The sequence below is a fragment of the Suricata suricatta genome, chromosome 7 (assembly GCF_006229205.1).
Source record: "Suricata suricatta isolate VVHF042 chromosome 7, meerkat_22Aug2017_6uvM2_HiC, whole genome shotgun sequence".
Lineage (NCBI taxonomy): Eukaryota > Metazoa > Chordata > Mammalia > Carnivora > Herpestidae > Suricata > Suricata suricatta.
Window position 1 is genome coordinate 20,114,131 of NC_043706.1, and position 69,912 is coordinate 20,184,042.

General features: G+C 41.3%; 1 protein-coding gene and 2 long non-coding RNA genes across 4 annotated transcripts; 1 reads left to right on the forward strand and 2 right to left on the reverse strand.

The window, feature by feature from the left end:
• Positions 1–2,339: 2,339 nt before the first annotated feature.
• LOC115295503 lies at positions 2,340–41,886 on the reverse strand. The gene is made up of 3 exons (XR_003910431.1): positions 41,844–41,886; positions 41,583–41,759; positions 2,340–2,909 (listed from the first exon to the last, which is right to left on the reverse strand). It is a non-coding gene; the product is annotated as an uncharacterized LOC115295503 (long non-coding RNA).
• On the reverse strand, positions 12,631–32,686 carry LOC115295504. Its single transcript, XR_003910433.1, has 2 exons — positions 32,647–32,686; positions 12,631–12,978 (listed from the first exon to the last, which is right to left on the reverse strand). It is a non-coding gene; the product is annotated as an uncharacterized LOC115295504 (long non-coding RNA).
• EEF1E1 (eukaryotic translation elongation factor 1 epsilon 1) lies at positions 39,497–59,132 on the forward strand. 2 transcript variants are annotated; one of them, XM_029943403.1, is made up of 5 exons: positions 39,497–39,630; positions 45,185–45,385; positions 48,820–48,915; positions 53,060–53,191; positions 58,847–58,934. In XM_029943403.1, the coding sequence occupies exons 1-4, from the start codon at positions 39,544–39,546 to the stop codon at positions 53,162–53,164; spliced, it is 489 nt and encodes a 162-aa protein (XP_029799263.1). In that variant the 5' UTR covers positions 39,497–39,543; the 3' UTR covers positions 53,165–53,191; positions 58,847–58,934. The 2 variants fall into 2 exon arrangements, with proteins under 2 accessions (XP_029799263.1, XP_029799262.1); XM_029943402.1 differs by lacking the exon at positions 53,060–53,191 and having other exon boundaries at positions 39,503–39,630; positions 58,847–59,132.
• The last annotated feature ends 10,780 nt before the right edge of the window (positions 59,133–69,912 follow it).

Sequence of the window (69,912 nt, forward strand, 5' to 3'; positions counted from 1 at the left end):
ACAATAGCATTGTGTCCATTACTTGTAGGGGGCAGAAGGAAATTGAATCCTCCACCTGTAGAAATGGAAATTTTCGGAGCACTTGTCTTCTCACAGAGGTGGGAATAGAGAAATGATCCGCTCACCTGAAGACACAGCTTTGGCCTCCCACGGCACCATGCGAAGTACCAGTAGGCTTATCTTGACTGCAGTCCTACCCTCTCTTTCCCTAGGACTTTGGAGGGCCAGGCCAGGCTTTATATGGATGGACAGCTTGACTCCATCACCAACACCATTCAGTAGCAAGCACACCTTCTACAAAAGGAATGCCTGCCGTTTCCCAACCTTGGTGCAGTTTGGTCCAGAACTGCCGCATCTCCTATCTCGACTGTTACAGACTTCTTTCTACCCACTTGTCCCCTGTGGCACGCCTCTGGTGCCTTCCTTCTGTCCCAAGATTGATGTTCAAAAGTGCTACACACACACCCTCCAGCCTTTTGACTTCTGATCTCTTCTCTCCCTCTTCCATGAACTGATGAGACTGACTCAACTTTCCCACCTGAGTACTATGCTTGCAAGTAACTCCTTTTAGAAATGAGTCACCCTTCCGATGCATGTGAGTGGTCACACAGTGGAAGGCGGTGGACCATTGGAATATAGAAAGCAAGCTTTCCATCCATAAATCCACCCAAGTTTTCCCCACTCATTTAAGCAGGTCATACCAACCTGGAAAATGTATACCATCAGCAAATTCCTCTCCACAGCCCCAGCCTCCCTCCTCTGGGCTCCTATTCACCCTCCAAAGCCTCGCCTCTCCCCACCCCTCTTGCAGATATAAGATTCTCTTGCCTTTCTGCTGATCCTTCAACTTTCTATCAGCTTCCACTTTCAAGAAAGGACATACATACTATCAGTTCCTCACACCCCGGTGTGAAAACGAGTTGTGTTGCCTCTAATGACCCAACAATTATTCGGTGCCCAGTAAGTGCACTGTTCTGTCCAGTAAGAGAAGCGGCAAAGTGGAGAACAGACCATCTAGAAACCTGAGCCCAGGCCCAGTCACACTAACCCTGCAACTTTGCCTTCAAGGACTTCAGGTCCATCCCCTCTTAAATGACAGCACTGGACTAGGTAACATCGGAGAGGCCTGTCACTCTGTGCACCTGTGGCCTTGAATTTGCACAGTATTTTATACTCTTCAAGATATTTTCACTTGTTTATTCAATCTATATTATCTCATCCTTAGCTTCATGGAGGAGGGCACTTGCTGGGATGAGTACTAGGTGTTATATGAAATCAACTTGACAATAAACTATAAAAGAAAAAAAAAAGAGTAGGAAAGGAAAAAAAAGCCCTGTGGGGTATGTTGGGAAGATACTATGAGTATCTACCACACTAGAGATGGGCTCATCTGAAGGCTCAGTCGCGTTAAATAGCTTCCACCAGGTTATATCTCTCTAAAGGGACTGACTATGTGGTTAGAAGTCATAAAAAAAGACAACTAAAATAAAATAAAATAAAAAGTAGCGTTTGCTTTGTAAGGCAGTAAATACTATGGGAATCCAGAAGAACCACCCCACCCTTCCAAACCCTAAATATCAGCAGGGACAGCCTTAGTTGGAAAAAAATATCTGCAGCGGAGGGGCAGCCTGGGCGAGATCAGAACGGAAGGACAGGTTTTAGTAAATGATGGTGATCCAGAAAGGCTTCTGTGGCTAGGAAAACAGCATGAGCAAAGGTCTAACGAGTAATTATCATTTTCCTAGATCTATGCCTGGCAGAGGATCTTCCTTTCGGTTCTGCTGGGAAACATGTTGATTTCAGAAAGCTAAGAAGTAACCATTAAATGTTATTTCTGGACCATAAGTAAGAGAAGTGTCCCCTGAGTTCTAGAGTCAGGGAGTACTTAAGATAAATAGAAATCAGGAGGAGAGAACATTTTCACCCACCCAGATCAAGTCAAATACCTTGCCATGTACTGAGGGCTACTTTTGATCACCAAATAGATGACTGGCCCCAACTAACCATTACTGCTGTCCAGGACCAGCCAAAGGAAATAATCCCATCTTCATAAAAATTACTAAGATAATTTTAATAAGAGTGTTAGGACAGCTGAAATACCCTACCAAGAGACACACGTTTCCCTTTTCTAAAGTAATTCCTAAAATAAAGCCCCACCTCTTCCCTAAATGCCTCTCTGACAAATTAGAGAAGGGGGTAAAACCAGTCTCCTTCCTCTGCTCTGGACAAAGTACACAGCAGTTATAGTTTTTCTTCCTCCTCATACTTAAAAAAAAAGGTGTTATATGAAAGGCCACGTTTCAATTATTTCTGCAATCCAAGCTCTTGTTTACTCTTTATTCAAAATTGAATATTTTATTGTCAGCAAATGTATGGATGTGAGTCGCCTTCAACGGCATGACAGAAAGGCAGGACTGTGTACATTTGATTCCATTGTTATGGCATTCCTAACGCCGCCTCGCATGCACACAAGTACCGAGTGGTACTGAAAACAAGGACAATGCTGGGGACGATGACGTTGGCTAGGAGGATGGTGATGATGATGCTGATGATGATGTGATGACAACGACAAGGCTCACAATGATTTATGATAAATTCTTCCTCTTCAATAACTTCCGCACCAAATATAAGCCATGTCTCTATGGCTTTCAAACTTCTTTCCTCCTCAGTGACATCAAGTTTCACTCAAAGGCTTTCCTCCTGTTCTCTAGGACAAAATGGGAACAAAGCCATCTTCAGGACGATTCGGTGGGGGGAAAGAAAACAGGAAGTTGTCCGTAACTCAGAAGAACACTTGCGCTTCATCACAAGGGAACTCTACCATAAAACGTGTCAAGTGGGATAAAGGAGAAATCGCAGGAGAAAAATAAATCAGAACAAGCCTCAGATGACCTTCTCTGGATGGAGCACTATTAAAAGAGAACAGGAAAATAAACACACGAAAGTTAAGTTTTGCCAATAAATGTTTGAAACTTGAGCCCGTTGAAGGAGATGCTGGAGGCAAAGTTGCCGTCGGATGACAGTGCTTGGTCAGAGGAGGCAGGATGAGGCCACCTCTCCCCATCCAGCGAGCCAGAGCCGATTCGCTGTGACGGGGAGCTTGGAATAATTGCTCTAATCACGTCAGTGAGCTCTCTACCTTGTCCTCGCCAAGGACTGATGGCTCAGCCAGCTTCAGAGGCCAGACGCCCCTAAACCTGACATCTCTAACAGAGATGCATTTATTTGAATGAAATCATTACTTGATGCTCATCTGAAGAGGGGATGTGAAGGCGGTCGTCAGAGACCTCAAAGTTGGGCGTAGATACTAAGGGCCTCATTAAGTGACTCAGGAGTTTGTATTTGCAGGTTGACTTGATGCGATGACTGGTCAGTGAGACTGATAATAGCAAGAGGGGCCAAAAAATGTCACCCAGAATTGGGTTGTGGCTCCAGCTCTTCCAGAGAGTAAGGATAATTAGGGCGGTGTGTCATCAAAACTTTTCATGTCAACTAAAGAATGCACGCTCTCTAAATAAGAAACTGTCAGGTCTGCTTAAAGCTATGAGTGACAGGGCCGTCTTCCTAGCCGCTACCTTCTCACTGGAAATGCCAACTTATTTTAGAAGGCTAAGTGGTGAGATGCGTCACTTGTTTCTTGGTCTTCTGTGCTTTTGTTTGTTTTGCTGCTAAATAAAACGTAAATGATAAAACTTCTGAACCTTGAGGAAATCAAGTGTCTTTGGCTTTCCTTAATACTCAAGCATTTTTGCCTTGCTCCTAGGATGATGTTTATAGGAGCCCAGATAACTTATTCTGAATATGAGCCACGAATTAGCCAAACTGTCCATCCAATCAATGGCAAGGAATTTTCATGGGGGAAGAGGCATTGCCTAAAAATCTCTGTGATGTGCTGGAGACCACTGGAGCTCACCAAGCTGCATCTAAGTAAACCCTGTAGGATAGCATCACCCATCCATTCACCCAGGTGCAGACTGTTTTTTATTATAGAACTTAGCAGATCTTATCAGAGATCATTATTTTTGTGTCTATTTCCCCACATGAACTTGAGCTCCTAGAGGGCTGGAACCAGTCTGCTCATTGTTTAGTCCCTAGTGCCTATCCCAGCACCTAGCAATTAGTAGGTGCCGAATAAATGTGGCACAACCAATTTTTCTTTAAAACCTGAATCAATTACTTTGGTTAACACAATACCAAATGATCCTTCTAGCTAATGTTGTGTTTCTGATTTTTATGTTATGTTAATACCATTCCTTTATCCTTTTTCTCTCCTCTTTTTTATTCTCTTTCTCTTCCATTTTTTAGGGATTCATTCCTTCTATCTTGTTCACTATAAGACTAATGTAGGATTTTCCTTAAGGAAGGAGTTTGTCAGGGGCATCTGGGTGGCTCAGTTGGTTAAATGTACGACTTCGACTCAGGTCATGATCTCACGGTCCGTGGGTTTGAGCCTCATGTCAGGCTCTGTGCTGACAGCTCAGAGCCTGGAGCCTGCCTCAGATTCTGCATCTCCCTCTCTCTCTCTCTCTCTCTGCCCCTCCGCCACTCACACTCTGTCTCTCTCACGTGTGCGTGTGCTCTCTCTCTCTCAAATATAAATAAACATAAAAAATATTTAAAATTTAAAAAAGGAAAGAGTTTGTCAGAGAAGAAAGTGAAAGGGAATGTGTAATCACTGAATGACTGTTATGTTTGATGGGACACTGATTTTTTTCATACATTCTCTCATTTAATTTTCACAAAAAGAGAGGTATCTGGGGCACCTGGGTGGCTCAGTCGGTTAAGCATCCAGCTTCAGCTCAGGTCATGATCTTGCAGTTGGAGCCCTGCATCAGGCTCTGTGCTGACGGCTCAGAGCTCGGAGCCTGCTTCAGATCCTGTGTCTCCCTCTGTCTCTGCCCCTCTCATGCTCATCATGCTCTGTCTCTCTCTTTCAATAATAAAATTTTTTAAACAGTTTAAAAAAAAAGAGAGGTGGCTAATATTATTTCAACTGAGAAACTGGGTCTCAAAGGAGAGAGAGAATTTGTCATGTCTACTCTAACTCCAAATGCTATAAACTTTTCCCCATACCAAACTTCAAGGAAATAAAATAGGAAACTTGCTAACTGAAGTAAAGTAGAACATGTTTTTAAAAAAATGGGGTGCCTGGGTGGCAGAGTCGGTTGAGCGTCCAACTCTTGGTTTCAGCTGAGGTCATGATCTCCCAGTTTATGAGTTCAAGCCCCACATTGGGCTCTGCTGACAGTGCAGAACCTGCTTAGGATTCTCTCTTCCTCCCTCTCTCTCTACCCTTCCCAATCTCTCTCTCTCTCTCTCTCTCTCTCTCTCTCTCTCTCTCTCTCTCTCTCAAAATAAATAAATAAACCTTTTGGGAAAAAAAGGCTCAAAGTCTCAGTGGATTCTGTTACTATCGAGCCAAATTTTCTATACCTCTCTTCTAAGAAAACTAAATTTTGGACCAACCAAAGCTTTTTGCATCTGCCTTAAGCCTTACTGACTATATAAATGTGGAAGTTCACAGGGTCTGCTACATAGAAGAACATTTTAGAAAATATACACATACTCACACAGCGCCTCTGCCCTTCTTTCCAGAAAACCTATAAATATTCTATGTCCTTTTGTAGCGGGGAGAGGGGAAAATTAACAAAGAAGTGCAATCCCTGTGCAAATTAGTTCACATAGCACTTTCACTTGTAGAAATGACTTATGGTAGAGCATAACCCTAAAATTTTGTTAAAACTGCTTTTACAAGTATAACAGGCAGCAAAAGAAATGGATTCTACTTCAGTAATGAGGAAAAATTATGTCATTTCCAAAAGGAAACATAATGTTACATTCGGAGCATTAGCCAAGGATGGAAGGCCTCCAATGCCCCACGAGTTTACACGGGGGTTACGCGCTCACGGAGACCAGCGTCACACGGCTGCTTCCCAGCTGAATGCGGCCAGGCCTCGGGGCCACTGGGGCGTCGATTTAACCGTCAGACAGTTATCCCAAGAACAGGACATTAAAAACATAACCCTGAGTGAAATACCTCCATTTTCTCTTCAGCACAGAAAGATTCCCTGAAGGCCCCCTACAGCCTGGAGACACTTTGACTTCTATGTGAACAAGGACCTTTACATACATATGAATACATATATATGTGAGCATATACGTATATACATATAGATGCGATTTTATTACTTGAGTAATCTCTATACCCAACATGGGCCTCGAATTTACAATCCCAAGATGAAGAGTCCCATGCTCTACCAAGCTAGCCAGATAGGCACCCCTAAACAGGAAACGTTTTATGGGGATTTTACTCCAGTCAGTGCCCAGCTCTCCGACTTTGACCCTGTATCACAAGGAGGAGGCACAAACTTGTAAGCCACTCTGACTGGGATTCTGAGGAATTGATTGACACTACTATGTCTTTCTTTTTAAAAAAAATTTTTTTAACGTTTATTTCTGAGAGAAAGAGAGAGAGAGCCATAACAGGGCGAGGGGCAGAGAGAGAGGGAGACACAGAATTTGAAACAGACACAGAATTTGAGCTGTCAGCACAGAGCCTGACACGGGGCTAGAACTCACAAGCCATGAGATCACAACTGAGCCACCCAGGTGCCCAACTATTCTGCCTTTTGAAGGTAGAAGTTGGCTTAATTCATCTGACAAATCCCACTGACATTTAAAAAAGACATTTATGTATCTTCCGTACATATATTGAGTGGCTAAAACTGAGTGGATCAGGCAAGAATCTGGAAAGTTAGGATTTAAAAAACATTTTTTAATGTTTTTATTTATTTTTAAGAGAGAGAGAAGCAGAGAGAGAGGGAGACCGAGAATCTGAAGCAGGCTCCAGGCTCTGAGCTGTCATCACAGAGCCTGACGTAGGACTTGAACTCAGGAACCGTGAGATCATGACCTGAGCCGTAGTCCACCAATTAACCAACTGAACCACCCAGGCGCCAGGGAGACCATGACCTGAGCCAAAGTCAGACACTTAACCAAATGAGCCACCCACATGCTCCTGGGCTTTCACTTAAAATTCTTATGGCATGGCCATATAAAAATTCTTTCAATCTTTGGGCCAAAGATTGATAAACTGCTTCAAATAGTTTGGAAGTGACAAGTTAATAAAGATTTGGAAATGAAAAACAAGATCCCTCGGAGAAAACACGCCCCTCTGTGACACGGGAACAATGACTCCTGGCCTGTCGTGTTTCCATTTCATAAACTTCACTTCAGACTTCCCTCCAAAGGCTTACGGAAGCCATCCAATTTCCCTTATAAATCCACGTAATTATACATAACATGAAGCAGTAAACTCCTCCCTCTAATTTGCTACTTTACTTACAGCGACTAGTGACATTTGCCGAAAAGACAGCTCTTCAACTCCAAGATTCACGACCCCCAACCTTCTTCTCTGAATCTCTCAGCAACAAATGTCTGGGTCTCATTTGTGCCCGCCCTCACTTTTTTTGGGTCCAAGTACCAGCTGTACAGACCGTGTTTGTGAACTTAACAGCTGCCACTATCACAGGAAGGAGACCACAGGATCGGAGCCCATTTGTAGCGGCCCCTTCCTTCATCTCTCCCATCAGCATTCTGGAGATGAAACAACACTGCACATGGATGTGTGGGAAGGAATGCAAGGGCACAAAATAAAGACAAACGTTCTATAATCGCTACTAAGAACCAACTCACCTAAGAGTGTAAAAACTACCCCATGGGGAAACTTAACAAACAGAAAACCAAACCTATTGATCAATTAAATGCCAGAATTTAAATGTCATAAGCTCTTGGGGCGCCTGGATGGTTCAGTCAGTTAAGTGTCCGACTTCGGCTCAGGTCATGATCTTGCAGTTCCTGGGTTCCAGCCCTGCATAGGGCTCTGTGTTGACAGCTCAGAGCCTGGAGCCTGCTTCAGATTCTGTGTGTGTGTGTGTGTCTCTCTCTCTCTGCCCCGCCCCTGCTCACTCTCTGTCCCTCAAAAAATAAATAAACGTTAAAAAAATTGTTTTAATATTACAAGTCCTTAAATAGGACAAAAATATTGACACCTTACCATCCCCCCGGAAAGGGATACATTTTATTTGCTTGAATTTTGCATACTTTCACGAAACTTTCTGCCTCACAATTGTGTCATTTGAGTCCCCGGAAACTGGATGCAGATATTTGCCCAGCATTTAGCACAGAATCTGTAAACAGATCAGCTCAGGCTGAGAGACGTCTTCAAGCAAACTTCCTGGGTGCTAAATCATGTCAGTTCATCTTTTGAAAGCAACAAATTGATGCACCTTCCTGGGGAAGGCTTCTCACATGTCTCCCTCCAAGTTTAAAGAGGATGGAGCTAGAAAGCTGGAGAAGGGACATGGGTGGGGTGGGAGGAGCCAGACACAAGAGGAGGTCTGAGAGGGAGGTTCCCTGGCCACCTCCTGGTCTGGAGAAAGCCATCTCTCCTCCTCTCCTGGCTTACCCATCGCCTTCAGTTTTCTTTCTTTCTTTCTTTTTATTTATGTTTATTTATATTTGATAGAGAGGGTATGCAAGCAGGGGAGGGCAGAGAAAGAGGGTGACAGACTCAGAAGCTCCCAGCTGTCAGCACAGAGCCCGAGGTGGGGCTCGAACTCACGAACCATGGGATCATGACCTGAACCAAAGTCGGACACTGAACCGACTGAGCCACCCAGACACCCCCCCCTCAATTTTCCAATGACAGCCTACCTGAAAGCCTGGGTACCACCCATGTTCACACAGAAGTCACTCGGGTGCCAGCAAAACCAAATTAATCACTGTTTTCAGAGAAAGAAGGAGACACAGAACCCAAAGCAGGCTCCAGGCTCTGATCTGTCAGCACAGAGCCCGACACAGGGTTCAAACTCACAAACCACAAGATCATGACCTGAGCTGAAGTCTGACGCTTAACCAGCTGAGTCACCCAGGTGCCCCTACCTTATGATTTTTCTTAATAACATTTTCTTTTATTTTATTGTAAAACTATAGTATTTAATACTTACATAACAGACAAAATATGTATTACTTGACTGTTGATGTGATCGGTAAGGCTTCCGGTCAATGGTAAGCTATTAGTAGTTAAGTTTTGGGGGGAGTCAAAAGTATACGCAGACTTTTGACTGCATGATGGAGGAAGGGTTGGTCCCCCCAATCCCGGTGTTGTTCAAGGGTCCGCTGCATGCATTCTGCAGGACGACAGGCACTGTCTGTTGGCTATAATCCTATCAGCTGATGTAAATAGCAAGAAAGTCTTCTAAACTTAAAAAGAAAAGTCGCACATGTTTAAACCAAGAAATCACAATTCTTTTAATAAAATGAATAATCAGACCTAAGGATAGGAAGGGATATATGTCAAGTTATTTCATATCTATCATTTTCAGGGGTTTTTTTTCCAAGATGCAAGTCATAGTCCCACACATATTTGTCGCCTTGACCTCGAATATGTATTTTTAAAATGCAAATTAGAAGTAGTTAAAAGAAATTAAGTATAAAATAGAACTCATTGGAGTTAGATCAGGGCCTTTGTTGTTAAGAATTGAGGAGCAGCTTTTCCCTAAACATACATTTCAGTTTGAGGAATGTTTGATAAATAATGTATTATTTGTAATAGGAAACAAGTAGATAACAAGAAATTTTCCTCATAAATAGAACCAACCTTCCTAGAAAGAAAAGTGGTTGTCACTGTGATGAATTAAGTTTCCCTGTGTGGCCTCTGGATGCGTGGTAGAGACCAAGTTTTTTATTTAATGATTATGACCTAAAATCCATTATAAAAATATTACTTACTTCAAAGCACTGATTGCAATTAAGATACAAAGCATTTAGGATGGGGTATACTTTAAGCTCCTATCAGTCATTTACCACTGAGTGTAAGTTGTCTCCTAAAGGCAAGTTTTGACAGCAAGACAAGATAGAGGAAATAGGGCAGGCAGAAGGATGGAGTGGGGTCTTATAGGGCCTCGGTCCTTTTAAGGTGATGTCTAGAACACTTACAAAAAAAAAAAAAAGGAAATTTACCCAAAACGATGTCTGACCAACCTCTATTTAACATTTTTGCCAAGGCAACCCAAATGCTGAAAGAACTAAATAATCCACAAGTAACTTTAGCCAGAGGTAACTAAAATTCATTTATGGGACACCTGGGAGGCTCAGCAGGTTAAGCATCTGACTTCAGTTTGGGTCATGATTTCATGGTTCATGAGTTCAAGCCCCACATCGGGCTCTGTGCTGACAGCCCAGAGCCTGGAACATACTTCAGATTCTGTGTCTCCAACTCTCTCTGCTCCTTCCTTGCTGGAGCTCTGTCTCTGTCTCTCTCAAAAATAAATAAACATTTAAAAAGCCCCTTTATAACGCCCATTTATTTCCTTTGAATATGTCTCAAACAAATAATAACAACTGTTCCCACCCTTTCTGACATATTGTACATTACTTTTTATCATTTGGGCAGAGGAAGCAGAAGGAACCAGGGAAGGGCTCCCTGGGTAGATGGGAAAAAGCTGAATCAGTTCCAAATGTTGCCTCTGAAGGAGGGTACCCTCTCTGCTTTCTTCAATGCTATATTCCCATCCAGACCTTGGGCACGGTCCTCGGTGACTGAGCATATGAATAAATATCAGGTGGCCAGCATTAAAACCCTACAAAACATGCAGGGCTTGTATGATTTGGCCAATGAGGAACCTGAGGCTGAAAGAAGTTGAGATTTCTCCCCAAAGTCACCCAGGACAAAAATACGGGTGCTCCTCAATCATCTTACAAACCACTTCCACCCAAAGGAGTGCCTCTCTTAGTGGACTGAATTTTGCTTTCACCCAAAGTTCATACGTTGACATTCTAAGCCCCAATGTGGTGGTATTTATAGGTGGGGCCTTTGGGAGATACAGGGTTAGATGACGTCATGAAGGTAGAGTCTCCAGGATGGAATTACTGACCAGAACTCTCTCTCTCTCTCTCTCTCTCTCTCTCTCTCTCTCTCTCTCTCTCTCTCTCTCTCTCTCTCTCTCTCTCTCTCTCTCTCTCTCTGTCTCTCTTTCCAGATACAGCAAGTAGGGACCTTTTGCAAGCCAGGAAGAGGGACCTCGTGATCAGGAGCCAAATCTGCAGGTATCTTCATCTAGACTTCCAGCCTCCAGGACTGTAAGAAAAAATGTCTATTACTTAAGCCACTCAGTATGTGGTATTTTGTTATAGCAGCCTAAGCTAGCTAATACGGCCTCCAAGTTTACCTTGAATTTATTTGAGTCACTTATTAATCTGATACAACACCATCTACCATAGAATCTAAAACACTATTGAGACACACACCAGTATTTTATGTATCCCAGTAAGAGTAAAATTACCTCCATTTCCAATAGGAAACAGTGCTTCCTTAGCTGACAGAAAATTATGTTTTCCTCATTAAGAGAGCTTCTTTAAACCTATTTAGGCATAGATTTTTATCAGGTATCTCTTTGCACATACATTTATGGAAAGTGAAATAAAATGATTAAGATATTCCCAAAATTTTTCATGGAGTCCAACTTTTTGAATCACTTTTTAACCCAGACCCATCCTTTTGTTGTTTTGTAGGTTTTTATTTAAAACCCAAGCACCTTGAATATCAGGGTGGCTGAGCAACCGACTCTTGTCTGGGCTCAGGTCATCAGGTTCGTAGGTTCGCGCCCTGGGAGTTATCACACTGCGGTGTGGAGCCTGCTTGGGATTCTCTCTCTCTCCTTCTCTCTTTGTCCCTCCTGCACTCTTTCTCTTGCCATAAATGAAAACCTTTAAAATTAATAAATAAATAATAAAAATAAAACCCAACTCATCTTATGTTTATGTTTTGCCATGCAATGTCCTTTTTGGTGCTTTAAAATCTTTGGTCTTGCAACATTTCTTAAAATAAATCCATAAGTGACCTTAGGCTCACCAGAGCTGGGTTCCTGCTCCGCTTTGTATCTTGGGGTGTTGGGTGGATTTCAGAGCCCCTCTTCCAGGAGGCTGCTTCACTGCTCTGATTTGTCACTATCTCAACTCCCACCCATGACCATCCAGCCACAGAGGTTAAGAGACTGATACTCACTGTCACTAGAATTTTCTTCCAAGCTCTTGACACTCATTGTGAAGTCTTTGGTATCACAAGTTTCAGGTAGTGACCAGTACAGATCAATGGTGACTGTAAGAGGCATCTCAGTATCCGTGATGTTTTAAAACTTCTATACTTTTGCAATCAATGAAATGCATCTTCATGGATTTTCTATTTGATCTGTGTCTCTTCACTAGAATCTGAGATCAGGGACTTTTCCTATTTATCTACAGCAATGTTTCCAACCCCTAAAACAGTCCCGGGCGTGGCCGATGCTCAATAAACATTTGATGAAGACATGATTGAATTAATTTATTCATGAATTCTATGAAGTTACCAATTTAGAAGAAATTTCCTTCTTTTAAGTTAAGATCTGTTGTGTGCTAGAAAGCAGTATTCATAGTATGGTATTTTCAGAAGTAAATAAAGAAAAGATAAATAACCCAATGTTAAGAATGGTAGCTAGCTAACTTTTCCTTTTATTTATCTATACTTTCTAGATTTTCTAACATGGCATTATCATGTTACTAATTTTATAATAAAAGTGTAACATCTGCACATTATTTTAACTCACGTTGCTTTAATTTTATTTAATAAAAAGCTAAAGCCATTTTTATTACCAAGCAAAAGTACAATCTCAATTCGATTATTTTTGCATTAACTCTATTTTCAGTAATTTAACTTTTAGAGAAGTTTGGTATTGGCTTCCTTAAAAATGCATACCAACAGCCTGAAGATAAATGGAAGGAGACCAAGTTAAGATATTTTGGGATCAGTCAAAATCTCATCAGGAACCCCAGGCTTGGGCCTTGGTTCCTGCTGGCCTGAGCAGATCCCTGTGCCCCCAGCTTCTGTGATCTTCAGGAGGGATCCCTGGACATCTGGAAGTTCTCTGCAATCTCATAGTTCTGAAAAAGAGAAGTGCAGGCTATCGGCAAGTCTATTCTATGCTACTCAAAAAGACATAAGGAGCAAAGGAAATTGGGAAAGATATTTCTGTGGAATAATCAGCATTCCAGACTGGTCAACTTCAATCTAGATCAGTAAGGGGGGAGGAAGGAGAGTTACGGGCTGAACTGTCTTCTTCCCTGAAATTCAAATGTTGAAGCCCTAACCCCCTCAGAAGGTGACTGCATTTGGACTCAGGGCCTTTAAAGAGGTGATTCAAGGGGCATCTGGTGGCTCAATCAGAGGTGATTCAAGGGGCACCTGGTGGCTCAATCAGTTAAGCGACAGACTTCAGCTCAGGTCATGATCTCACCATTCGTGAGTTCAAGCCCTGCATTGGGCTCTTTGCTGATAGCTCAGAGCCTAGAGCCTGCTTCAGATTCTGTGTCTCCCTCTCTCTCTGTCCCTGCCCCTCAGACTCTGTGTATGTCTCTCTCTCTCAAAAATAAACATTAAAAAAATTAAAGAGGTGATTCAATTAAAATGAGGCTGTTAGGGTAGTTCTAATCCAATCTGACTAGTGTCCTTCTACAGGGAAGAAATTAGGACATACAAGAGATGCTCAACTGCACAGAAGGGTGACCATGTGAGGACACAGCTGAGAAGAGGAGCCTCAACGGAACCAGTCCTGCAGCACCTTGATCTTGGACTTTCAGAATTGTGACAAAATAGGTCTGTGTTGCTGGAGGCACCCAGTCTGTGATATTTGGTTACGGCAACCCTAGCAAAGGAATGTGGGGTGTGCAGTTAGTGACCCTGAGTCAGCAGGACTCTTCTAGTACAACTTAAAAAAATTTTTTTAATATTTTTTTTGAGAGAGAGAGACAGAACATGAGTGGGGGAAGGCAGAGGGAAAGGGAGACACAGAATCCAAAGCAGGCTCCAAGTTCTGAGCTGTCAGCATAGAGCCTGATGCAGGGCTTGAACCCACGAACCATGAGATCATGACCTGAGCCAAAGTCAGACGATTAACTGACTGAGCCCCCCAGGCGCCCCGTTAGTACACCTTTAAACTCAAACTCAGAGTGATCCCCTGCAGCTTCTGAGAACCTGCACATGGTTTGTTGAGCTGATAGGTAACAGTGGCAAAAATGCCTTCTGCCTACAGGTAATTCCAAAACTCATTAGTTCTTCCTCTCAACCTTCCCCCATACCAAATCTCCACGGTTTCTAGAACTTTGTGGCTGGGGCGTAGCACCTGGGTGGCTCATTCAGTTAAGTGGTCAACTCTTGGTTTCAGCTCAGGTCATGATCTCATGGGTTTGTGAGATCAAGCCCCATGTTGGGTTCTGCACTGACAGCACAGAGCCTACTTGGGATTCTCTTTCTCCCCTTTCTCTCTCTCCCTCTCTCTCTTTCTCTCTCTCTCCCCATGCCCCTACTCTCTCTCTCTCTCAAATAAACATACATACATACATACATACATAAACTTTGTGGCCAAGAGACTGATTTGAAGTCCCAAGTCCACCTGGGACTCTGAAGTAGCACAAATAAATCAAGGGCAGGCAAAGAAAAGGATACAGGAAGTAAGAATTCTAGAAAATACACCATCCAGCTAATCAGCCCCTTTACAGATAGTTCTAAGTTAGTTGTACCTGACGATGGAAAGAAAGCATATAGCGTAGAAGAAAGAAACTGACAGATTATTAGCCTGACACTCTCCATTTGCCAAACAGAGATAATAGATTCATTATCTCAGCCCCTGTCTCCTTAACAGTATGGGTTTGATTGCCCACTTGCCTACACGTAATTCTCCATCAAAATTAAATCCATCAGCTAGTTCTCAATTTTATAAACTATGCAGGCAGGGGGAAAGAGGAGGTCGGGCGGAGGCTGGCTCTGGGTGGGAGGGAGGTTATCTTTCCTGGGGCTGCTAAGACACCCATCCGAAGTTTCTCTGAACTAAAGACCTTGAAATATGCCTGCATTCACGGTCCCATAGTGACATCTTCCGGTCAGACCCCAAACAACAGCCTAACTATGGAGGAACCGGCTTGGGAAAACAATGAAAAGTCAACTATAGCCAGGAATCACTGGGTAAACATATGTTTTCAGTACTGGCACATATGCTAGATTTATATATTTCTTCTGAATACGTAAAGGCATACTTCATGCTATCACACTTCACATTTTTTGTTTTCACATACTGGGTTTTTTAATATATATAAATTGAAGGTTTGTGGCAACTCTGTGCCAAACAAGTCTATCAGTGCGATTTTTCCAACAGCATTTGCCCATTTTGTGTCTGTCACATTTTAATAATTCTCACAGTAGTTTAAATTTTTGCATTATTATTATATTTGTAATGATGATCTGTGATCAGTAATTAGGATTCGCTGAAAGCTCAGGTGATACCATTTTTTAGCAATAAAGTATTCTTTAAATTTTTTTATGTGCGTTTTTAATGTTTATTTATTTTTGAGAGAGAGCATGGGGAGGGACAGAGAGAGAGGGAGACAGGATTTGAAGCAGGTCCCATGCTGACAGCGCAGAGCCCAGGGCAGGGCTTGAAAGCACAAACCTTGAGGTCATGACCTAAGCAGAAGTCTGACCCTTAACCACTTAATGGACTGAACCAGCCAGGTACCCAAGCAATAAAGTATTTTTAAATTTAGATACATTGTACATTGTTCTTTTATACATAACGCCATTGCAATCTTCACAGAGTACGGCAGAGTGAGAACATGACTTTTGTATGCACCGGGAAACCAAGAAAGTCATTTGACACGCTTTATTGCAATATTCGTTTTTTTGTGGTGGTCTGGGATGGAACCCGCAGTATCTTCTGGGCATGCCTGTAATGTCACAGCTGTGGTAAGTACGAAGCTAGAAGCAAGCTCTAGAAATGGGACTTAAGGGGCGCCTGGGTGGCTCAGTCGGTTAAGTGTCTGGCTTCGGCTCAGGTCATGATCTCACGTTCGTGGGCTCGAGTCCCGTGTTGGGCTCTGTGCTGACAGCTAGCTCAGAGCCTGGAGCCTGCTTCCAATTCTGTATCTCCCTCTCTCTCTGACCCTCCCCTGATCATGTTGTCTCTGTCTGTCTCTCACAAAAATAAATAAAAAACATTTTAAAAAATTAGAAATGGGACTTAAAAAGCTTCCAGGGACAACAGTATGATAAGTCCAAGCTAGCTACCCAAATTTTATAGATTGGGAATGTATTTTAATTTGAGAACTTAGAGTGACAGGTGAGCACAGGGTGGGACGCTGAACTGATAGAGTTTGCGATGATATGAAGACATAAAGTGAATCCTTTCGGAGGGTTATGTAGCTCTGCCTGTTAGCCTGGGCCCAGTGTAAAATATAAGAAAAGAAATGATTTGGGGGAGGGGGTGGTCATAAGAAAATACAGCCACAGGGCACATGGGCAGATCAGCTGGTGGGAGCCTGACTCTTGATCTAGGCTTAGGTCATGATCTCACAGTTCGTGGGTTCGAGCCCCAGATAGCACTCTGCGCTGACAGTGCAGAGCCTGCTTGGGATTCTGTCTCTCCCTCTCTCTCTGCCCCTCCCCTGCTCTCCTTTTCCTTCCCTCCCTCTCTCTCCCTTTCTTCCTCTCAACAATAAATAAACATTAAAAAATCTTTAGAAAGAAAGAAAAAAGAAAATACAGCTGAGCCTGTCTTAGACCTCTTTTATTGGTATATCAGCAGAAGGACTTTGGGAGGATTTTGGCACCATGCTGATCATTTCCTAACCCTGTTGTTTCCATTTTTGTAAATTTATTTACTTATTTTGAGAGAGAGAGCATGAGCAGAGGAGGAGCAGAGAGTGAGGGAGAGAGAGAGAGAAAAGCTCCATGCCATCAGTGCAGAGCCCAATGTGGGCCTCGAACTCACCATTTGTGAGATCATGACCTGAGCTGAAACCAAGGGTCTGATGCTTAACTGACTGAGGCACCTAGTCACCCCTCCATGTTTTTTTTTTTTAACAGTATAGGTAGGAGAGTCTGTGGTTGAAGAAGAACAAGAATGCAAGTACGACAGGAGAATCTAGAGCACCATGCCTATAATTCACAGTAGGGAGCAGAGGAGAGATTTAAGAAATATCTTTGGGATCCACAGAGAACAGTTTGAAAAAAAAAAACTGTTACAAACCTGAAATGTGCTGAGGAAAAGAAATCAGATGACCCAGTATTAAGTGAGAGAAGCTAGGCACCAGGAAATGATTTGTTTCTTAAGTAAAAAAAAAACAAAAACAAAAAAAAAAGCACTCATTTTAAGAGTAAAGAAAATATTTGTTAAGGAAAAATTGAGATTGGCTAACACTGAAAAAGCCTTAACATTTAGATTTCAGAATGTTGTATTATCATAAAAACACAACCAATAAGTCAATAATTTGAGTTGGTTTTCTCACGCAGGAAGTAGCTAAGCTCTTACTGGTAACTACCACCTCCAACAACAGAAATTTCCTGCTCACGATCCGTCTCAGCCACGGGCATGCCCTTGTTCTGGTCTATTGCCTTCATTCAGATCCCAGGCTGCAGAAGGCCCCGTGTCGAGGACACAGTACTTTTGTGTCAGAGAAAGGAGCGTTTCAAGTTTCTGCTTACATTTCACTGACCAAAATAAGCCCGAAGTCCACCCTTGACATCAGCAAAGGAAAGTGTAATCCCCACACAGACATTGCACACCACGAACAGGAATATGTAATTAATGCTCTTGTCGAAAAGTCAGGAAACAATCAGAAACAATAGTACAGTCCATCATTCCACAGAATGCCCGTGGTCCAGCAGGGCGTCTTGTTAAAAAAAGAGAGAGAGAGAGAGACAGTCAATAAACGCTTTGAATTAGAATGCGAATGACTTACTGTCGACAGTGACTTCACACTAAATGCAGAGAGATTCATCTTCCCCGGTGTAGAGTTTTAGCCCATGGAGTGTTACAGAATAACTCCTCTTTTCTACCACAAATGACCTACTGGGAATAAATCTCACAAACATAACGTTAAATAAACAAAAAACAAAAACCCCAGATGCCAAAAAGTACCTACTAACCGGTGGATGGACAAAGAAACTGTGGTATATCCATACAAAGAAATACTACTCAGTGGTTAAAAGGAATGATCTTTTCATACACACAACAGCACAGATGAGGACACACATTATGGGGAATGAAAGACAAAAAAAAGAAGAATATATTCTGTAAGATGGCATTTATGTAAAACTCTAGAAAACACAAACTAATCTGTGGTGACAGAAAGTGGTGGCCTGGGGAGAAGAGGTAGAAGTGGAGACAGTAGATCAGAAAACTCTGGGGATGATGGATACGCCCATGATCTTCACTGTGGCGATGGTTTCATGAGTGCATTCACACGTCAAACCCAGCAAATTCTACAGTCAAATATCTGCAAGTTCTTGATGTCAATTATACCTCGATAGAGCTTTTCAGTGCTTTTAAAGGAGAACTTGCCTTATGATTACATTTCGATGACATTCAAAAACAGGCAAAACTAATCTATGGTGGCTCTTCTGGGGACAGGTCGTGACTGGAAAGGGTGCGGGAAATCTTGCTTCTTTATCTGGACGCACACTCGAGTCACACGCGTGTGTTCTACTGGTGATTTCATTGAGCCATGTGTTTACTATTGGTGTACTTTTCTGTAGCAAGTTGTGCTGCTCTTCTTTTAACAAATAGCAACTATCTTAAAAATAGGAAAGAAAGCCATCCCCATCAGTAATTTATTTATGCCAGAAAAATAATAGTTATGTGATTGCATTCAGTTATCATCTACCTTTGAAATTCACTTTGAGGATTTTTTCTGACAAGTCTCCATGACTGAGGACAGGCCACCGAGACTTGTAGGCTGCAGACAGGGGGAGTGAGGGAGCACAGGGACCAGTGGAGGAATGCGTCAGCGTATTGACCCGGGAGGCACTATCTGCCCAGCAAAATGTGCAAATGCTCATGCTTCTGCTGTCTTTCGTGTCCCTAATTTGAATCACTGTCACCGGCAGTCTCTTTTTATGTAGGGACACTGGGGAAGCCATATATATATATACATATGGTGCACATGCACCCAAAATGACTCAAAAAGCAAGTGACTGTGACATACTCATAGATAGGACAGTTCTATTGTAGACAACTGAGCAAGATAAGAAATGAAAGTTCCCATTTCATAAGCTCATCATTTCACTATTTAATATATTTAAAAAAGAAAACCTCATGCCCACTGATTGATTATTTTAATGAAGAAAGATAAGATACAGTCAATGGTTTGGTGGTCAAAGTAGATTAAATTTCCCTTTGTCACATGAATAGGCTTAAATAGAAATCATTCAAAAGTTCATCATTTACAACAACCCCCACTTCCCCAAAGTTAGAAAATCAGTCTGAAGGGTGCCTGGGTGGTTCAGTTGGTTAGGCACCCGACTTCGGCTCAAGTCATGATCTCAGTCTGTGGGTTCGAGCCCCACGCCAGACTCTGTGCTGACAGCTCAGAGCCTGGAGCCTGCTTTGGATTCTGTGTCTCCTTCTCTCTCTGCCCCTCCCCTGCTCATTCTCCCTTTCTCCCTCTCCCCACCCTCAAATATAAACAAACATTAAAAATTTTAAAAAATCAGTCTGAATGTCAAATAATTTTGATCATTGTATTTATTTTATAAACAATTACCTGATTGCTATGAATGTCTCTATGGAATAAAAGCAAATAACAGTGTCTCAAACTGCATGTTTAAGTAATTTTTTAAAAATTATTTATTTATTTTGAGAGAAGGTGCTGGAGGGAAGGAGGAGAGAGAGAGAAGATACAGGATCCCAATCAGGCTTTGCACTGTCAGCATGAACACTGACATGAGGCTTGAACTCAAAGACCTGAGCCAAAATCAAGAGTCAGATGCTTAAATGATTGAGTCACCCAGGCACCCCACGTGCTTAAGTAATTTTAAAAGAAAATTTTTCAAAATGCCATCGATCCACTGTGAAAACTACTACTCTCTTCTCATGCATAAAATTCAAAGATAGGCTCCGTTATTGAAAATGTGAAAAAGACAGAAATAAAGAGCTGACAACTTGGTTCTACATCAAATATCCATTACTCACCAGGTGCTGAACTGTCGATGACCTAGATAAATTCAAAACTGATTTTTTTTTAATGTTTTTAAAGGAGCTCCTAGGTTGCTCATTTGGTTAAACGGCTGACTTTGGCTCAGGCCATGATTTCACAGTTCATGAGTTCAAACCCGGCTGTGGACTCTGTGCTGACAGCTCAGAGCCTGGAGCCTGCTTTAGATTCTGTCCCCCCCCCCCACTTCTCTGCCCTACCCCACTTGTGTGTGCTCTGTCTCTCTGTCTCTCTCTCTGTCTCCCTCTCTCTCAAAAATAAACAAACATTAAATTTTTTTTAATTTAAAAAACCCTGATTTGGGTGCCCAGACGTGGGGTACTTCCCTAACAATATTCTAGAATATATGCAAGTTTTCAGGACTGAGTGGTTGGTAGAAGTCCTAAAGACCTTTGGGATACTGTTAAACAGAATCTTGATGATAGCCCCAAGGGGAAGGTTGACAAAGAACTCAAAGGAAAATGAAGAATATGTTCCAGGCAGCTTAAAGAAAGGGGATTTTTGTGATGCAGTAGCAGAAAATTTAGCCACACTATTGCTGTGGGAAGGTGGAAGTAGATGTGTTTCTGGAAGGGATGACCTGGCTCCAGGGGGAGCCAAGCAGAGTACTAAGAGTACCACCTGGCTCTATTTGCTGTGTAGGGTAAAATGAGAGTAAGAGAAATAAAGTAAATTAGATAAGCTAAGGAACTAATACACATAAAGGATCCCGGATTGCTACGTTCAAAAATAAAATTGTTTCTCATTCTCAGATGTTACAGATAGCAAATGATGCTAAAATTTAAAAATACCTTCTGAGGGCACCTGGGTGGCTCAGTTGGGTGTCTGACTCTTGATTTCTGCTCGGGTCATGATCTCATGGTTCTCGAGATCTAGCCCTGCATCAGGCTCCATGGAGCCTGCTTGTGATTCTCTGTCTTCCTCTCCCTTTCTGCCCCTTCCGTGTTTGCTCACCCTCTAAATACACACACACACACACACACACACACACACACACACACACACACACATACATAAAACCTTTGGAACAAAGATCAAATCCAAGGCATGATTACGAAAACAGTCTAAAGATGAAACCAAGAATGTGACAGTTAAGTCTTTTATTAAGATCTCAAAAAAAAAAAAAAAGATCTCAGAAGACAGTACCCTTTTTAAATAGAAAAAAAGTCATTGTTCCTCCACTGTCTTAAAGGGAATCTAAGCAATAAAGTGTTGATTTAGGGGATTTGGGGTTTTGCTTTGGTCTAATGAGATGGATTACAAACCAATTCCCAAAAAAATACTATGTATTTTTTAAAAAATAATACTAGTTTGAATTGAGAGAGATAGACAATACAAAAGGAATGCTAAAATGTGCACGCTTAGGAAGTAGATAAGAATTACTCAGCTTCGAACAAGAGCCACATTTAATGGAAAAGGAAAGCTATTTCAGAGGATGGAGCCAAGAGCCACAGTGAGTCACGTCCAATCTTTAAGCCTGAGCCTTAACCGTGGAACTAACAACACTTGCCCAGCTGGATTTCAGGACTGTTAGGAACCCGTAAGGGCTGTGTACCTTCACTTCCTCTGAACAGGAATGCCTACAATGGTTACTGCATGCTTATCCCATCATTGTGCATTGGGTTAAATGGTGTCCATATATCATATCACTGTACTTACCACTGTTTCAGTCAAAAGGAAGAATTCTCATGGGAGCCTGGGTGGCTCAGTCGGTTAAGCATCAAACTTTAGATCAGGTCATGATCTTACAGTTCATGAGTTCAAGTCCCTCTTTGGGTGAGCACGAACCCTGTGTCGGGTGAGCTCAAGTCCCACTTCGGGTGAGCTCTGCTTCTCTCTCTCTCTCTTTCCCTTCTCTCTCTCTCTGTCTCTCCCCCGACCCCCTTACTCACCGGTGTCCTCTCTCAAAAAAAAAAAAAAAAGGAAGAGTTCTCAAGGAGTTGTTTCAGAGGTGTAATGTTCAAAAGTTTGCCTTATCCTCCCCTGGACAAGATTTAAATTATGGGATACCGGGCACTGAGTTGGAGCTTGCTTCTGGGGTGAGGCTTTGGGGCAAGTATAGTCTCCATGCAGGACAGACTTGAATTATTGTGGCCAGAATGGAGACGTTAGCAGATTGCATTTTCCAAAAATGGCTGCAACAATAGCTTTAATCCCACATGCTCTTCCAGAACTTTGCAGCTACTCTTCCAGAGGCAGAGTCTATTTCCCCTGCCCCTAAATCAGGGCCCCCTTGGTTAATAGACTGGGATGGAAGTGATACTCTGAGACTTTGAAGGCTTGGTAATTTTAGTAGTAAATTTTACTTTACAGTAAAATGTCCTTGATCTGTATGAAAGCTGAACCCCTCTTCTCACCCGTAATGCTTTAAGATTCATCACGAATACCCACCAGAAGAGAGGGAAAAACTCAACCAGCCAGAATAACCTATAACCATCACTTGAAATGTGAAGGAGGCAAAAAAAAGGACTAGAAGTGCAGTTCGGAACTGGACATCCACCACTGATCTGGCTCTGAGATAAGCCAGGGTTTGCCCAGAGAAATGAGATGCAATCCCCGCATGGAGCTCACTGACAGAGGGAACAGAATGTGAGCCATTATTGTAACACGAAGTAAGAAGAACTATGAAAGATACTCACATGCAATGCTTTAGATATAAAATAGGACAGCAATAATTCTTTTGTGGAGAAGACCAAAACAAAACAAAGAAATCTAGTTTCAGAGTAATTATATTTGAATTAAATGTTGAAGGATGAATAGGAATCTTCCAAGTAGGCTAAAGTCATTCACATAAAGGCCCTGAAATAATTAAGACTGGGTTTCATGAGATGTGTGACAGAAAAACACACACACAAACAAAAATAACTGGCGTCACAAAACAAAGTTGTATTTCACTATTACAAAGAAGCACCTGGTATGGTATCTTTACGACCTTCAGTGAGTCAGTCTCCTTCTATCTTGTTTATCTGCCATCCTCCATGTGTGGCTTCCTCCTCATGGTCCAAGATGGCTCTTCCAACACAAGCCATCATATCTGGACTCCAGCAAAAAAGGGAGACCTCCTTCACGTGCTTTAGCTTAAGTCATGCCAACCAGAACGTGGCTTCAGATGCATGAGAGACTGGGAAATGTGGTGTTTATTCTGGACAGTCATGCGTCCAGGTGAGAATCAAAGTTTCCATAACTGAGGAAGAAGAGAACAAATATTGGAAGATACTGCAAGTCTCTGCCACAGCCATGGAGGAATTAAAGCGCGTGGCTCATGGAGGAGCTGGAGGAAATTCAGCATTATAAGACCATAGCAAGTGTAGAGGTGAGACCGTGGGAAAGGTAGCTGGGAGATAGGCAGGGGCCACTTTATCATGAGCCCCTGCCAACGTAGGGAATTTTAGAATGGCTCTCTAAACGCTAAGGTGTCACGAGGAGGTGCTTAAGCAGGACATGACTGAGCATTGTTTTAAAATAATCCTGGCTAGAGTGAGGTAATGTTTCTCACAGTGAAATACGTAATATAGTACGTATTCATCACATGCGGCCAACTAGTGTCTCTGAATATCCTCCCTACATTCTGGTAATTTCCCTAATTATGAATTCCACCTTTTCAAGGTAGATGCTGGAAACTCTCAACCCCAGAGTTCTTGGAGCTGATAAGTGGAATCCGGGTCACAGCCCCAGACCCCCTTGGGAACTTGTATAAATCTATGGATGGAAGAAATGAGAGTATCTTGGGTATGCTCCTCAGGAAGGGTATAAATTCTGGAATAGGGCCAGTTCTAATAGGCCAAATTTGGATTCAGTTTTAACCTTCTACCTTTTGTTATAATTCCCTGTATTTGCCTTGACCCTTCAGTACAATCAGGTGGTGTGAAAGAAAACAAAGACAGCACAAACAGTTGTGAAGCTTGCCTATCTTCACCCCTCCACAGGTACCCAGAGAGGAAGCAAAATTTATCAAAAAACCATCCAACAGAGAAATGAATAGATATCCATGGGAAATCTGGGAGCAGAGATGGAGAGGACCAGTGACCAAGAAAATAGCTCAGGAGGAGCACAAATCAAAATCTTCTCTTTCAATTTATACCAAGACCCTTCAAGACAAGAAAGCTTAAGTTCCCTGGAAAATTGAATTATGGGAATTTGAGACATCACCCCATCCAACAATTTCTAAATTCATTTCCTGTGGCAGCCCTTTTCTTCAAAGGAAATGTTATAATTGTTGAAACTGAGAAGTTGGCAATAGGGATTCATTCTAGTAGTCTACTCAGTGTGTGTTTGAATTTTTCCATGAAAACTATTTTAAAGAAATACTGCATTGAAATTTAATATAGAAACCAAACTGAATGCATGCAGTTTGAACACTGCCAAATTATTCTTCCAAGAGTCACATACTTGCTAACAACCATTTCCAAGGAATTCTTGGCAGATGGTCTGCCACTGCTTAAATACTTATAATGACAAGGAGCACACAGATTTTGAGGCACTCAGAGTTGGCTCTGCATGTCAGAAAATACTGATATTGATCCAAGATATGACTGCTTACTACCTCAAATGAGAAACAGACATTTCGTCCATCAAGAAATTATATTTATCCCTTTTGTTTCATTCAGGGTATTTTAAAATAATCCCAAATAATTGGCAAAGTATGGTATTCTCTATCACACTAATACATGCTACAAAGTCTGCTAGAGAGATGCTAAGGGCCATGTTTCTATCCTCTGGGTTAAAAAGATGTGAGCATAATATTTAAGTTCAATTAAGATACCTACAGGCAAAACCTGACAGAGTGTTTTAGATTGTGCTACATAACAGATTGAGATTTTTTTTCAATATCATGGTACTCTTCCATCTTCACCCACCTGTCAACTCCACATCATTTGTTATTAATTTAACACCAGAGCGTCGGGAAAGAGCTGCAAGCTACTGAGGGCACACAAATCAGAAGCAAAGACAGCAAAGCCTGCCTGGAGATTCATGTTCACAAACTTTAAAGGAATTTGAAAAATGCTCCTCAATTTGGAAAATGCTGATATGAAATCACAGAAAGTCCAGAAATACAGGTTTCAGTTGTCTGATCTAAATGTAGCAACTGAGGACAAGCTGCAAAGAGCCAGGTCATCCATGGAACTCCAAGACCACTGTGGGAACACTTACCTGTCCCCCTGATTTTCTTTAGCATCTCCTTCTTCAATTACATGGACCTGTTTCCAGCACCAGCTTATTCTAAGACAGGGTCATCTATGCTCACCTCAGTAGGTTGAGCTGGAGGCAAAAGTGTGTCTAGTTTGCAGGCTGATCTTTACAGCAATGTCCCATTACTAAGAATCACAGTTGGCCCTACACTGAAAAATTACGTGAAATATTCTTGTCCCATGTTAGTCAGGGTCCAGTCTCAAATGAGTAGTATTCATTCCAATACATGTCTAAATACCATCCTACTCTCAAAAATGCTTTTAGAACAAAGTGACATTTTGGTGTCAAGTACGTGGAAAAGACCTTCCTCTACTAAATGTCCTAATCAAATCCCATCTTCTTACGTTGGCATGCACATATATCCAAATGTGTTGAAAGCCAAAGATAAAACCTACAGATTGGCACTGACCATCATGCAACAGCAACTAACAAAATGTTCAGCAAGCCTGCTGTCTCTTCCAGGGTAAATCAGGATTCTCGCAGGAAACAGAATCCAACTTGATGATTCAAGAAACTTTCACGGAAGAACTATTTACAGAGGTATGGACATGATTAAGGAAAATCAAGAAGGGATGATGAGGCACCCAGGGCTTAGCAAGAAGAAAAAGCTTTCACCACTGCTGGGTTGCCAGCTGCTCTCAGATAACATGGCCTGTCTTCTGGTCATTCCACACACACAGGATGGACTCCTCCTCAAGGCTGGACGTCTTGACTGATGACACTCCTTCATCCACCAGGAGAGCTGCTAGAAGTCTATTATACACACCCAAAGGACTTCAAGGGAGAGAACGCTAGGTGCAAGGCAGTCTAGAATGGCAAGAGCCAAGAGTGAAGAATGGCTTTGGCCTTCATCGAGCCTAGGTCATCAGAGTGGAGAAGGGTTCCCTACCCTAGCTGGGACTACAAGGTTCAAATGTCAAGACCTGAAGGAGTTATGTGGAGTTTCCTTAAGTACAGTACCAGATGTGTTCTGGTGAGGAAGGGTTAGGTGGATGCCTAAAAACTGTCAGCCATCAAACATCAAAACTGGGGTCAGACTCTATCAGACAATCAAACAAATGTGAGAAGGGAGCAAGATATAGAAACTCTAAACTCTAGCCTTCCAATCTCCTGCCTGTGCTTTCCACACTGAATCTTTCTAAAAGCCAGAGGTTCAGAGATCTTGGGTGATGCTATCCATAGAGTGATGTCAGTCTTCTAGGGCCCAGAACAGAGCTAAAGAGAGTGGAGCATGGAACCAGGGGGCAAAGACAGAAGAACCAGCTGATACATAGACACCATTAGTCAGCCTCTCTTCAGTTAGGTGAGGCTTCATGACAGAGTTCCAGCACGTGGACAGAAGTGATACACCATGTTTTCAGTCCTAGACCATTGCACTAGGCATGGTCCTCAATGCTCTGTCTGTGCTCTCATCTCTAGTTCATACTGAAAGGGTCCAGGGCATGATTTTGAGGTCTTCAGTGATCATGGAGACATTAGACTAGCTAAGCCTGGGTTTTTAAGCGACTGTGTCTGTCACAGACCCACACTCAACAGTGACATGAGTGAATTTGCATGTGCTAAGCTTCTGAGGTTATGGTGTTGTGGGTTAACAAACCTGAGTGAAATGAAAAATCATTAACCGGCTGTTTTGGCTTCTGTAAATTGCTTTCTGAATGCATCTCCCTGTTTACTCTCTGACTAACTGCATGGTAACTGCTAAAAACATTGAGGTAAAAGCCTATTAGCTCCCTGTTAGTTATCAGAAGGTGTAGCTTCTGCCTGCTTGCTAAGCGCAACCCCACCCCTTTTCCTAAGACCTGGCAGACAGAGTTAACTGATGAGAAATTGTCCCCATCTCCCAACATGTTAGATGTATAACTATGATTGGTCATTTTAAAGGGACAAACTTGAAGGGGTGGTTTCCCACCAAAGATGGCATTTGTGTATTGCAATATAATTAGCTACCATGGAATGCTATGGATTGTAATTGGTTAACTAAATGATGACCTGTTCTGTCCATATAATCTCACTGCCACCTTTGTTCACTGCCATTCTCTGCTCCTTAACACCAGGGAGATCAGGTTTGCCCTGGCCGCAAATAAAAGCATGAGGCTATAAATAAAATTATGCCTCTCTCCTATTCGGCGTTGGTGGTCTTTTCAACGTCAATCTGCAACAATGAAATTACTTATTACATAGACAACTATAACCAATACATACATGAATATTTGGGGAGTGGGGGGAAGAAGTCTAAAATAAGTCAAAGTTTGCAAAAGATTCTAAGAATAACTTTTAAAAATCCATCCTAGGGTCATCGGGGTTGCTCAGTCGGTTAAGCAGCCAACTTCGGCTCAGGTCATGATGTCACGGTTTGTGAGTTCGAGCCCCGCCCCGGGCTCTGTGCTGACACCTCAGAGCCTGTAGCCTGCTTCAGATTCTGTGTCTCCCTCTCTCTCTCTGCCCCTCCCCGACTCATGCTCTGTTTCTCTCTGTCTCAATAATAAAAACATTAAAAATTTTTTTAATTCATCCTAAAAATGATTAGCAGAAAAGGACCATGAAATAAGAGGTTACCTACTTGGAGCCAAAGTGATCAAACCTTTGCATCTTAAGTTTTGCCCCCGTACTCTCTGTCAGTATTATAGACGCTGTGCCCTCTTGTTTGGAGGAAAAGGAAAGAAAATAGCTTCTGGGTAGGAATCCAACAGTATCTCCCATAAATAGGGACAAGAGGGTCCCTTTAACACCAGCATGTGGATCACTAGTCCTTGTGTGTGTATATATAGTTTGGACCATTGTAAAGCCCATCCTCTTTCTTCAATGCTACTCTGTCTCCCTGAGATTTCATTCCTAAGATTACTATTCATTTCATTTTCATTCATTCATTCTAGAAACATTTATTGAATGACAACTCTGTCCCAGTCACCTTCCCAATGACTTAGTGTCTGCTTGGAAGAGTCCTACATGTCAAATGTACTGAGTGCTTTGTTGGAAGGACCCCTGGGATTCAGTGGGTCCCAAAAGGGGGAGTGACCAGCTCTGCCTTGGTCAGAAGCAGGGGTATGGATGGATTAGGAAAGTCTTCAGAGAAAAGGCGACACTGAGTAGGCTGAAAAGAAGTAGCTACATTGACACCTGTCCCTCTAAAGTCTGTCCTCCTCTTATGAGAAAGAATTAGCCTGTGCCAAGAGATGGGTCAAGTTATGCTAACTCTTCACTTTAAGGGTAGCACGGAGGACACGCTTCGCCTTTGGGCCTTCCTCCAGAGAGGTTGGAAAGATATCCCACCGCTACAAATCCTGTGATTATCTGCCATCATCGCCCCTGAGGCTGAGGTTGAAGCTGTGCCAAACAGCTCTTCTCTAGCTCTTCTCAGCTCAGCAACAATATTGGCACCAGCAGCAGCTGCTGGCGGGCGGGCGAGCTGCCATGGCACAGCAGTGACCCCGGGATGGCTCTCCGGCTGAGTTCTAGCTGAGTTCTGAAGAACTGCTGTCCCCAGGAAGAGCCTGGAGTTTCACTGAGTTGCCACTGAGTCTTAGAGGTATGAGGCTGTTGGAAGACGTCCAGCAGGAGCGGGTCTCAAAACCTACTGGGAATTAGATTCTTTCTTTCTTCTAAAGCATTTCCTTCTCTGAACGTTCTGAAAATTCATTTTCTCACCCTTATTTGAGCCTCAGTGTCCTCATCTGTAAAATAAGGTTAATAATAGTATTCATTTCACAGGTTGTTGTGTATAAGTCAATACAAGAGTCCAGCACACAACCATGATTGATAAATGTTTGATAGTCCAAAGATGACAATAAGATGGAGGTAATGAGGTAATAAATGGCCACTTCCAGAGCTCAAAGAAGGCAGTTCAGGAAATCAATAAAGGAGTGATTGGGGGCTGCTGAAAGGAAATGATTTTTCCTTTAGGAAACTGCTGGCCACCTCCTGATTTGTGGTTTTCTGAATCATTCTTATTTGCACTAGCCTACCTATCACATGTGGAATTTTTTTTTTTTTTTTTGCTTTGGGGGCTTTAATATTTACTTAAAAGCAGAACTCTACAATATCCTCATGGTTTGCATGTTCATTGCTTTGATGCATGGCCCTAGCTTTCCACATCATTCTGTATCTCTGTGCATCCATTTTTTCCTTCAACAAATGAATTTGTTGAGTCTCCACTCTGTTTGGAGCCTTGTGCAGGTACCAATGACTCAGCAGTAAACAGGACATGGTCTTTGTCCTCAGGGAGCTTGCTGGTGATGCACAGAGAAACAGGAAAGGAGGTTCAAGGCCTTGGGCCACCTCTGCATTATGGAGGGAGCACTCCCAAGGCTGCCTTGAGAGCTCGGAGCCTCAGCCCTGAGGGAGGGCGGGGGCATTCCTGGTGGGAACAGATGCAAAGGCCCAAAACCAAATGGAGCTTTTAGGACTGTGAGGAGATAGGCAGGGCTGACGCAGAGGACAGCCGGCAGAAGGTGTCAAAAGGTGAGTCTGAAGAAGTTAACCGCAGTCAGGACCTTTGTTGACAGGCTAAGGATTCTGGACTAAATTCTCTCCCCTCAGCGGACTCTCCCCTGCTGAGGACTGACAAAAGAAACTGGCACTTTAGATAGATGTCTAAAGCTGCAGGGTGGAGCACAGAAGGGAAGAAGACAAAATGGATGTGAGGAGCCCCGCATAGGAGCTGCCCCAGCTAGCTGAAAACTTTCACATGGCTGATGAGGGTATTTATGAGGCGTGAGCAGTGATGATGGGGAACAACAGACACAAAGAGCAGCTTTCAAGGGCTAACGGTGGCCAGATCCAGTCTGGGCTCAAGTCCAGAGCCGGCGTAGACACCCGGAGCCAGTCTGCCCTCACTAGGAAGGCAGGAGATGGAAGACTGTCTTCAGCCTTAAATCCACCCTGTGCTGCCCTCCAGTGGGACATGAAGGAGAAGGAAGAGTCAAGGATGGTGCTCAGACTTCTGACTCCAGCAAATGTTTGAATGCCTTTCAGTGAGATGGAGACAAGGAGAGAAGGGGTAGCCCTGGGGAAAGGGCATGAGACAGTACAGGGAGCTCAGTGCAGACATGCTGTGTTTGAGGTGCGGAAGACACTTTGGAGTAAAGACTTCCGAAGCAGCTAACAAGGCTCTTCTGACCCAGCATCTGCTTACCTGCCCAGCCTGTCCTCTCATTAATCACCCTGAGCAGTTCCTGCAAAGAATCGTGTTCTCTGCACACTACAGCTTTTGCACGTGCAATTCCTACCATCTGGAACTCTCCCCTAACACCCTACCACCCCACTTCTCTCCAGACCAATCCATGCATTCTTCAGGTGCTGGGTTCCTAACCAGGACCTCCTGGAAACCTACCTGACCTCCCCCGGTTCCACTTTAAGTGTCCCTCTGTCATTCTCTCTACTTCCCAATCATTGCCCACCACAGGAACCCAATTATCTGTTTTCTAGTCTCTTCCCTCAAGATGCCCTAAACCTAATGGGGAGGAGCGGTTGCTCATCAATGTGTCCCTAGTGCTTGGTTCAGTGCCTGGCACACAGTAACGGCTTAACAAGCACATGGGACACCCGTAGATGTGTGAGGAATCTGTGACAAAGAGAAAAGGAACACAGGGTACAGGCATCACCCATTCATCTCCCAGTCAATGTCACTTAAACACGGGTTCAAAATCCCGACATATTCTGAAATAGAAAGTTACGTTCTCCCAAACTGCTAAGAGCAATCTGATACAGTGACACTTTCTGACATCTGCAGCTCATTTTAACAGATGCCAGTATGACATACAGAAAGCTGCCAGGCCCCCTCCAAAAAGGAAAGGCAGCCAGTTCATGTTCCACTTGCCAAATTAATTTCATTTGACGTGCAATTTGTATCCTAAGGTGCTGTGGATTTAAAATGAGACTATAATAACAGCAAATTAGAGAAGCGTTCCATCTGAAAAAATCAAGTCCACGAGTTATCTTTATTGTGGCTAAGGCTACCTTGACAGGGATATCTCCAATCAAATATGCAATTCATCTAAGAAATACTTTCATTGATGATTTTAAATAAAATACCTTTCTCCCCTTTTCTGTGCCTGATGTTGACTGGAGAGCAAGCATCAGCTCACCATAATCACAGAGAAAGGAGATGGCAGAAGTTAGAATTCTATGAGATTGAGAACAGGAAGCTAAGTTGAAATCTCAGACCCTCTATTTTTTTAATGTTTATTTATTTATTTTTGAGAGCACAAGGAGGGAAGGAGCAGAGGGAGAGGGAGAGAGAAAATCCTAAGTAGGCTCCACACTGGAACCTGACGCAGGGCTTGATCCCACGACCCCTGAGATCATGACCTGAGTCAAAATCGAGTCAAATACTTAACCAACTGAGCCACCTGGGAACCCCTCCTCTGTCTTTTAAAAGGGGGTCTCTATTAAAGGGACGTCTCAACCCCAGCTACACATTAGAATCACTTGAGGATTGCTTTTTGGGTTTTTTGTTTTTTTTCAGTACCAATGCCTGGTCCCAACCCAGGTAACGCAAATCAGGATCTCCCACAGCAGGACAGCTGCATTAAAAAAAAAAAAAAAAAAAAAAAAAAACTCCAGGTGATTCATGAACATGTTTATTAGCTATGTGAATTTGGGCAACTAATTTAATATCCCTGGTATACAAAATGGAGTGTAGTCGGCATGTGCCACTATAATGGCCGACTGCCAACTTTATTTTTTTAATTTAACAGTTTTTGCTAGAATTACATTTAAGAAGATATCCATGCATTGCAATAGGTTGATATGTCCTTAGAACTCTTTAAATTTTTAGGTTCTACTTCCCTCTTTTACTTTTTCTTCACTATTCATTTATTGAAACAGATCATTTGTTCTAAGAGTTTCCTATGGTCTAGAATTTGCTGATGGCTTGTTGTGGTATCACTCAACATGTTCTTCTTTCTCTCTATGGGTTGCTAGAGCAAACGGCTTAATTAGATTGAGATTCAATTGGCAAGACCACTTGTTTTTAACTTAAAAAAATTTTTATTGTTTTATTTATTTTTGAGAGACACAGAGAGAGCATGCATGAGTGAGTGAGGCGCAGAGAGAGGGGGACACAGAATCTCAAACAGGCTCTAGGCTCTGAGCCATCAACACAGAGCCCCACACAGGACTCGACCCCACAAACTGTGAGATCATGACCTGAGCCAAAGTCAGATTCTTAACCAACTAACCCACACAGGAGCCCCAAATACTTGTTAATGTACCTCTCTCTCAAGCACTTTATGTCTATTTGTCACTATTTTGGTGATGTGAGCAACTGTTAATAATCATTGCCTAAATCCATGACTTCATTGGGGGATGCAAAACAATGATAGTCTATTGTTTTATCTTCATTTATTAGCTTGAGCACTTCCATAAAGAGAAACTTACCCCTCATCAGTATTTGGTTTCCCTGAAATGCAGTAACTAGATAGTAATTGAGGAAAAAAGTTTTCTTTTTTCATTTCCATTATTTATCATTTCTCAAGATGATGAACGGGATCTGTAGAATCATCCAAAGGTGATCAATGAGGGTCGCTTTGATTTTGTTCCTTTTTGGTTTTAGTATCATTATGAACTCATAGATTCAATGTATCAAAAGTGTTAATCCATTGCACTTATTCTTAGTGACACTCAAATGATCCTACCCAGGTTTTTCACACTTCCTTGTTACTCTTTGATAACTTTTTTGCTTTCTGCTCTGAAAAGATGATCCAATCTTATCTTATGCATGTCTTGTCCCAGATCTGGAATCAGTCAATTCTGCAAAGAATCATTATTCCTCTCAGTGGAAATAGTATTTGAAACTAAAATCTGGGTATGATGGTCTCTCAGTGCTAAGGCGTTGTTCCTGTTTCTAAGACTTCTAAGTGCACAGAGCTAGATAGGAAATTCTTCTCATTTTCTTTAAGATAAAATCATTATGAGCTCATACTGAGATTTCAATTCAAGTTCAGAACTTGAGTTTTGATTTGACTCTTTTGATTCAACTTGATTCAAGTTCAGAGGAGTTTTGATTCAACTCTTCTATCCTACATCTGCTTCTCTTTTCTGCCATACCGTAATTACTTCTTTGCTCTGTGCCACAGCACCCATGCCTTAGTACGCAGAACATAGTGCACATGCCTTAAAATACCAACGCTGCCAATATGCTAATCAAACAAAAAAACCCTGCATTTCTTCATGAATTTTTGTCTTCAGAGTATATCTCACTAAGAATGTACAACTAAATGTACTGTGTTATAGAGTCATTTAAGAGTTCCACACTATGTGATTGTGCCACCAACCTGATGTACGATTTTGCCTTATTTTGCTTTCAGTATTTTAGGGACAAATTCTTAAATGTAATACGTTTATAATCATGTAAAAATATATATCTGGTTCCAAACTCAAACCTCTAAGAAAAAGTATAATCACAAAAGTCTAGTTTCTATTCCTGTTTCCTGTCCAGTTTTTTTGAGTTTTGGGTTTATTATACCACTTCTTAAATGGAAGCAAAAATGTACATACATTTCTACTATCCCTTGCTTCATTAGATGAACGGTAGCATGTCATAAACTCCTTCTCTACCTTGCTTTTTTCACTTAACAATGTATTCTGATCAGTTTCTACCACCGCATAGAGATGTTCTTCGTTCCTTTTTAGAACTACCTAGTACTGTGTCCCCTATTTCTTCAACCCATCCTCTATTTCTTCAACCTGTCCCCTCTTTAGGGACATATGGGTGTTTATAATTTTTGCTATAATAAGCAGGATGGCATTTAATAGCCTTAAACAAACATATCTTTTTGTTGCTATATTTTTACCAGTATTCTATGGAATCAATCCTGGGGATGGAATATCTGGGCCCAAAAGTAGATGTTTGTAATTTTGCTAGACATCACTCAGTTCCCCTGTGGGGATTATATCATTTTGCTGTCATCCAAAATGTATGAGAGCACATATTTCTTCGCAACCCTACCACAGATTGTGTTGCCACCCCTTTCTATGGTTGCCAATATGATATATAAGAAATGGTATCAATGTGGCTTATAATTTTCATTCCCCTTATTGTGAGTACATTTTATATTACTAGGAGTACGTAGTATAAGTACAAATTACCCATGTTTTCTTTTGGTACTTGTATGCTTCTATTTGATACATTTAAGTCTCTAATATATTTGGAACTTATCTCTCTGTGTGCAGTAGAGGCTACTGAATACTATTTATTAAAAAGTCCAGGGGCCCCTGGGTGGCTCAGTTGGTTGAGCGTCCAGCTTTGGCTCAGTTCATGATCTCATGGCCTGTGAGTTCAAGCCCTGCACTGGGCTCTGAGCTGACAACTCAGAACCTGGAGCCTGCTTCAGATTCTGGGTCTCCCTCTCTTGGTCTGCCCCTCCTGCTCATGCTCTGTCTCTCTGTCTCTCTCTCAAGAATAAATAAACATTTTAAAAACTAATAAAATTAAATGTCCATCTTTCCTTCACTGATTTGATTTTATTGCATATTAACAAATACAACTGGGTCTATATCTGGATTTCCTATTCTGTCTCACTGTTCTATATCTTCATATATCAATACCACCCTGTTTTGATTATAGAGGATTTATGATAAAGTTTTAATATGTTAAGGGGCTCTCCCAGCCCCCACCCTACATTGCTTTTTCACCCACAGAATTTTTATGGCTTCTTATTATTATTCCAGAATAATAATTATAAAAACTACCTGTTTTGTAATTGTAATTTAGTAATTTATAAATTAATTTACAGAGGCTCAACATCCATATGGAATGTGTGCCCATTTGTTCAAGTGTACTTTTGCAGCTTTGAGTTTTTATATTGTTTTACATATGGTAATGCTTATGTTTTTACACTCTGTTTTTTAATATTTAATACAAATGGGAATCTTCTCTAATTTAACTTCTAACTATTGATTTTTTAATGATGCTATTATAATCTGCGGCTTTGGTAAATTCTTTTACTATTTGTAGTTTTTCCACTGATTATCTTGAGTCCTTGAGATATAAAATCAAATTCTCTACAAACAGATTTGACCTCTAATTTCCATTTGTATGCCTCTAATTACTTTTTCTTACCTAAATGCATTGGCTAAAACTCTCTCACACAATGTTATGAAATAGTGGAGATGGTGAGCACTCTTGCCTTGTTCCTGATTTTAACAAGAAAGCTCCTAATGTTTTCCTATTAAATAAAAAATAAACTCCTACATTTGGGATTTTGGCACACGCACACAAATATACACATACATGTATATATTAATTGCTATTTTATTGAGCATGTATGAAATAATGTCAAATGACTTTTCTGGGCCTACAAAATGATTATATGATTTTTCTCCTTAGCCATATTAATATGATGGATTATATTAAGATTTCCTAATGTCGACCCACCCTAAGATTCTTGGAATAAAATCCACTTTTTCATGATGTACTTTCTTAATATGCAATTGGATTCTATTTGCTATTATTTTATTTATGATTTTTACATATATATGTATACCAGATTGTTCCATAGTTTTCTTGTTAGGAAAGAAACCTGATCCCTTCAGGTTTAGGGATCAATGCATTTGTCTCCTTGTAAAACAAATTTCCAAGTTTTTCTCCTATGCTCTGGAATAATTTTGCCAGCATTGAGATGATTTGATCTTTAATTGGGTAGACTCTCACTGTGAACACATCTGGAATTGGTACTTTTTCGTGGGGCAGCTTTTTCACTATGCCTTCTACTTCTTTCATAGTAACTATTAGTCTCTTTAGGATTTTGTTCTCACTGGTGTCAGTCTGAAGTCACATTTTTCCAGAAAAGAATTCAAAAAGTTTTTCTAGGAAGCTTCATCTAAGTATACATTCATTTAGAGACTTACACAAAATAAATCTCTTACGATTTAAGAATTTTCTGTTATGATGGTTATTGCCTGTCACTTCTAATTTCGTGTATTTATGCTTTCTCCCTTTTATATCTTTCACTACATACAGTTGCTGGTGGTTTGTTAATTTTGTGAAGTTTTCAACTTTTGCAATTTGATTTTATTCATAAATTCTACTCTTTTGTTGTTTTTGTTGTTTTCTTACACATTTTTAATAGTTATCACTTCTTTCCTTGTGCTTTCTTTTGACTAGTTTTTAAATTCCCTCTCTACATTTCAACTTTATTTTTTATTTTTATTAATATAAATATTTCATAGTATAAATTTTCCTTCCATACTGTATTCATAGATCCACAATATTTTGCTATTTCATCCTATATTTCCTCTTTGACCCAAAAGTCGCTTATTAAAATGTTTTTACATTTCTGTTTTTAAATACTTATTCATTTTTGAGAGACGGAATGTGAGTGGGGGAGGGGCAGGGAGAGAGGGAGAGAGACAGAATCCCAACAAGGCTCCAGACTCTGACCTGTCAGCACAGAGCCCAACGCCGGGCTCAAACTCATAGACCAGACCACAAGATCATGACCTGAGCTGAGGTCGGATGCTTAACCAACTGAGCCCCGTTTTTATATTTCTAAAAGGAGTTTTTAAAATTTTAGTTTTATTCTTAGTTTCTGATTCTACTGCATTTGGTTAAAAAATCATATTTTTGTAATTTTTATTCTTTAGAATTTACTACTTTTCAAATATCTTTCTTTTCTTTGTGTCCTAAGATGCAATGTATTTTCATGAATGTTCATGTACGCTCGAAATGAAGGTATGATAGGCTGACAACTGCCGCCAAGAATATCAGCTCTTTTTTCTATAACATGAAAATATATTATTTTCTAAGGCAATATTAAAAAGGTCTTTGCAGATATGATTAAGGTAAGAATTTGTAGATGGGGAAATTATCCTGATTATCCAACTGAGCCCTCTACGCAAATACAGGTGTCTTTTAAAGAAGGGGGCGGAGGGAGATTCGACATACGAAAGAGAAGGGCTGTGTGCAGATGGAACAGAAAGAAATCTGAGTGTGCTGGCCTTGAATATTGGAACGAGGCAGGTGCCTGACACCTTGATTTGGGCACAAAGAAACTGATTTTGGACTTCTAACCTCCAGAATGTGACAAAACAAATTTCTGTTTTTTTAATCCAGCAGGATGATAGGGATTTGGCATGGCAGTCATATGAAAACTGATACATAAGGTGTTTTCTCTATATGTCAGGTTTCAGAGATTTGTACATAGGCATGTGATCTACATTACTGATTATCTTGTCTGGATTTTTCATATTCTTCCTGACTTTTTTTCCACTTGCTCTGTCTCAGATTGAGAGAAATATACTCACACTAACGGCTCCCATTATTACTGAGTTTCTATTTCTCCTATCATCTCCTGTTGTATCTGCTCTGGTGGAAATTTTGTCACATTTTGGGGTATATACTACGGGGTATACATCTTCAGCCTTTGGCATTATAAAGTGCCCTTTGTGGTTTTTTGGATGTGCTCTTATAAACAACATAATGTGAATTTTGTTTGTCAGCCAATTCTAAAATCTTTTTATAGGTGAATTTAACCCTACATATTTATTAATATCTGTATAGTTGGCCTCATTTCTGTCATATTGGTCGAGACAGACACACAGTCATCCACTGACATGGTCTGCTTCATTTACTTGCATTGTCTCTTTCTTTTGGTGTTTAGGGCAAGTTTATATTTTTGTTCTAAGGTTACCTTTAGAATAACACCTTTATGTATTCACCAAATCCTCTCTTCTTTGGGATACTGCTTATTGGTTACCTATCATGAACAATATTGGAATTAGCTGGAAATCTTTTCTTTCTCCTTCCCTCCTGTTCCTTCAGCACCTAATGTAAAGTAATAGCTTTTTTCCTCTCATTCACACCAACAGAGCAATCAGCAAGCTGATCTCATTTCTGTATGTTCTTCATCTTATCTTCCCATTTTTTATAGTCTTACAAATATAGTTTTTTATAGTTACATTTTTTTATCTGAGAGAGAAAGAGTGAGCATGTACAAGTTGGGGAGACAAGTAGAGGGAGAGAGAGAGAGAGAAAGATCCCAAACAGCCTCCACACTGTCAAGCACAGAGCTCCATGCAGGGCTTGATCTCACAAACCATGAAGTCATGAACCAAAATCAAAAGTCGGACACTCAACCAGCTGAGTCACCCAGGCACCCTTGCATTTTTTATAGTTATATTGTTCCTACATTGCAGAGCAGATAAGCATTGTATAATGACCACCTCCATTATTTCTATCATTTAGATACGCTTTTTGAGATAAGTGTAAAATCAATTCCCCGGAATACTGAAGTCAAAACTCAATTTCTCAGATTAGCTTACAGCCTGGACACAAGTAAGGTGGCTAAGTTCTGCAGATCGGAACTTTGATCCAGAAGCAAGGAAGGGCACCACGCACGCAGCAGCCTGGAGTAGTTAGTAGCTGAGGCGGCCAGCTTCCACAGGCACCGATGAAAGGGAAGTTGCCCAATGATTTTAAGATCATGCTCCTCATGCAGAAGTGGCATTTGTGCTGGTAGCAGTAGTAGCTGCAGTAAGATTTAATTTCTGGTGTTTGTAGTTTGTGGCCATGTTGTAAGTGATAGAAGTTTCCTGACAGGCCAATCTTCCACTTTGGTTTTAGTATCCTAGATTTGAGATTGTTTCTCCAGTCTCCAGCCTAACATTGTTGTGAACTTCCTAAAATCCCTTTATTTATTCCCTGCCTGATTTTCTTGGGCCATAGGAATGGCTTGATTCTATCTAACATACCAGTGCTCTATAAATAATCTTTAAATTTATCTTTCTGCTGTTACTATCAAGCTGTAGATTGGCAGAAGGAAAATTAATTTTTCCAATACATTACAACGCAATTAAAATTCCTGCGAATAACACCATGTTAGAAACTCCTCATAGACAGTGAACTCTTTGCTATTCAATTTGTTCATATTCACAAATTCCAGAGCCAAACTAAGATAAATCTCGATTCCAATTATGCATAAAAAGCCAGCATGCCAAATCAGCTAACCAGTTAACTCTGGCAGCCAGGACAACAGCCTGCTGTCTAGGAGTTGGCAGACTCGTCTACTCCAACACCAAGGCCACGCTCTGCCAGGAAGCTCAGGAACTCCAAGAACTCACACAGCTGTTTGCCTTCACCCCTCCACCTGTCTCACACCCATCCTTCTGCCCCGCCCCTTACCTTGGCCCCGCCTCTGCGCTCAGCGAGCCTTCCACGCCCCTCCTTGCGTTCAGCCAATGGCTGGTGACATTGGTGGGAGTGAGCCTTCCCTCCCAGCCAATGCAGGAGATCCTTGCTGTCCTGCTCCCGCCCCTGCCAGGAGCTCTTGCCGGAAGATGGCGGCAGCCGCGGAGTTGAGGCTGCTGGAGAAGTCCCTTGGACTGAGTAAAGGGAACAAATACAGCGCTCAGGGCGAGCGCCAGGTGAGAAGCGGGGGTGGCGCGGAGGGGAAGAGGTGGACAGAAGCGGGGCCTGCTGAGCCCAGGTAGGAGGGCTGGCCGGCAGTGGCGGACAGAATGAGGATGCGGCTTTCCTTCTCCCCACGTGTCTGCGTCGCCAGAAGGGCTGGCATCCCTCCGTCTCCCCCTGCGGCCCTGGCTCTTACCCGGTTCGGGTTCGGCCTGCACGTTTTCTCCTAGGAAATTGTCGTCATCCTGTTCTGGGAAAGCGAGGAGGGCCATCAGAGAGTCCTTAGATAAACCAGTCTGAAGGGTCCGCGTTTGCATTCAGTGACAGCATTTACTAGAACACTACCTTTCATTCAATGTCATTCATCCACGCCAGAGAACTAACAGGATGCCAAGCAGCGCTGTGCTGGAGCTGGGGAAGGCAGCAGTGGTTGAGACGGACACAATCCTTCCTCCGACGGAAGCTTGTTTTTTTACCTAGGTGGGCAAACTTTGCTGCTATTTAAACTACAATAAGTGAAAAATGCTACATTGAAGCATAGATGTCTAAGAGAACACATCATTGGCCTTAGTCCAATCGGGGAGATTCAAGGAAGGTTTTTCTGAGTTTTTCAAGTTCAGTATTCAACGTGCAGAGAATGAAGGGGAAATGTACACGGTGGGGAAACTGACTGGGAAGGTGTAAGGACTCCGATTTCTCAGGGCGTTGAAGAACTTTTGTGTTTCATAAACATCGTTATGTGACGTGGATGGAATGTATTAGAAAAAGAGAATGATTGTAGGCAGACAACTATGGATAGATACATTTTTCGTCCCTTTGAGGTTTTTTCCATGTGGCTTTTTTTTTCTTTTCTTCAGTTTTTTCCATGGTAAAAAGCAGTCCGAGTGTAGTTTTTATACATAAGTTAACCTGAAGCCTAGAAAAGTCATGGGACTTGGCATAAGATCAGCCCATTGATTGGTGGCAGAGTATAGTAGACATTGGAGACAAAAGCCCTGCTTTTGCTTTTTCCTGTGGCCTCTTGCTGACCCTTCGCCCACTATTCCTTCGTTTGGTTTCTCTCTTTTTTTTTTTTTTTAGAGAACACTGCCAAGACATGAGTCTTGGAGGCTTATCTAGTATGATAAACAGTCTTTGGCATTTTAGGGCAGGGCAGAATATATACTAAATGGGGGAAAACATTGTTGAGGAATGTGAAGAAGAAAGTTAATTTTAACTGTGAGATTGGACTTGTAAACTTCACAGAAAAGCTGCTATTTAAAGTGTATACATAAGACCAAAATTATCAAAGACTGGGAAGTTTGGGGCAAGAAGCAGGCTAATATGAAAAGTGCTGCAATGCAGAGTAAGCCCAAAATTATAGTTTGAGGGTAGTTGTGAGGGCTTTGGAGTTCAGCGTGTGGTTTCTTATTTTAATTACAACTTTTTTTTTTTTTTGTCTTAGAGGGTAGCTATTGAAAGTTTCTATTTATCAAAAAAAAAGTTTCTATTTATATATTTGGGGAAAGGGATGGGATTATATGAAAAGATTCGGTCATTTTGGGAGGAAGACAGCTGACAGCAGTAAGCCAGCAATGATGTGTAAAGTTGGAGTTTGGGGTGAACAGTCAGGAAAGAATTCTTGACATGTCTTTGGTACGAAAAGGGTGGTTTTATTAAAGCATGGGGACAGGACCCTTGGGCAGAGAGCTGCACTTGCATTGTGAGTGGCTAATTATATACTTCCAAGCTGGGAGGGGGTTAAGGACAGAGTGAGTGTCTAAGGGGTTTAGAATCATGGTTTCCAGGACGTTGAGAGGCTAACCATTGTTAGGAAAAGGTCATTTACTACTGTCTAATAAAACCTTCTGAGACCCTTCAGATGTGTATCAATGAGCCATACGCTTGGAAGATGATTGCTAACATATATCTCTGCGGAGGGTAGAGGTAAAGGAAGTTTCCAAAGGAATTTTTATACGCAACTTACAAGTTCCTGGAGATTGGGCTTGCTTTTCCTCCTAGCAAAGTATTACCCTCGAAGCAGTTGAGTTTCTAGAGGAAGGTCACTGCCTTTCTCAAGGACTTATCAGTGGGTTGTAAGTTGTAAGAAAGTTTCATTTTCTTCCTTTGCCTTCATTCTCCACATCAAGCAGTAAGGCATTCTCTGCAACATTACCAATTACACATTAGTCAGCTGTCTGTGTACCTCCTCCCCGTCCATAGTTTCAATGTCTGCGGTTTCAGTTACCTATGGTTAGTCATGTCCAGAAATAGTGTCAGAAGATCAGGAGTAGCCTAGCACTATGTCACAATGCTGATGCTGTCCACCTCACTTCATCTGATTATGTAGGCATTTGGTCATCTCACATCATTGCAAAAAGGGTGAGTATAGTAGGATATTTTGAGAGAGAAACCACACTGATGTAACTTTTATTACATTATATTGTTATAATAGTTCTACTTTAATATTAGCTATTGCTGTTAATTTCTTCCTGGGCCTAATTTATAACTTAAGCTCTATCATCGGTATTTATGTATAGGAAAAGACAAAGCATTTATAGGTTTGGTACTATCTGTCTGTGGTTTCAGGAATCCACTGGGGGTCTCAGAACTTATTCCCCACAGATCAGAGGGGACTACTGTAATTAAAAATTGATGGGGCGCCTTGGTAGCTCAGTCGATTAAGCTTCCAACTTTAACTCAGGTCATGATCTTGTGGTCTGTGGGTTTGAGCCCCACATCAGGCTCAGTGCTGATGGCTCGGAGCCTGGAGCCTGCTTCAGATTCTGTGTCTCCCTCTTTTTTTACCCCTCTCCCATTGCTCACTCTCTCAAAAATAAACATTAAAAAATGTTTTTTAATTGGCAACAATTTGGGGTCACCTGGGTGACTCAGTTGGTTAAGTGTCTGACTTGGGCTCAAGTTATGATCTCATGTTTCATGGGTTCAAGCCCTGCATTGGGCTCTGTGCTGACAGCTTAGAGCCTGGAGCCTGTTTCGGATTCTGTATCTCCTCTCTCTGCTCCTCCCCCACTTGCTCGCACGCTTGCTCTCTCTCAAAAATAAACATACATTAAAAAAAAATTTTTTTTTAATTGACAACAATTCAGGGACACCCAGCTGGCTCAGTCAGTAGAGGATACGATTCTTGATCTATTAGGGTTATGAGTTCAAGCCCCACATTGGGTGTACAAATTGTTTAACAAAAAAAATTTTTTTTAATTGAAAATCCAAAGATCCAGCTGTAGGAGAATGGTTCATTAAATTATGGTGCATCAGCACATTGGAATATTACTTAATATAGCCACTGATGGTGATTACTTAGAAAATCATGGCATTCTAAAAATAATATGAAAATAGCATGTGCCCCATGATTGCACCTACACAAGACTTGTGTACGTTAGGCTGTAGAAAGGAAAGAGAATGGACTTTATCATTCAGTCTTGGGGCACCTGGGTGGCTCAGTTGGTTAAGCGTCCAGCTTCAGCTCAGGTCATGATCTCACAGTTCGTGGATTTGAGCCCCACGTCAGGCTCTATGCTGACAGCTAGCTCAGAGCCTAGAGCCTGTTTCAGATTCTGTATCTCCCTCTCTCTCTGACCCTCCCCTGCTCGCGCTCATATGACAACATATGAGTCAGTCTTCCTTTATCCAAACCCTGATTGTGCCATTACAAAGCAGGTGACCCTGGTTCTTTGTAAGATAATGATGAAATTACTTACCAACTTAGAAGCTGTGGTGATTAAATGAACTGGAAATTTTTTGAGTTGTGGATGGTAGAGTTGTGGATAAAATATTTTTTTACAAATAATCCTCTTTAAAATTAAATGTCACCCCCCACAGTCATTGTTTGCAAGTTCTTTTAGTGTTTTGTTTTTTAAGTATAACCTACATTCAGAAAAGTGAATAAATCTTGATAAAGTTACCACAAAGTGAACACAGGTAGGTAACAACACAGTCAAGGAATAGAACATGACCAGCACTTAGAAGTGCTGACAGCAAAAAGCTCAGTGCCAGACTCGAGCTCACAAACTGTGAGATCATGACCCGAGCCAGAGACACTTAACTGAGCCACTCAGCACCCCTCCATGCATTTTTTAAAGGTTATTATCAGTGATCTTAGGTAGAGACTTCATTTGAGTATAAAGGAAAAAGTGGAATTTTAAGGAGCTAGTGGTGAATGGGAAGTAGGTAAGGAAGTGGAAAACCAGAAAGTACCTTTTGTTATTTTAATTTTTAGGAAGTAACCTTTTAATTTGTATCTGAAAATGTTAATCTCTCTGTATGCGTCACAAGGTCCTGTTGACCTAAATGTGAGCATTGAAGGGCCCTGCAAAGTAAATCACTTTACAAGTCCAGATGCTTTTTAGTGACAGCAAAAAGCAGCCATCTTCCCAAGAAAATATTCTTTTTTGGTTTGTTTGGGTCATTTAGATTGTATACTTTTTTTGAATGTTTATGTATTTGGAGAGAGAGAGGGAGAGCATGTGCATATGTGAGCTGGAGAGGAGCAAAGAGAGAATCCCAGGCAGGCTCTGTGCTGTCAGCAAGGAGCCCAAAACGGTGCTGGGTCCCAGGAATCCTGAGATGACCTAACCCAAAGTCAAGGGTTGGTCGCATAACTGACTAAGGCACCCAGGTGCCCCCGTAGCTTGTTTTTTGTAATTGGTCAGTCTCCCTATCAGGTGGTACTTTCCACTTTCTTTTCTTTTCTTTTAAGTTTATTTATTTTTGAGAGAGAAGCAGAGAAACAGGGAGAGAGAATCTCAAACAGGCTCAAGAGTTGGATGCTCTACTGACTGGGCCACCCAGGCACACACCCCCCATTTTCTTTTAAATTTCTCATAGGTCTTTGCTTGGTTGTACATCAACAACATTTAAATAAATTAGCAATTTCTTATAAGCTGACCTTTTGTATTACTTGTTCTAATAAGAAACAAAAACAGGATTGTTTTTCAGTTTTACCTGAGGCCCAGACTGTTATCATTGGCCCTAATTATATTTTGGAACATTTTTAAAAATATAAAATCTTGGCCAATACTGAGCTTACTCTACATAATTCCAGAATTGATGGATATGCAGTTCATGGCAACCAAGTCACTATCATAGTCCATACTTAATGAGATAGCTAATTCTATTAGATCACATAAAAGCAGGCGAGATCTCATTTGGTGGTTCTAACTACATCAGCGTTAAGTCAGTGTTACTATAATTGTATCTTTTTTGTTATTACCGAAGTCCGGTTTATTTAAATATGTTCATTTTGCTCAAACAGAGTATTGGTAAACTTGATTGAAATTAATGCAGTAGTATTAGATTTCCGTTTTTTCCTCTGGTATAGGCACAGTTACAATTTATGTAGAGACATACTGATTTTTGCAATGTTACAACCAGTTTCACTTCAAGCATCTGTTATCAAATTGTAAATAATACAACTACATTTTGGTGATTTTCATTTGTATATAATTTAGTACCTTAGAGTAGAATCCTAGAGTGTCTTGAAAAAACAGTGAGGGATTTGATTACGTAGAACTTAAAATCATGATGGTACTTGTTTTTATTTTATCTGAAGACTTTTTTCTTTTTAAGATTCCAGTTCTTCAAACAAACAATGGTCCAAGTCTAACAGGACTGACTACTATCGCAGCCCATCTAGTCAAGCAGGCCAACAAAGGATATTTGCTTGGGAGCACCGCAGAAGAAAAAGCAGTAGTTCAGCAGTGGCTGGAGTACAGGGTAACTCGAGTGGATGGACACTCCAGTAAAGACGATGTCCACACTCTGTTGAAGGTACTGTGACTTCGCTGTAAAAGCTACAGTCAATGCATGAACTGTTAGTGGCAGGAAGCTCTCTCTCCCCACTGAGATTCAATAACTGAAGTTAGGGCCTTCTTGTTTCCTTGTGCCTCAAGGTCGTTTGTACCTGTTACTACCTGTGCTGGAGACAGTCCGCCACCCCTCCCCCTTCAGATCTCAGCTCAGATACCCCTTCCTCAGAAATGTTCTCAACCGCTTCTCTCTCCAGCAGATGGACAGGACACAGGTCCTTGTCCTGTGTGCCTTTTCTCATCAGAGTCAACAGTTATTTGTATGATTTTTATTTCATGTAATGTCTTAATACTTATTTTTTTCACTCAGCAGTAAAGTACTTTCTCAAGGGCAAGAAGGCAATCAGAATCTTTGGGAGTTACTGAAAAACACTGTTAGATTGGTCAAAGAAAGCCCACATTTTTTCCTCTTGAGACTTACTGCTTTAAGATTTGTGTTTTCTTCCTAAAGAAGGCTCCAGAGTGACCAACGATAATTGACATTCTGGGACACGCGGGTGGCTCAGTCGGTTAAATGTCTGACTTTGGCTCAGGTCATTGGCTCAGGAGCCTGCTTCAGATTCTGTGTCTCCCTCTCTCTCTGTGTCTCCTCTCCTCTCAAAAATAAATAAACATTAAAAAATTTTTAGAAATCCAAACTATGTATCTTATTATTACATAAAAATAAAGCAGATTTAAAAAATTTTTATAGAAGCTTAGAACTTGAAGGAATCTTAGAAATCATCCAGATAACCACATTACCAGTGCAGGAATCCCTTCTGTTTTCTAGTTTTATTCCCATTATCATATAAATTGGTCACGTAAGTTGTGTAAGAAGGTCTCATTGTACTAAAAGCTTTTCATTTATCATTCTGGGGGATATGGTTTAAACTATATTCTCGAAAGATATCATCAAGAGAACTGGTAGATTTCAGGCCTTGTTTCATTATAGGTGTTATCAACTATTCATGCTTAATACCCACACCAAAGCTTCCTGCTGGCCTCTGCGGTGCTCAGCATGTCTGTCCTCTCAGTGAATGAGAGTTCAGGCAAATGTTACTATCTCTTGTAATTTTCTGGAAGAAAGGACAGTAATGGTACTTAATTCTGAAAGTACGAACAGGATTTCACTAAATTGGGTTTATAAATCCAAAGTTGTATTCAGAGTTTTGGCATTAGGAACATGGAAGTAATTCCACCAAAATGTTGTATCTGAGATTTGAAATTCCAACCAAGAGAATCTGACAAGATATTACCATTTTTTTTTTTGAAATGTACAAGGGTCCTTGCCCTGCCACAGTTCCTAATCTACCTGCAGTGACATGCCACATGTAGCTCTAAGGGCTAGTGATCCGGCGACCCATTAGACATGGCCCCTGTTTTTACAGAACTCGGACCAGTGGGAGAGACAGATGTACGTATAAGGGACTACAGTGTGATCTTTTTTTTTTGCCATATGAGCATAGAAGAGAAGGGTTGTCTTCTGTTTTGCTTTGCTTTTTGCTATTTCACGATAGTATTTTTATCTTAAAGGCAGTAAATATTAAAGAAACTTAGGAAATATAAATAAGGGGGAAAATCTCAAGCATTTATAGTCCCACCAAGAGAGGACTGCTACTAACACTTCTGTTTACTCATCAGACATTTACTACACTCCTTTTGTGTTCTTTCCATGCTTTTCCTTTCTGTATATACATGTGTATGTTTTATTTTAAAAGTGGGTCGCTATTGGACACTGTAACTTACTTTTTTGTTCACTGACCGTGAGTTGTGAATATCTTTCATGTCTCTACATATTCATTTATACTACCTCTTTGATAACCTGTTAGTGTTGCATCATATAGTTGTATCAGAATTTAAATGATTTATAAAAATTTGCTTGTATATGTTTGCCCAGTCTTCTACTGGGCTGTTTATCTTTGTACAGCATATTTTTAAAACTTTCGCTAATAGGATATTATGAAAGGGTTTACTTCTTACTCTCTGTAAAGTTCCATTTCAGGATAAAACCATGATTCTAAGTTTAAATGGCTCACAGTTAAAGGAATACAGAATTTTAAAATGGCAGGCATTGTAGAACACGAACATTTGTTGAATCTAGAAAGAGGATATACAGCTGTTTATTATACCACTTTCTTAATACTATTAGGAAGTTTAAAACTACTTAGGAAGAAAGAAAACTCAACTCTGGAGGGGGAATATCTGATAAAGTTTGGCAATGGCGTGGAAAATACTTCTTTAAAACAAAGTAAGTGGGGGCACGTGGGTAGCTCAGTCGGGAGAGCCTGGAGTCTGCAGATTCTGTGTCTCCCTCTCTCTCTGACCCTCCCCTGCACATGCACGCGCGCATGCGCGCGCTCTCTCTCTCTCTTTCTCTCTCTCTCTCTCTCTCTCTCTCTCTCTCTCTCAAAAATAAATAAAAACCATTAAAAAAATGAATAAAATAAATTTTTAAAAATTTAAAAAATAAAACAAAGGAAATGAACATCATACATTAGTTGTGTGAATATTCTCAATGTGAAATTCTGTAATATGGTAGGGACCATTTGATTTATATCAATAATCAAAAATATTATTTAAGTATAGTTTTTTAGTCTTTAAAGATGACAACCTTGAGAGTATAGCTTAAACATCCGTATGGATTCTATTTTAAGAATATATATATATATATGTATATATATATATATACACGCACACCCAAAATAATTAAATAATTCAGAGTGGGTCTTAAATATTTGTACACTCATGCCCATAGCAACAAACTCCCTGTTTCCAGCTCTATGCCATATCAAAAGTAGTTCGTTCATAGGAACAGAGAATGGTGGTTGCCAGGTTCTGGGGTGGGGGGAGCTGGGGATTGTTTAATAGGATAGTTTAGTTTTCAAGATGAAAAAATTCTGAAGATTGGTTATACAACAGTGTGAGTTCCCCCGATATTTACTAATACACTTGAAAGTGGTTAAGATGGTAACGTGTTTCTACTGCAATTAGAACTTTTCAAGTATACATGTATAAACAATACAGCAGACCAGTAAATTATATAGTACTCTTAACATAAATTGTTGAGTTTTTTAATATTTTGACAAAAAAAGTAAATCTAGCATGAGCATAATTTACAAAATGATCTCCCTAACCCTGGGGGGAAAAACAGGTGAAATGGTCATAGATGGTATTTTGAATAACATTTTAAAATATTTTCCTATTTCTTTAAAATAAGACTAATAATATTTACCCTATTTTTCAAAATGAGGCGATTGGTATACAGTCTATTGTTTTGAATGAATCCGAATCTATTAATGTCAGAAATGAAGTTTATTAAATTAAAAGTCCATATTTTGTTTTCTAATAGTCTTCTAAATGTTCTAAATCCAATGATAGATTAGTTAACTTTAATATCTTATTATTATTTTTTTTTAGGACCTTAATTCATATCTTGAAGACAAGGTCTACCTCACAGGATATAACTTCACCTTAGCAGACATCCTGCTATACTATGGACTCCATCGCTTTGTCGTGAGTATTTGAAGAGTTGTTAGCTTTTTTCTCTGTAATGTTCACAATGATTTTTTTATTTGTCTTGAATTTAAATCAAATTTGCATTTTCATCTTTTTGATAAAAATGAATTATTTGTGTACAAAGTACCTTATGTACATATTCCTTCCACGTAATCTATCAAGTGCAGTAGCTTCCTGTTTTGTCTCTGCCTCTTCACAGCTACTTCTCTGGCTCCTCTGGACTTGATCGTCGTCATGGCCTGGACTGGCCCCCCATCGTCACCCTCCCACTCCCCTTCTAATTCATAATCCCAGTACCCTGTCTTCTGAACCACTCTACTCCTTAGTCTTGATCTCTTACTCATCCCACCATTACCCAAAGCATCTAGGTCCCTTCCCTTTTCCCAAACCTGTGTACTTTTTCTCCATCCCTCCTGGACCCCCTTTTGTGTAACTTCAAATACTCTAACTACTACCTATAGCTTCTGTGCTCTGCGGTACACTCACCGCCCTTTCCCTGTAAATCCCTACCTCTTGGGCAGTTCTAATAAATGCTTCCATCCTGTGTCCAGGCTGAGGGCTGTTGGAGGAATCACAAAGAAAGTTACAGATCGGTGTCACTGTAAATTTATTCTGTTCAATTTCAGCTGGGCTCTCATCCTGCTCAGCTCTTTTATTCTTCCCAGGCATACGTCCAGACCCTCAGCACTTTCCTTAACATCCCCTTTTCCCTCCCGCTTTATCTTCACACTCTCTCGGAGCCTTCCTCCCTCTTTCAGCTATAAGGTGGGGACTGTTCATTTGGATGCCCTCATCCTCCAGCCCCCGTGCACACATCCCTCTTGTCTCCCCTTTGTCCCCTCTCGCTTGAACTTCCTCTGTCTCCGTTTTCTGCTCTCTTACTTGAACTCCCCCTCCTGTCCCATTTCAGGATCTTGTCAAATGTAATATCCCTTCTTCCTCACATCTGCAATTTTCCTCTTTATCTGGTCAGTTTCTTTAAATTGTTTCCCATCCTAAATATATTTATAACACATGCTGTGTTCTGTATACTTCATAAATGTTAACTCACTCAATCCTTACAACAGCCCGAACAGGTAGGTATTGTTATTGTCATCCCCATTTCACGGAAGAAGTAAGAGAGGCATAGAGAGGTCAGATGTCTTCTTTGAGATCACACAGTTAGTGGCAAAACCAAGTCTGGAAACCAGGCAGTTTGGCTCCAGAATTTGGCTTCCTTATGTCTATCTCCACCTGAAACTTCCTCCCAACACCCCTCTCCTCCCCTGTGGAAAAAAATAACCTATTTTCTGTACTCTGTGCCTCGTGCATCCAATTAACCAGGTTCTTTGTTTCCACCTCCTGGATGCCTCTCACATACGTCTTCCTGCGATCCCGGGTGACATTGCCCTGGTTCCAGAATTCGTTGTCTTCTGTCAGGGTCGTCGAAGTGGCCTCCTGCCACCCGTCTCCTCTCCTACAGTCTGTCTTCATGGCCACCTGAGGGATTTTTCTCATGAATGTGTCTTTCTCTCTCAAAATAATGAAGTAGCTTCTCACCACTTGGACAGGAGCCCCTTCTTCACCTCGACCCTGCCAGCCTCCTCTCGTTATTCTCCCCACATGCCTCTCTCTCGGCTGGAACACACTCCCTGGTCTCTCACCCTGTGCTCCCTGTGCTCAGGGCCCTCCCGCGGCTCTTCTGGGCTTTTCTCGTTTGCCCCACCCTTCTGCTCCTCCCGAAGTCCTTCACTCTTCACCCGGTATCCCTCAGCTACAGCGCTGATTTCCTGGTGGCTCCCCGCCGGCTCCTGAAGCCTGCCCAAGTGCTCTGTCCTCGGTTTCTCCTTGTGCCTCCCAGCCTCCCTCGGCTCTAGCTTGTTTCACTTCTTACTGTAATTCTTTCTGGAAAATTCTCTTCTTTCAGGTTGTAAACTGCTTGAGTCAGAGACTGTGGCAGTTTGTGATTGTGACACTCCTGTCGGACGTCACCTCACACATGCGTACCATCCACACTCCCCTCCATAAACATCAACATAATTAACATTTCGCTCCATTTTTCAGTTTTACGTATATTTTCTCCTTGTACCCCATATAAAGGAGACAGAACTAATGATACTACCCTTGTATCACAGAGAAGGAAACCAGTGCGTAGGAACCTCGAGTGCTTGTGTAGACACTGCCTGGGTTTTGGAAGGGCAAAACCAAGCCCGTCTTCTGCCCAAGCATCACAGTGCGTAGGGAGCCCTTCATATGCCTCGAGTACCACAGTCCAATACGATACGTAGTTTCAGATGATAGTTTTTCTTCACCCCTTCTCAAGCTCGAACTCCTCGGTTGCATTTACTTGGCTCACTAAGCATCGTTGCTCTAAGATCGCTGCGGGACTGGGCTCAGTTCTGTAACGTTGTCACAGTAGCCACCCAGTACGGTCTTTCACTCAGCCCAGCAGTCTCTGCTATTACAGTGATGCTTACACTGAGTTTCTTGTATGCTGCCCATTTTACTATCCTTGAGAGACCTAAAAGAAATATAAAACTATTTTCAAACAAGTTCGATCTCTTCAAAGAAATAAGACCATTTTACAGGAAGAGAATAATTTGAATAAAGCAAAGGGCTACTTTCTGGTCAGAATATTAGGTGAACAATTAAAGAGGCAGATGGAATAAAGTAAAATGTAGGATCATGACACTGTCAGGAAAATATCTGCAGGATTTGGGTGGCTTCAGCTCTCTAAGGAAATTTTCATTGTCTCAGAAAGCTTATGATAAGTTTGAATATAAATACTGCATTTAAGTAGGATGATCATTTGATTTCTCATCCAAAACAACACTTTTGACAGTGAAAGAAGGGTCAGTAATTATTAATCATTATTGATACAACAAGAATAAAGTGGGACTAATGTTTCCTTTTCCTTAGAAGAGATAAGACTCTACTTCAAGCAAAATGAGGGGTCTGGGGAGGTCATGTCAGGTCACATCCACCCCCCAGCTCTTAGCAAGTGCACCGTACAGCTGGATGCTTATTGAGGTCAGAATACTTAGCTTTCTCCTCTTTGTATTTCCTGTTTTAGGTTGTAAATCTTTATAGTATGATCTTTAGTTTTATGCTACAGTACGATTAAATCTAAATTATCTTACATGAATGTGAACAGTTTAAGTAGAGCTGAAATTCTTTGATCACCCAGAGTCCTTTTACTCCATTCTAGACTCAGAATATTCTAGTAGCTTTTTGAATGTAGAATGGTGACATGGCCCGGATTAACTCATTTCAAAATGCAGAAGCCTCCAAGCTAAAGAGAATTTGCTATTATGGTATCTATGTGTCTTTATCCTGGTGGGAAACCTCAGTCTTTCAGCTAGGAGGCGTCTGTGGCCGGACCTGAGGGAGAGTTCACTGCTAAGAGCATGGCCGCTGTCCACAGGGCCACAAGAACAACATCTGTCTAACAACCACACACCCTTGTTGACATCTTTAAAACATTTAAGTGTGACAGTATTTCATTTTAAAGCTTAATATTAGGAGAAATGTCATCTAATCCTACGTGTGGTGCTAGCCACAAGCTGGTGCGGGCCCGTCGGGCCATCACTAGGTCTGCCTTCTTGGTGCACGAGCTCTCACTGAGGAGAGCCATTTCTCCCATCTAATAAAAAAAAAAAAAAAAAAGACAGTAATAAAGTGTAACCCTTGCAAACTGAGTGTGTATTACATTTTTCTCTCTTCTGGATTATGTAGGTCTTGTGGTAGGTAAAGGAAACACTCTGAGAAGGAGGGAGCTGGTATGGAATTGCTTTGCCAGCAGAGTGAACAAGGTCACAATCCTATAATGCAGAATATTCGTGGCGTGAGCTGCAGGGTCATTTCGGTGCTCCCAAGGGCGTTTGGTTTTCCAGCAGTTTGGAAGTGTTTCGTTCAAGGCAGCATGTTAGAAGTCGGATTACGTTAACAGTATCTGGTGATCCATGCCTATTTGTATTTCCTATTTCGGAACTTCTATCCTCTTTACATGTAGTGACCTAGGATATTATGATGAAGGCTAGTATACTTCTCTTTTCCAAACAAAAGTGAGTAGAATAACGTGTGTGTCTTCTAGCAAGCCCGCCGGTGGCTTCATGAATTGAGTGCCTAACCACAGCATGTCTCCCACCCGGTCCAAGTGCAGGCAGAGGACGTCAGAGGAGTAAACACCCTCCCAGTGAGCCCCTCGCAGACCAAACCCTCTACTGTGATGGAATCACACCATGGGATGACATCCCTGCTGAGTTAGGTGTAAATCTATCCAGATGAGAAAAAGGTGATTACTGGACATTAATTCAGGCAGAATCAACGTGCAGTTCAGATTGGCTGCCTGCTCCTATTCATCGGACAGGTTCTTGTGTTTTGATTGCTTTGGCGGCATTCCTGCCGGAGTCCAGCTTCAGCAGGTCCACGGTTCCGTGAAGGATGGACGGTTTCGGCACGAGAGAGATGAGAGTCGAGAGATGAGAGTTGGCGAAAAGGGGAGGGAATGAGAGACCCAGGAGTTTCTTCCTGCTCACCAGGCAGACATCTCTGCACTGACCTAAGAGTCAGCTTTATTTATTGAAAAAATATATGGGTACAAAAGAGAAGCAGCAATTGCCTTAGACAGTGATTTCTGATGACAAATTCTTTGATATGTAAAAATTTCCCAGAACACTGATTGGTAGAAGACTCATGCATAATCTTTATCAGGGCGCCTGGGTGGCTCAGTTGGTTAAGTGTCTCGCTTCGGCTCAGGTCATGATCTCAGGGTTCATGGGTTCAAGCCCTGCGTCAGGCTCTGTGCTGACAGCTAGCTCAGAGCCTGGAGCCTGCTTTGGATTCTGTATTTCCCTCTGGCTCTGACTCTCCCTGCTCATGCTGTCTGTCTCTCAAAAATTAAAAACATTAAAAAATTTTTTTTAAATAACATTCTTTATCAATAGGGATTGGTGTAGGTGACTAGATGCTTATCATGTGGGGAAGGAACATATCTTTAGCATTCAAATACAAGGCAATGTTTTTAGCATAGCAAAGGCAAAAGTTCTTTGTGAGCAGGGGTCAATAGCCTGTTTTCTTGAGGGGAAGTAAAGCAGGTTTTTCAGGAAGTGTAATATTTGCTCCCATAAACACAAAAGAAGAAACTCCTATAATAAGTTCCTTCACAAGGTACAGTTAGCATATTTTTAGGTTAAGGGGGCAAGTCACTCCTGATACAGTCAACTAGGCACCTTGGGAATTGGTGTTTAAGCAAAAATAATTGAGTGAGGGTTAGACATCGGTTGCCATCTAACAGCGGGAGGCCTTGCAAGTTTTTTTTTCAACTTAGTTCAGAAAATGGCTTCCAACACATTCCATTATTTATTTGTTCATGTTATTAAATACTTGGTAAGTAATCAGCACAGTGCACAAGTCAGCAGTCAGGACACCTTCCGAGTCCTCAGATAATCCCATAGGATTTCATTGCCCTGTAAGCCCAACTTTAGTTGTGGCTAAGTTACTTAATTATAAGATCTGGTCTATCTTAATTCCCTTTGAGGAATAGTACCGCTGTTCTCCCTTTGTTAAACTGCCAGTTCGGTGGCTGTTTATCATCGTACCAGTGACTCATTGCTTCCCTAAAGTGATCACACCAGTACATAGCAGTCCCTGCGAGCAGACTGTTGCTCAAGATTATTAAAATCCTTTGTAGCGATTTGTGCTGCCGATCAGATTGTTATCAACTAAAGGACTTTTGTTTTGACATTTGGAACACCAGTGAAGGGATGTCGTTCTTTTAGGAAGGAAAGGAAGAGGAAAAGAAGTCTCTGGTGCTATGCAGGAACACTAGCCATAGAGAACGTCCCAGAAGTTTCGCGGTGCCAGTTGGAAAGGGAGCATACCAGCCTTTCACCCTGATCTGGAATGGGTCACAGTGTTTCTCACGTGCCTTCATGGGAAATTAGTGTCTGAGAATATTATCTGTCTGGCTTTAAAGTTCAGACTAGGCACAGAGAGCCAATGTAAATAAAAGGGGATGATTAGGTAGGAGTCCAGTGTCGTTGCTGTAGGCACAGCAGCATGGAGGCCAGTGAGAAGCAGGAAATGGTGACTGGAAAGTTGCAAGAAAGGAAAAGAAACTAGCCGACTGGAAAGGGAGGCTGGAAAACCAATGTTGTAACTGAAGTGGCCCAGGGGTCCCCGTCCAAAAAGTTCCAAAAACCCGTAATGTGTTTTGGGGGTGGGGGAGGAGTCTGTTTTGTGTTTCTTTACGGTGAGTTCAGAAGTGGAAGGTCCACCAACAATGTAGAAGAGCTAACAAATCGATAGGTCATAACTTTCTCCAATTCCAGGGACACACTCTACAGTTTAAACCAAAACTAAAAGGAGGGGAAGTGGTAGCCTGAGCCTTTTGGAAAAGCTGTTGTGTATTTCTGGCACCTGTGGTTTCTTGTTTGTTTGTTTTTTGAGAGAAAGAGTGTGTGCTCTCGCAGGCAGGGGCAGAGGGAGAGAGAATCTTAAGCCAGTTTCACACCCAGCATGGAGCAAGATGCAGGGCTCAATCCCACAACCCTGGGGTCATGATCTGAGCTGAAATCAAGAGTCAGACGCTTAACCGACTAAGTCACCCAGATGCCCCACGAGCACAATTTTCTGGGGGAAAACGAACAGATTCATATTTGAAATAGATCATCTAGTTAAAAATTGTTGGAATAGATTGGAAATGTTAGAAGAAGGTTTAGAAGTTCTTGGAATAGAAGTTATTTCACACCATCTTCTCATAATCTTTATACTAGAAACTCTAAATGTGAGATTTTTAAATTGGAGAATATTGGTTTTGCTGTGTGTTATATTTTGTTACTATTGTTAAAAAATTTGTTAGCATGTATTCATTTTTAAGAGATACAGAGAGACAAAGCACAAGTAGGAGAGCGCAGAGACAGAAGGAAACACAGAATCCAAAGCAGGCTCCAGGTTCTGAGCTATCATCACAGAGCCTGATGTGGGGCTTGAACCCACGAACCATGAGATCATGACCTGAGCCTAAGTCAAATGCTCAACCAACTGAGCCACCCAGGCGTCCTTGTTGTTATTTTAAATAACATTTAAAATGTTAACCATTAACATTAACATTAACCAGTCCTCTGTGATAGCAAATGCTGGTCCAAAATGTAAATAGTAAACAGACATGACCCTTTTCACTGTGTTTCAGGATCTAATTGAATAACTTGAACATAGATCAAACAAGCACTTTATTGTTTGGAAATGCTTTCTTAGCATATTTTAATCCATTCTGAAAAATAACATCTCACACAGTCGCTGAGTGGAGGCTTTTATATGGAAGTTTTGAAAAGAATAAATTGCAAAGAAGTGATCAAATTTGAATCATATATTTCAGCTAACACAAAATCAAGTTGAAGTAAAACTTGTTCTGTTTGATGAGGTTGATTTTGAATTTATATATGTATCTATGTGTGAATGAATGAAGAAAATTCATCCCCCATTTCCTGTTAGAGTTGCAGTTAGGTTTACTAGGGGTTGAGCTTTTAAAAAAACTTTATATTTTGGGGACACCTGGGTGGCTCAGTCAGTTGAGCATCGGACCTTGATTTTGGCTCAGGTCATCATGATTTTACAATTCGTGTGATTGAGTCCCGCATCAGGCTCTGCACAATCAGTGCTCTGGAGTCTCTCTTTTCCTCTCTCTCTGCCCCTCGCTTTCTCACATTCTCTTTCTCAACATAAATAGGTAAACATTTAAAAACAATATAAAAATAAAGTCTATGTAAAAAATTTTCTTTTAAATCTTATATTTTCTTTTGACAGTGAAGTTCACATATGGAAAACACATATGGAAAACATTTACGAAAAGAACAAAACAGCTCTTTTACAAATGTTTTTTACCTTTAGAATATGAACTAATATTCAGTTTATTCAGCAGTGGTAGTTTATTTGCCTCCTGTGTGTATAGACAAGATAGTTAGGATTAAGATAATTTTTCACATGTGAAGCCATGAATTCTCTTGTAATAAAAAGTACTTAATAAATAAATAAATAAATATATATATATATATATATATATATACACACACACACACACACACACATTCTTGGCCAGTTTTCTTGACTGTTAATTTTTTTTTTTATGTTTTTTAATGTTTTTGTTTATTATTGAGACAGAGAGAAACACAGCATGAGTGGGAGAGGGGCAGAGACAGAGGGAGACATAGAATCTGAAGCAGGCTCAAGGCTCTGAGCTGTCAGCACAGACCCTGATGCAGGGCTCAAACCCACGAACCATGAGATCATGACCTGAGCCGAAGTCGGCTGCCCAGGCACCCCTTGACTGTTAGTTTTCTATATCTATGCCATAGACTAATGATGCTGTTAAGTGAAACAGTTATAGTAACATTCTGATAACTAGATGCAACCTTACACTGCCTTAAACCAGAGGAATTTTCATAATTTTGTAGCAGCTTGTAAGGACTTGAATTTTTTATGTAGCGGAAGCAGAAGATTCTCACTGCTGATAATTTAAGTAAACTGAGCCAATAGAGATAGACTTTTGAGACTACCAAAGACAATCTTAAAAGACCAGATATTGATACAACAGTGTCCTCATGTCAGAGGTAAAAAGGAAGGCAGGATGATTTGTATCAATTTTGCTTTCTTAATTGCCTTTTAATATGAAATGGAAATATGAGTTCAGTTAAACGTCTGAGAGAATACTGTGTGTCTACCTTTTAATTTTACCAACATTATTTTCTGCAATAAGTTTTGCATGCTAGAGTGATTTGTCCTTCAGTTTCGTTGACCCAGGCAGAATATTTGTCTGTAGACCCAACTATATGCTAAATTCTGAACAGCCATAGGAAGTCTCTCACTGAAAGTGCCGTCCAGTAAGCAGACTGCCAGTGGATTTGAACCACAGGAGGGTTTTTGTCCTTGTGTAAAATACTCCAATACATTTGTAACATGTGAATTAATGTTGATTCAATAGCAGCAAAAGGAGCTCTACTACTTGTAAACATGGGCCATGGCTCTTAGTTACTGCCCCCCTGGCTTGCTCTCTACCTGACAGCTCTCCCGGATTCTAGTTCACGATTTGTCTTAGAGAAAAGCCATTGCATCACCTACCTTGGAATTTGAGCCCAGTGAAATGATAGGCACCACTGTCATTATTGTGTCTTTGTCTAAGCAGGTCTCTGGGCATTCTTGTAGCCTGACAGGAAATTGTGTGACCTGCTACAACACTGGAGATAGAGTTCAGCTTTGTGGCAAACACAATTGAGAAGGTCTGTTGTTCATATGAGGCATATACCACTGGAAATAGCCCTTCCTTCTTGTAATAAACAATAATCACTTGAAATTAAGTGGGCTATTATCTTCCTAAGTACAGTTATCCCCCAGAGTTAATAGAAAGGAAGTGATGGTCTTGTGTGCGTGCTCTCTTTCTCTCTCTCTCACACGAACACACACACCAGCCATCTATTAATGTGTGTGTATATGTGTATGTACACATATATTAGAATTTACATAGTATTCCCTTGTTAAGCATGTTAGATCCTAATAAACCTTTCTTATAGATTTGCTATATATATATATATATATAGTAGGAAGAACCAGTGTCTTACCTTTTGGGAGCTATTCTCTAACTTTCTCCTATCATTCTAGTAAAGTAAGAAACAATCTCTTTGGGCATCCAGATGCTGGATTAATACAAATTTTGCATTTGTTAAAAATTTGAGACTTCCCTAGAAAGCATGTCTGGTGTTGAACTGAACATAAAAGCATTAAACAAATGGTGTTTCTAAGTGGCTGAAATTATTTACTCCTATCTAAATATGTCGGCTTTTAAGAACTGGTTTGTTCCCCTCCCCCCCCCCCCATTTTTATCTTTTACTCAAATGGTATTGATAATTGTTCTTATGTAATGTCTGTGTTGTGTGTGTTTTTAATCTCTGCTTAGGTTGACCTGACAGTTCAAGAAAAGGAAAAATATCTTAATGTGTCCCGCTGGTTTTGTCACATTCAGCATTACCCCGGGATCAGGCAGCATCTGACCAGCGTTGTCTTCATCAAGAACAGACTGTATGCTAATTCCCACTAGAAGCTACCCAGGACATACAGAAGCCTGGTCACAAATCTGGAACGTATATTCTGGACCAGAGGACTAACGTAAATTGATACGCAGTCATTCTTTGTTGGCTGAGGTTGATAGAATAAATGTATCTGAATGTTTTCTGTCTTCTTTAGTTGAAATTTTGCAGCTTTTATATGTAAAAATTCAACTGTCAAAACGTTGAGTTGAGATCAACTTATAAATTATCTTGTTTTTATAGATGAAACTTATTTTAGTAAAACTTGCAAGTCAGTGGCTTAATCTTAAGGGGAAAAAATAGTCCTTTCCGTGGCCGACAGATTTGGTTATTTATTTACTGACCTCTCCCTCATATTTTAAAATTCATTTTCCACTTATGGACATTTATAGTAATTTGTTTACTAAAAACTATAATAAATTGTGCCAAGGCTACAGAAAGGGAAGACAGATGGATTTGTTTTCAAATATTTATGTGAGCCAGTAAGTGCGATTGAAAAAATCTTTTTTGTTTGTTTCTTTCTTTCCTATAGTCAGAATTCGTTGAGGTGAAACTAACTACTGAAATGCCCTGGAGGGAGCCGGAATAAGATACATTCGGTGGAGCTAATGGTTCTTTTGCTGTTGTCAGGCTTATTGGAAGGGGCTGTGGCTGAAGACACGCTAGGAAGTTCTTGCTCTCCCGCCAATTTTAGACTTGACAACCTACTAGATTTTTCTAAACTAGAAGCCAACTCAGGCTGCTGTTGAAGCCTCGTAAAGAACAAAGAGGCACATTATTAACAGATCTATACAGTTTAGAGCCAAAGAACTTACATTTCCAAATAATGAGAAATATAGAGCCTTGGAGCACTTTACTGTTTAATGCAGATATTTTGGTTGTGATACTGAATCTAGGTAGTATACAGTTCAAAGGTTAAGGGAAAAAAGCAGAGATTGGGGAAATATGCAGCCCTGTGGTTGAGTTTTTCTTTTATCACTTTTATCACTTATGAGCTTTAGGACCCAAAGCAAATCGGTTAACCAGATTTCCTTATCTATAAAAATAAAGATCACTCTAAGTTACAAGGATTAATGAGATAATACATGTGGAAAAGCCTAACACAGAGCCCATGTTGCCCGCATCTATCAGTAAAATTTTTTCTTTTTGTTTGTAAGACCTGCCCCCCACTTTTGTCCTTCATGTTATTACTAAGTCAGATTTAAGAGGCCGACTGTGTGAGTACTTTGTAAAACAGGACAATTTTTATAGGATTAAATCTCAAAATGTATTACCTTTAGGAGCATTTTTAATTGTATAATACAGCCTTTAAATTAGAAACTGCAAACTTGTATTTGCACGCTGAGACTAGAGGGCTCACGTCCGCCTTGGGCGTTAGTACGTGTGCCCCAGAGGCAGACCCAATCCACTGCCCCGGCTGGGTCTGCCGCAGGCATTCCGTGTCGTGTTTCACTGCCGCAAATTCCTCTGTCTCCCAACAGTTCTCTCTTCTGCCCCCAGGACTGCCGCGGAGGTAAGCAGGCCAGACAGGATAGCCGAGAGATGGGCTGCCCAGCTTTCCCATTCCAGGCATTTCCCTCGTTCCCTTCAGGGTTAGGTCAGCCATAGGAAGGGGCAGGAGGACCCCTGTCTACCTCTTTGCCGAATGTGCCCCCCCCACCCCCACATCTACCAGGTGAGTCCTAGGTACCCTTACGTCTGCTAGTCAGGTATTTCTGCAGGTGCCCTGTATAGCTTACACAGACGTTATCTGGTGCTGCTGGGTGCCAGGACTTTCCATCACTGACTTGGATCTTAGAGGATGAGGGGATGGCAGAAACGTAAAGACCCACTCCAGTAAGCAAAGATTAGAAAATGTCCTCAGCATCTGAAATAGAAACAATTCATTTCCATGTGGAAATATTGCAGTGCCTCCTAGGTCGTTTCTGTCAGGTACTTCTCTGCCTTCCCTTCTCACCTGATCCTCTCTTCAGTACTAAACTGTGTCTTGTCCTCCTGAAGCTCGGGTGTTTCCTGACTGACCCACCTCCCTCTACCCCCGAACCTGGCCCTTGACATTCTTGTACCATTATGATGCTCCCTGTCTTCTGCCAGACTGTTAATTCCTTGAGAGCAGAGACTCCTCCCTTACATATCCACCCCTCAAAATAATGACTGGCATGCAACAACCTTAGCATATGTTTGTTGAAAGCCATTAGTATTATTTTAAGTCCACTTTGCACTGACCAAGGAAAGTAAGGGTGAGTTGCAATTAGGTACAGCTGGAAGTAGCAGAAAAACCAAGTAATGTCATGAAGTGGTTTGTTCTCTCATGTGAAAGAAGACGCACAGTCAACAGTTGGTATCAGTCAGCTCCCATCTTTCTGCCTCTCGGAACTCAACAGATACAAGTGCCATTTACAGTCCAAGATGGCTTCCAGAGCCCCAGGCATCAGGGTCCATGATCGAGAACCAGAGGAGGGGGAAGAAAGGAAGGGCAAAAAGACTCTTCTCCCAACTAAGTCAACTGAAGGACCTTTCCTGGAAGCTTTATTCAACACTATCTGTTTACATGTCTGGCCATCCGAGCTGGGAAAAAGACCAGGAACCTAGTTCTGTCCTACACAGTGTCATCCAGAATAAAATCGGTGCTTCATTGTCAATGAAGAAGAAGGGAGAAAGGATGCTGGGTAGGCAGCTAGTATCTCTGTCACAGTAAGTCGTGTTTAAATGGAGAAATACCTTCTGAATGCCAAATTGTAAAAGAATTTTTATTAGTAAATTGTTTACACTCCATGATCATCAATTTGCAAACAATTGAAAAATAGTAAGTACTTTTCATGGACCACAGTTTCCATGGCTCAGAAGCTATTTCAGAATCCTGCAATACTCCAGTTACCAGGAGGATCTACTAATGCATTTTTAATAACAATAATAGCTAACACTTTTTGAGCATTTAGTATGTATCAAGCAGCATTCTAAGTGCTGTAAGTGAATTCACTCCTTTAATGATTATCCTCTTTTGTGCAATTAATGAAAACAGGCACAGATTGGTTAAGGAACTTGCCCAAGATCACACAATCAATATCAAGGAGCTAGGATTCAGACAAGAGTTTGGCTCAAACTTAACCTGTAAAGTACTTTACCCGTGTGCCAGTAAGGTTCTGCTTAAATCAACTGGAGAAATCAGTTTTTCCAGCCTTAGGAAAAAAGCTGCCCTAAGCATTGGATACAATGAATGAGGAATTTCAAGAATAAATAAGATACTTACACACTCTGAATATGCCAAAACTCACAGATTTGTACCCTTTAAGTAGGTAAAATAGGTAAACTTTTGTAGTATGTGAATTATGGCTCAGTAAAGTTTGTTTTAACAATGGAATCAGGGGATGCCTAGGTGGTTCAGTTGGTTAAACGTCTGACTCTTGATTTTGGCTCAGGTCATGATCTCACGGTTCTTGAGTTTGAGCCCCACATCAGGCTCTGCTGACCGTGCAGAGCCTGCTTGGTATTCTCTGTCTCCCTCTCTCTCTCAAAAATAAATATATAAACTTAAAAGAATGGAATTATACATCAGCCTTACTGTATAAGACCTTGAGTAAGTCATTGAACATAAAATTCCTCTTAGGAAATAAAGATAAAAATTTCTGATCTCATTGTTTAATTTGCAGTGAGAATGTATAAAAAATACATAGTACAGTGCCTAGCACACAAAGTGATCAGTACAATCTACTGTGGAAAATTGTAAAATCATAACCTACAATCTTATAAAGTCAAATCCTTAATGTAATTCTTAAGTCTTTTCCCTTCTGCTGTTCCTGAGACACATGTGTAACATGAGCCCATAAGACAATTGGGCAGAGCATATTGTGATGTTGGAAAACATGAATTTGTCATATTACTTACCAATTAAAAAATCTCTGGTCCTCACATCTTTCAAGCTGTTCAAAACAGGGGCCATACTATTCATTTTCTCTTGTTTTGTTTTCTAAACGATCAGTGGAGACTCCTCTAAAAAAAAACAAAAAGCCGTGGGGCAATCTTTGGGGCATGTTACTTCTTCTGAAAAGTCAATGCCTCTTTCCAACCATTTGCTGTGATTCGTGGAAGCCTGCACCACTGATTATTCAGTAATCCCTCAAATATTTATTTAGCACCTACTATGTATCAGAAACTGCTAGTTCCTGAGGATGACAGTGACATTAGTGCTCACATTTACAATCTGAAATAGTATGTAAAGTTTCTTTGGGAGGCTGCTATCATTCAACATTGTTGGAAAGTAAATACCATTTACTGAATGTCTACTATGTTGCAGGGTCTTTACCAGACACTCTACGTTCAAATTATCTCACATTAATTAAGGATTTAGGATGGAGCGTAGACCAATCCACGTACTAACCAACACCTCAAACCATCACTGGAGTGCACAGGAGTTGTACAATTTCAGAGTCAGAGAACGTAGTCTGTCGCCATAGTCTGTTACAGAGGTTGATTTGACTCCTGAGAGCACACATGGCTCTGTCTCCATGTTCCACATGCAACTTTCAAGAAGAGATAGAAAATTTCAAATAGGGAAGGATCATTCTTCAGTCAAGAATCCATGAATTTTTCATTCATTAAAATGAACACTGGTTTTAAAACAAATAGAAATAATAGGACTGGAGGCGATTTTTCAAAAGGTCATTTGACTTTAGGCACAGTTATTACCAAAGCATCCAAGATGTCATGAAGTATTTCTTGCAGTTCTGTGGTTGTAAATTTCAAGTCGCTGCTGTCTTCGCAATATGGTAGGGAAACGTAACATACCTTCAAGAATGACCTAATTACGTATCCATACCTGACCTTCTGGTTGAAACTCTACTTCCTCCTCACCCAAATTCACAATAAGATTGTTACACGTAACAGGTTCGTAACAGATACATGGGCATTCTAATTTTTACTCCCCTTTAAGTGAACGTCCTCCACTGGCCCCACCCAATTAAATCTGAAGCCATAGTTAACCACAGTCGGTGATAAGCTAAGGGCCCCTGCAAGGACAAAGGCAGGAAGGTAGGAGCAGAATGGGAAGATCACCTCCTGCCAGGACATCATAGGAGAGCCCTGCTGAAAGTCCTTCCAGAAAAGCCTGAATATGTGCTGATAAAAATGTAAGCAGATCTGTCGTGGGGAAAGAATAGAACTCTATATAATAATCAGGTACAAGTACATCCCACTGGATGATCAAACACACAAGTATTTGACAAGTAGTCAACTTAGAATTATTGTGAAGTACAGCTTTTTATTTATGTGGGGTTTTTTTTCCACTTAGTTTCATTCCTTTAAAAATAAAAAGTCAGATGTTACCTGAACTTTGATATTAATCTAGCTTTGGCAGAGATGTGGTGGTTTAATGGATTAGAGCATTTAGCTTTTTACCCCAGAGAGCAGTATTTCTTCTTTCTCTCCATAATTAGATAATCTGCTCCTACCCATTACCAGGGCACTAAATTTCAAACTCTCCATACATCTGACTGAGCAGGCTGCTACATATCTGGCCATCTTAATTTTAGTCTTGATTTATTGACGCTGAATTACATTTCTAACTTCCTGGAGCTCTGGGTGAATTTTATTGCAAAAGCAATGGGGAGAAAGTTACCATCATATATCTCTCTTGCTGGACACAGCTTTTAGATACACAAGGGGCTCTATATCCCCCTGCTCCTTGTCTTGTATGCTGAATTTATAACGCTTTGAAGCCCAGCTCTAGGGTTACATACAGGCGTATCAGAGATGAGATGGGGAATTTGACTTTGCAATGTTTTGTGTTGCTGGAGCCCACATTCCTGCAGGCTCTGCCTTTATTCCCAATACTGCTGGTGAATAAAACTAATTCCAACTGCTACCTAATCTAGCAAAACTCATCTTTCACTTATGAGAGAGGCCAAAAAAAGGTAGACAGGAAGTCAGGAGCATTTTGAAATGTTGACTGTTTTTGCTATTACATCTCAAGGATTTCTGTTTCCATTATCGTGGTTCCTTTAGGAATATTTTAATCTTTTAAACTTTCATTTCTTTGTGGGGAGAATGAAAGCTGTGCATCTCTTCCGGGCTGGTGAGTTAATGTGATGGCTCGTTCGCGCTGTCTCTTCCACTTCAAAGAGACTGGGTCCCTAGGGCTAGCCAATTGTATTATGGATCCTGCAGATTTGGCTTGCCATTCCTGCTGAGTGTCATCTGCCCTCACAGTCCTGGGGTGGCTAATTTTTGTCCTCTCTAACATCATCTGCTTGAGAAATTTGTGCCTGGCAGGCCTGTCTGTCCAAGTTAAGCTTGAAATACAGTAGCCGCACAACTAATCTGACAAGGCATAGCTCTAAACAGTAAAGCCACAGGCTTACTTTGACCAAGACCACAAACTTCCAGCCATCTGATTACCTAATTCCAAAGTTTCTTTGGTGCGGTCCATGAACTAGTCTGTTCATGTCGCATAGGCTGTCCTTCCTCTACTGGCTCATTTTTCCTGACCTTCTCCAACACACACACCCTTATCTTAAAATCACGTAAGAGATTTTTTAACCCTCTGGTTGGCCTCATCCGTGTGGCAGTTTCTGACTGTTTTCAGCATTTGACTTGAGCCCTGTCACTTGGATAAAAGAATCTCAGAGTTGACTGTCCTTGTCAGGAGTTTGGAGAGTGCGTGATAGACACTGCGCTAAAGCAGTGGTTCTCAGCCGTCAGCGTGCAGTCAATCACCTAGGACCCCCATACAGTTGCTGGGCCCCAATCTGTGTGTGTGTGTGTGTGGCTCAAGAGGTCTGGTGTGGTAACCCTACCTCAAGGGCCACTGTACTACACTTGTCCAAAGCTTGGGTGGCAGTGGACATAGAGCACTCAACAACCGGTGCTTTTGTCCTTTTGCATAGCTGAGTCAAATTTTCTGAAGGTGTGACCAGCACAACGGAGCTCTCTGTGTTCTGATTGGCCAACCCTATCACAGGAGCACAGTTCCTCTCCTGGTGGCCCTGCAGTAAAGCACTGCCTGCGTGTCAAGCGATGTAGCTACACTAGAAGCATCTATAGGGGCAAGAAGCAGGATTCAGCACAGGACTACCCAGAGGCTGTCCCCCCGGAAGACAATGGATATCAAAACAGCATGCTATGTTTACCAAACGGCCTCTCAAGTCTAGTGTGCCAGGTGCGTTCCCAAAACTTCATGAGGTGTATGTGCAGTAATATTTACCATCTTACCCCAAAAGACTCTCTAATCTTTCCTTCTCCTTTGCTTTCATTCGTTTCTTCCATTTACATTTGTTTTCATCCACTTCAAAAACAGGTTTGACAGAAAGGGATAAACAGTAATGTCAACAGAAAATCTTACAGAGGAAAATCTCATGAAGTAGATAGGATAAAAAGCAAAGTAGATTTAGGAAGTCCCCTCCCCCAGCGATGCCTATAAGGGTGGGCTTATCCCAAGGAACGAATTTCAATTTTGTTCTCAATATGTATATAATTACATGCTCATTTTATTTCTATTTTTCTAATTTTTGTAAGATTCAGTATGGATTTAGAAAATATTACCCCGAAGTCAGAGCTTTACTCCTACTAAGTTAACATTATTTCCCTGATTTAGATGTCTTAACTCTCATAAAGCACAGTAACTGGAAACATCCCTCGGTAATTACATGGGTTGAAACTGTCTGATATTGAGCCTCTGGAAAATGATCTTGTATCGTGTAATATGAAGGTGAGAACACCTATTCTTAGAAACACAGAAGTACTCAATATATGATTCCTTGTGTGTAATATTTTTTGAAAAGACAGAATCTTAGAAATGGAGGATATATGATAGGTTGCCAGGGATTGGGATGGGGATAGAGAGGAAGGTAGTTGTTACAAAAGAGCATCATGGGGGATCCTTGTGGCTTTGAAACTGTTCACTACCTTGACTGTGATAAAATTGTATAGAGCCAGGGGCACCTGGGTGGCTCGGCTGGTTAGGTGTCCAACTTCAGCTCAGCTCATGATCTCACGGTTCGTGGGTCAAGCCCCACATTGGACTCGGTGCTGACAGCTCAGAGCCTGGAGCCTGCTTCGGATTCTCTGTCTCCCTCTCTCTCTGCCTCTCCACCACTCACACTCTGTCCATTTCTCAAAAATAAATAAAAACATAAAAAAATTTTTTAATTGTATAGAGCCAAATACACATACACACATACTCTCACACACACTCACATGCACACACACACACTCTGTCTCTCTCTCTCTCTCTCTCTATCTCACACACACACACACATACACACACACACACACACACACACCCGAGTGCGCGCGCACACCAGGAATATAAAAAAATGGGAAACCTGAATAAGATTGGTGAATTGAATCAATGTCAATATCTTTTTTGTAATATTAACATTGGCAAAACGTTACCTTTGGTGGGAAAACTAGGTGAAGTGTATGAGGACTCTCTCTGTATTATTTTTACAGCTGTGTGAGAATCCATTATTATCTCAAAGTCTCATTTAAGAATACAGAAAAATCTCATCAACGCAGACAACAAGGGGTAATACCAGACCTTTGGCAGGATGATAACAGAGTCCAAGCAGCTTGAATCCTAGCCGAAGTTTCCTGACGCAACAGCACTGCTAATGTTACTTTTCTCTGGCTCAGCCATCCCAGAGAACAACATAACGCAGTAGTATGTAGAGCGATACAATCAAACAGCTGGAACATGGATCTACACATTACAAGCAACAGAACTACAGAAGAGTAATTATACAGTGATTTAATAGTGTTCCCTCTGGTAGACTGTACCGTCGCTGAGAGAAGGAAAAGGCTGAACGGTCTTGCTCACTGGTCTGTCTCAGTTCCTTAGCACTGCACTCAGTACAGAGAAAGTACTCACTCCATGCTTGTTAAAGGTGTCTGAATGAACAAGTTTACAGCTTCTCTCTTCCCTCCTTCCCAGTCCCCCTTCCCCACTCTCTCCTCACCCGTGTAAATCCATGCAGAGGGACAAAGGTTGTTTCTGCCACATGCAAGTTGGGCAGTCATCTAACCTCTCTGCGCCTCAGCCTCCTCATCTGTAAGATGATGACAATAACAATAGTACCTACTTCAAAGGAATGACATGAGGGTTAATGGAATTAGTATGTGTAGAGCACTTACAACATGATCTGGAATACCATGGTTGCCACTAGGTGTCTGTTCAATTGCAACACAATTCTGACACTGATTACGGAAGTTAGCTCAGACCCCACCAGTGAAGGACCCCATCCTCTACAAGACTGCCCTCATTTCAGACACCAGGCACAAGCTCCAGGCTCGCAAGTGACCCGCATTTCTGACCAGCCATCTCCAGTTTTGGAAGTGCCCACTTTATCCCCTAAGGTTCAATAATTCCTAGAATGGTTCCTAGAAATCAGGACAGTACTATGCTTATGATTCTAGTTCTATTGTAAGGAATACAAATCAGGACCAGCCAAAGGAACACATGCATGGAGTGAGATCTGGGAGGGTCCTAAACACAAAGCTTCCATATACTCAATACGCCCCACCCTCTAGGCACATCAGTGGGAGATTGCCAGGTAGGAAACTCACCGGGGCTTCTGTGTACAGGAAGTTTCATATGGGTTTCATTACTTAGGCATGGATCATTGGCCATGTGACTGAACTCCGTCCCCTGTACCTGCCCCTCTCCCTAGAGGTCAGACTGATATTACATGGCTCACAGCCCCAAACCTCTAATCACACGTTGGTCTTTGAGCCCCCATCTGAGGGCCCTTGAGAATCACCCTGTTAGCATAAACTCGGGCCACCATCAATAACAAAGACACTGCTATCACTTGAGATGTTCCAAAGATTTAGAGGTTATCTCCAAGGAACCAGGAACAGAAATCAGCCAGATCCTTCATTATACAACATTAATAAAGTTTACTGAATTGAATAGACAGAAGGGATGAGGAAGGGAGTGTTCAATGAGAAGCAGCAGAAATAGGACTTGCACAGTCATGGCAGAGGATAGACCCGCACTGACTGGGCTTTGCTATACTGGAATGCACCGGCCTGGTAATCTAAAGACCAGACCTCTGACCATGGTTCTGCTATTTGGTAGCTATGATGTATCCTGTGAGCCATCTTAAATCCTACCTACGAGAGAGAAGCATAATGGAAACACACAATTGAATAGACCTATTTATTTCCTATTTCTCAAAATTTTCTTATTTCTCGAAAATGTACTATTTCTCACAAAATGCATTACTTCTCACAATACAGAGTAGGCAGCTTTCTGGCTTCATGCGGTGGTAACAGTTTCACTGTTGTTCGTGCGACTGCATTCAAAAGGCTGATGGCTCCGATGAAGGGCCTGGTGCTGACGGCTTGGTGCCTCAGTTCTCACTCACATGGCCTCTCTTTACACATGCTGTCTCATCTTTCAGGGCCGGGGAGCCTGGACTTGCTGACCAGAGAGCAAAAGTAGAAACTACTAGGTGTCTCGGGGTCCCAAACCAGCAGGGCATTTTTTCCCACCATGTTCTAGTTGTAGTGCGCGCGCGCGTGTGGGTGCACAGAAGCAAGGACGCGAGGGCAAGGGAATGAGGAAAAGAAGAGAGGATCAAAGGATGGGACGGGAGGGACAACAGGAGCGGTGCCCAGATTGCTGCTTTATTTCTCCCATGCAAGCAGTTTTATAGAAACAGCCACAACTAAGAGAAGGGTTTTTTCTAGACAAAACTTTTTCTGTTCCCACAGTTATTGTTACAACATTTTCCTGGGAACTTTACATCTCTTCTTATTGTTATTATAAGCGTGCCAAAGTGTGAAGGACATTTGTACAATAACATCTCACCTCAAGATGCTTGAAGGACGTTGGTGCAGTAACATCTTAACTCAAGGGAATTAACCCCTGAGGAGCTGGATCAGCCGCAAGGGCTGTAAGGGCACGAGAGCTCTGCTCCATCACGCTCTCCTTACCGGC

What these genes read in the sequence shown, in the direction of transcription:
- EEF1E1 (XM_029943402.1), top strand. Translation starts at nt 39,544, where the DNA reads ATGGCGGCAGCCGCGGAGTTGAGGCTGCTGGAGAAGTCCCTTGGACTG. An exon ending in GCGCTCAGGGCGAGCGCCAG is followed by an intron (nt 39,631 to 45,184) that starts GTGAGAAGCGGG and finishes TTTCTTTTTAAG; the next exon opens with ATTCCAGTTCTTCAAACAAA. An exon ending in ATGGACTCCATCGCTTTGTC is followed by an intron (nt 48,916 to 58,846) that starts GTGAGTATTTGA and finishes ATCTCTGCTTAG; the next exon opens with GTTGACCTGACAGTTCAAGA.